The sequence below is a fragment of the Homalodisca vitripennis genome, unplaced genomic scaffold (genome assembly GCF_021130785.1).
Source record: "Homalodisca vitripennis isolate AUS2020 unplaced genomic scaffold, UT_GWSS_2.1 ScUCBcl_1442;HRSCAF=5076, whole genome shotgun sequence".
Classification (NCBI taxonomy): Eukaryota; Metazoa; Arthropoda; class Insecta; order Hemiptera; family Cicadellidae; genus Homalodisca; species Homalodisca vitripennis.
The window spans coordinates 13,638-85,726 of NW_025777561.1; the positions used below are offsets into that span (position 1 = coordinate 13,638).

The following is a 72,089-nucleotide window of genomic DNA, read 5'->3' on the forward strand; positions in this document are numbered from 1 at the left end:
AAGGTCCAGTGGACTTTTTGCTCCATCTCCTTCGGTTTGGCCGCAAAACGCGATTACATTAAAATATTTTGAAATTTTCGCCTAAAAATTTACCTTTCGGGCTCGATAGCGGCTAAACAGTTGGTCGTAGACTGAAAAACAAATTTTCAATAGGATTTAGAAAATTGCGGTGATCTACAAAAAAGGTTCAGTAACATTTTGCCCTATCATTAACGGTTTGGCCGCATAATGCATTTTAAAGTATAGATTTTTTTGCGTTTTTACGTGTGATATTGTTTTCTGGGTTCTGTGTTAGCGGAAACCTTTGAAGTTAGGGTAGAATAAAAATCGCATTTTAATACGCAACAATGTGGTCTACAAAAAAAGGTCTAGTGACGTTTTACTCTATATTCCATGGTGTAAGCCGTAAAACGTGATTATGTTAAAAATTTCACTTAAGAACTTACCTTTCGGGCTCGATATTGGGCGAACCGTTTGGTCCTAGCTTAAATATATAATGTTTCATAATTAGCTATTCATAGGATCTAAAGAAAAGGTTCAGCAGCTTTCTGTCGTTTATCTTTCCGTAAGCCTCATAAATGCTATAAATGGCTAATTCTTTGTCGTCAATTTTAGGTGTTTTAAATTTTGCAAACTATAATTAGTGCGATTCATGCTGGTTCCAGATTGACCTTGTATTTACTACGGTAACAAGTGACTATATCCCCCCCTCCACATCGGAAGTTGGCTGAGCGTTAGTGAAGCTTCAAAAGTAGATAGGGACAGAGTGCTTTTTAATTAATTTAATGAAATAGTGATTCCTTATCAACAATCAGGTATGGAATTATGATTTCCGAAGTAATTTAAACCCCCTGATCAACGTTTTATTTTCATCAAAAATACTGTACACATATCCTCGTGGCCCAGACACACATTTCCAAGAAAAGTACCACGCGTTCTTATAATTCCCGAGAACATTAATCCCTCTCCCGGGAATTTCCTGGTTGATGAACTCCTGATTAAATTAAACCCCCTGTTTAACTTAATAATCTGATAAAGGTAGTTATTAATTTATTTACACTAAATCTGTTTACACCATAGCTGACCAGTGCAGACATTTATTCCAAGCGTTGTACCGACTAAACCATAGGTCGTAGATCAAATCTGACGGCACAATCGAAAGACAAAATTAAATTTCCGACAAGAAAGGTTCAGTCACTTTTTGTCGTATCTCTAACGGTTAAGCCACAAAATGGCCTTACATTCAAAACTTTGATAAAAACTGGAAAATTCAAAATAATAGGTCTAATACTATTTCGAATTCCGCTTATCCCCGAATTTGACCAACACCCCAAAAGGGGGCCTGGGGTGTGCCATTAACCCCCGCTAACATTAACCCCCCCCCCGGGATTTCCTAGTATGACCAGATAACCTCCTGAGTACATTAAACCCCCTGTGGTAACCCCCCCGGGAATTTCCTGGCATGACCTCATATCCGAAATTTACCAATAACCAAATCTCTTAACCCCCCCCCCTGGCAAGTTCCTGGTAAGACCAGACAACCCCCTGGTGTCTTATCCCCCGGTAACGTTAACCCCCCCTAGGCAATTTCCTGGCATGACCTCATGTCCGAATTTTACCAATAACCAAATCTCTTAACCCCCCCCTGACAAGTTCCTGGTAAGACCAGACAACCCCCTGGTGTCTTATCCCCCGGTAACGTTAACCCCCCCTAGGGAATTTCCTGGCATGACCTCATGTCCGAATTTTACCAATAACCAAATCTCTTAACCCCCCCTGGGAAGTTCCTTTTATGACCAGATCACCCTTGATGCCTTAACCCCCGGTAACGTTACAACCTCCCCCTGGGAATTTCCTGGTATGACATAATGTCCGAATTTTACCTATCACCAAATCATTCTTATCCCCGAATTTGGCTAATACCCGAAAGGGGGCCTCAGATAACCTCCTGAGTAAATTAAACGCCCTGATGTGTTAACCCCCCTGGTAACTTTAAACCCCCCCCAGGGAATTTCCTGGCATGATCTCATGTCCGAATTTTACCCACTCACCAAATCTCTTAACCCCCCTTGGGAAGTTCCTAGTATGACCAGATAACCCCCTGATGTCTTAACCCCAGTTAACATTAAAACCCCCCCTCAGGGAATTTCCTAGCATTGCCTCATGTCCGAATATTACCAATCAACAAATCTCTCTTATCCTCGAATTTACAGGCGTAAATTTAACCGCTCATCCCCGAATTTGCAAGCGTACATCATGGGGGCCTGGGGGCGTAGCCCCCAGCGAGCCGAAGGCGAGTCTAATATATATACAACCGCATGTGTAACTGACTGACTCACTCACGTATACTAATTCTAACCTACTTCCAGATGAGTTAGAGTCTTGAAATTTGGTACACAGATAGCTTTCCACGTGTAACCACCAGGAAAATCCCGAAAAGTGAGAATTTTTCATTTTCAACCCCTCAAAAAAATTCCCAAAAAATCGCGCATTCTTCACCCCTGCAGGCATTTTTTGTAAGCCCGATAGCGGGCGAACCGTTGGAGCTAGCTCAGATCTGACGGAAAATTCATGGTCAGGAATGAAGTGAACTACAAAAAAAGGTCTAATGACTTTTTGCTCTATCTTCCATGGTTAAGCGACAAAACGCTCGAACATTTGAAATTCCAGAGATTTTTTCGATAAAAATAATGTTTCAAGCCCGATAGCGGCCGAACCGTTGGGTCGTAGCTCAAATCTGATTGACCCATCTAATTAGCAAATTGCGCGATCTACAGAAAAGGTCCAGTAATCTTTTGCCCTATCTCGATTGGTTTGGCCGAAAAACGTGATTATGTACAATTTTGTTGTAACTTTTACGCGAAACTTTTGTTTTTGGGGTCGATAGCGGCGCGAAAACCATTGGTCGGAGGTCAAAATAAGACTAACGTTTTATTTAGGAAATAAGATGACCTACAAAAAAAGGTCCAGTGACTTTTTACTATATTTCCCTTAGTTTGACCGCAAAACGCGATTAAGTGAAAATATTGGACATTTTCGCCTAAAAATTTACATTCCGGGCTTGATAGCGGCTAAACGGTTGGTCGTAACTCAAAACAAATTTTAAACGGGATTTAGGAAATCACGTGATCTACAGAAAAGGTTCAGTGACTTCGGGAGTTGGCTGAGCGTTAGCTAAGCGTCAATAGTAGATAGGGACAGAGGAATATTTCTTATGTTCACAGACACAATACCCTCTAAAAAAAGGCCCAAGTGTGTCATTAACCCCCGGTAATATTAACCCCCCCCCCCCGGGGATTTCCTGGTATGACCTGATAACCTCCTGTACATTCAACCCCCTGATGTGTTAACCCCCCTGGTAACATTAAACCCCCCCAGGGAATTTCCTGCCATGACCTCATGTCCGAATTTTACCAGTCACCAAATCTCTTAACCCCCCCCCTGGGAAGATCCTGGTATGACCAGATAACCCCCTGGAGACTTATCCCCCGGTAACGTTAACCCCCCCTGGGAAGTTGTTCATATGACCAGACAATATCCTGACGAAATTAAACCCCCTCTTGTCTTAACCTCCTTAACATTAATCACCCACCCAGGGAATTTCTCGCCTTGACTAGATGGTCTCCTGGTGATATTAAACCCCCTGTTCGACTTAAAATACTGCCTTGAGGTCGGTTTTTATTATGTTTATACTAAACAATTCAAGATAGCTGACCCGTGCAGACTTTTCTCCCGAGCTCATTTCTGGCTAAACCATAGGTCGTAGATCAGATCTGAGGGCACAATCGAAAGACAAAATTAAATTTCCAACAAGAAAGGTCCAGTCACTTTTTGTCGTATCTCTAACGGTTATCCCATATATATACAGCCGCATGTGTAACTGACTCACTGACTGACACATAGGTAATACTAATTCTAACATACTTCTAGAAGTGCTGGAGACGTGAAATTTTGCACGCACGTCGCACGTATCTTCAAACCTCCGGGAAAAGTCTGAAATCCGGAGTTTTTTACTTTTAAACCCCTCAAAAAAATTCCCGAACGGACCCCTGTTTTGCCCTTGCAGGCTTTCATTTGAAGCCCGATAGCGGGCGAACCGTTGGAGCTAACTTCAATCTGACGAAAAATTCATGGTCAGGAATGAAGTAAACTACAAAAAAAGGTCCAGTGACTTTTTGCTCCATCTCCTTCGGTTTGGCCGCAAAACGCGATTACATTAAAATATTTTGAAATTTTCGCCTAAAAATTTACCTTTCGGGCTCGATAGCGGGCTAAAACAGTTGGTCGTAGCTGAAAACAAATTTTCAATAGGATTTAGAAAATTGCGTGATCTACAAAAAAGGTTCAGTAACATTTTGCCCTATCATTAACGGTTTGGCCGCATAATGCATTTTAAAGTATAGATTTTTTGCGTTTTACGTGTGATATTGTTTTCTGGGTTCTGTGTTAGCGGAACCTTTGAAGTTAGGGTAGAATAAAAATCGCATTTTAATACGCAACAATGTGGTCTACAAAAAAGGTCTAGTGACGTTTTACTCTATATTCCATGGTGTAGCCGTAAAACGTGATTATGTTAAAAATTTCACTTAAGAACTTACCTTTCGGGCTCGATATTGGGCGAACCGTTGGTCCTAGCTTAAATATATAATGTTTCATAATTAGCTATTCATAGGATCTAAAGAAAAGGTTCAGCAGCTTTCTGTCGTTTATCTTTCCGTAAGCCTCATAAATGCTATAAATGGCTAATTCTTTGTCGTCAATTTTAGGTGTTTTAAATTTTGCAACTATAATTAGTGCGATTCATGCTGGTTCCAGATTGACCTTGTATTACTACGGTAACAAGTGACTATATCCCCCCCTCCACATCGGAAGTTGGCTGAGCGTTAGTGAAGCTTCAAAAGTAGATAGGGACAGAGTGCTTTTTAATTAATTTAATGAAATAGTGATTCCTTATCAACAATCAGGTATGGAATTATGATTTCCGAAGTAATTTAAACCCCCTGATCAACGTTTTATTTTCATCAAAAATACTGTACACATATCCTCGTGGCCCAGACACACATTTCCAAGAAAAGTACCACGCGTTCTTATAATTCCCGAGAACATTAATCCCTCTCCCGGGAATTTCCTGGTTGATGAACTCCTGATTAAATTAAACCCCCTGTTTAACTTAATAATCTGATAAAGGTAGTTATTAATTTATTTACACTAAATCTGTTTACACCATAGCTGACCAGTGCAGACATTTATTCCAAGCGTTGTACCGACTAAACCATAGGTCGTAGATCAAATCTGACGGCACAATCGAAAGACAAAATTAAATTTCCGACAAGAAAGGTTCAGTCACTTTTTGTCGTATCTCTAACGGTTAAGCCACAAAATGGCCTTACATTCAAAACTTTGATAAAAACTGGAAAATTCAAAATAATAGGTCTAATACTATTTCGAATTCCGCTTATCCCCGAATTTGACCAACACCCCAAAAGGGGGCCTGGGGTGTGCCATTAACCCCCGCTAACATTAACCCCCCCCCCGGGATTTCCTAGTATGACCAGATAACCTCCTGAGTACATTAAACCCCCTGTGGTAACCCCCCCGGGAATTTCCTGGCATGACCTCATATCCGAAATTTACCAATAACCAAATCTCTTAACCCCCCCCCCTGGCAAGTTCCTGGTAAGACCAGACAACCCCCTGGTGTCTTATCCCCCGGTAACGTTAACCCCCCCTAGGCAATTTCCTGGCATGACCTCATGTCCGAATTTTACCAATAACCAAATCTCTTAACCCCCCCCTGACAAGTTCCTGGTAAGACCAGACAACCCCCTGGTGTCTTATCCCCCGGTAACGTTAACCCCCCCTAGGGAATTTCCTGGCATGACCTCATGTCCGAATTTTACCAATAACCAAATCTCTTAACCCCCCTGGGAAGTTCCTTTTATGACCAGATCACCCTTGATGCCTTAACCCCCGGTAACGTTACAACCTCCCCCTGGGAATTTCCTGGTATGACATAATGTCCGAATTTTACCTATCACCAAATCATTCTTATCCCCGAATTTGGCTAATACCCGAAAGGGGGCCTCAGATAACCTCCTGAGTAAATTAAACGCCCTGATGTGTTAACCCCCCTGGTAACTTTAAACCCCCCCCAGGGAATTTCCTGGCATGATCTCATGTCCGAATTTTACCACTCACCAAATCTCTTAACCCCCCTTGGGAAGTTCCTAGTATGACCAGATAACCCCCTGATGTCTTAACCCCAGTTAACATTAAAACCCCCCCTCAGGGAATTTCCTAGCATTGCCTCATGTCCGAATATTACCAATCAACAAATCTCTCTTATCCTCGAATTTACAGGCGTAAATTTAACCGCTCATCCCCGAATTTGCAAGCGTACATCATGGGGGCCTGGGGGCGTAGCCCCCAGCGAGCCGAAGGCGAGTCTAATATATATACAACCGCATGTGTAACTGACTGACTCACTCACGTATACTAATTCTAACCTACTTCCAGATGAGTTAGAGTCTTGAAATTTGGTACACAGATAGCTTTCCACGTGTAACCACCAGGAAAATCCCGAAAAGTGAGAATTTTTCATTTTCAACCCCTCAAAAAAATTCCCAAAAAATCGCGCATTCTTCACCCCTGCAGGCATTTTTTGTAAGCCCCGATAGCGGGCGAACCGTTGGAGCTAGCTCAGATCTGACGGAAAATTCATGGTCAGGAATGAAGTGAACTACAAAAAAGGTCTAATGACTTTTTGCTCTATCTTCCATGGTTAAGCGACAAAACGCTCGAACATTTGAAATTCCAGAGATTTTTTCGATAAAAATAATGTTTCAAGCCCGATAGCGGCCGAACCGTTGGTCGTAGCTCAAATCTGATTGACCCATCTAATTAGCAAATTGCGCGATCTACAGAAAAGGTCCAGTAATCTTTTGCCCTATCTCGATTGGTTTGGCCGAAAAAACGTGATTATGTACAATTTTGTTGTAACTTTTACGCGAAACTTTTGTTTTTGGGGTCGATAGCGGCGAAACCATTGGTCGGAGGTCAAAATAAGACTAACGTTTTATTTAGGAAATAAGATGACCTACAAAAAAGGTCCAGTGACTTTTTACTATATTTCCCTTAGTTTGACCGCAAAACGCGATTAAGTGAAAATATTGGACATTTTCGCCTAAAAATTTACATTCCGGGCTTGATAGCGGCTAAACGGTTGGTCGTAACTCAAAACAAATTTTAAACGGGATTTAGGAAATCACGTGATCTACAGAAAAGGTTCAGTGACTTCGGGAGTTGGCTGAGCGTTAGCTAAGCGTCAATAGTAGATAGGGACAGAGGAATATTTCTTATGTTCACAGACACAATACCCTCTAAAAAAGGCCCAAGTGTGTCATTAACCCCCGGTAATATTAACCCCCCCCCCGGGGATTTCCTGGTATGACCTGATAACCTCCTGTACATTCAACCCCCTGATGTGTTAACCCCCCTGGTAACATTAAACCCCCCCAGGGAATTTCCTGCCATGACCTCATGTCCGAATTTTACCAGTCACCAAATCTCTTAACCCCCCCCCTGGGAAGATCCTGGTATGACCAGATAACCCCCTGGAGACTTATCCCCCGGTAACGTTAACCCCCCCTGGGAAGTTGTTCATATGACCAGACAATATCCTGACGAAATTAAACCCCCTCTTGTCTTAACCTCCTTAACATTAATCACCCACCCAGGGAATTTCTCGCCTTGACTAGATGGTCTCCTGGTGATATTAAACCCCCTGTTCGACTTAAAATACTGCCTTGAGGTCGGTTTTTATTATGTTTATACTAAACAATTCAAGATAGCTGACCCGTGCAGACTTTTCTCCCGAGCTCATTTCTGGCTAAACCATAGGTCGTAGATCAGATCTGAGGGCACAATCGAAAGACAAAATTAAATTTCCAACAAGAAAGGTCCAGTCACTTTTTGTCGTATCTCTAACGGTTATCCCATATATATACAGCCGCATGTGTAACTGACTCACTGACTGACACATAGGTAATACTAATTCTAACATACTTCTAGAAGTGCTGGAGACGTGAAATTTTGCACGCACGTCGCACGTATCTTCAAACCTCCGGGAAAAGTCTGAAATCCGGAGTTTTTTACTTTTAAACCCCTCAAAAAAATTCCCGAACGGACCCCTGTTTTGCCCTTGCAGGCTTTCATTTGAAGCCCGATAGCGGGCGAACCGTTGGAGCTAACTTCAATCTGACGAAAAATTCATGGTCAGGAATGAAGTAAACTACAAAAAAGGTCCAGTGACTTTTTGCTCCATCTCCTTCGGTTTGGCCGCAAAACGCGATTACATTAAAATATTTTGAAATTTTCGCCTAAAAATTTACCTTTCGGGCTCGATAGCGGCTAAACAGTTGGTCGTAGCTGAAAACAAATTTTCAATAGGATTTAGAAAATTGCGTGATCTACAAAAAAGGTTCAGTAACATTTTGCCCTATCATTAACGGTTTGGCCGCATAATGCATTTTAAAGTATAGATTTTTTGCGTTTTACGTGTGATATTGTTTTCTGGGTTCTGTGTTAGCGGAACCTTTGAAGTTAGGGTAGAATAAAAATCGCATTTTAATACGCAACAATGTGGTCTACAAAAAAGGTCTAGTGACGTTTTACTCTATATTCCATGGTGTAGCCGTAAAACGTGATTATGTTAAAAATTTCACTTAAGAACTTACCTTTCGGGCTCGATATTGGGCGAACCGTTGGTCCTAGCTTAAATATATAATGTTTCATAATTAGCTATTCATAGGATCTAAAGAAAAGGTTCAGCAGCTTTCTGTCGTTTATCTTTCCGTAAGCCTCATAAATGCTATAAATGGCTAATTCTTTGTCGTCAATTTTAGGTGTTTTAAATTTTGCAACTATAATTAGTGCGATTCATGCTGGTTCCAGATTGACCTTGTATTACTACGGTAACAAGTGACTATATCCCCCCCTCCACATCGGAAGTTGGCTGAGCGTTAGTGAAGCTTCAAAAGTAGATAGGGACAGAGTGCTTTTTAATTAATTTAATGAAATAGTGATTCCTTATCAACAATCAGGTATGGAATTATGATTTCCGAAGTAATTTAAACCCCCTGATCAACGTTTTATTTTCATCAAAAATACTGTACACATATCCTCGTGGCCCAGACACACATTTCCAAGAAAAGTACCACGCGTTCTTATAATTCCCGAGAACATTAATCCCTCTCCCGGGAATTTCCTGGTTGATGAACTCCTGATTAAATTAAACCCCCTGTTTAACTTAATAATCTGATAAAGGTAGTTATTAATTTATTTACACTAAATCTGTTTACACCATAGCTGACCAGTGCAGACATTTATTCCAAGCGTTGTACCGACTAAACCATAGGTCGTAGATCAAATCTGACGGCACAATCGAAAGACAAAATTAAATTTCCGACAAGAAAGGTTCAGTCACTTTTTGTCGTATCTCTAACGGTTAAGCCACAAAATGGCCTTACATTCAAAACTTTGATAAAAACTGGAAAATTCAAAATAATAGGTCTAATACTATTTCGAATTCCGCTTATCCCCGAATTTGACCAACACCCCAAAAGGGGGCCTGGGGTGTGCCATTAACCCCCGCTAACATTAACCCCCCCCCGGGATTTCCTAGTATGACCAGATAACCTCCTGAGTACATTAAACCCCCTGTGGTAACCCCCCCGGGAATTTCCTGGCATGACCTCATATCCGAAATTTACCAATAACCAAATCTCTTAACCCCCCCCCCTGGCAAGTTCCTGGTAAGACCAGACAACCCCCTGGTGTCTTATCCCCGGTAACGTTAACCCCCCCTAGGCAATTTCCTGGCATGACCTCATGTCCGAATTTTACCAATAACCAAATCTCTTAACCCCCCCCTGACAAGTTCCTGGTAAGACCAGACAACCCCCTGGTGTCTTATCCCCCGGTAACGTTAACCCCCCCTAGGGAATTTCCTGGCATGACCTCATGTCCGAATTTTACCAATAACCAAATCTCTTAACCCCCCTGGGAAGTTCCTTTTATGACCAGATCACCCTTGATGCCTTAACCCCCGGTAACGTTACAACCTCCCCCTGGGAATTTCCTGGTATGACATAATGTCCGAATTTTACCTATCACCAAATCATTCTTATCCCCGAATTTGGCTAATACCCGAAAGGGGGCCTCAGATAACCTCCTGAGTAAATTAAACGCCCTGATGTGTTAACCCCCCTGGTAACTTTAAACCCCCCCCAGGGAATTTCCTGGCATGATCTCATGTCCGAATTTTACCACTCACCAAATCTCTTAACCCCCCTTGGGAAGTTCCTAGTATGACCAGATAACCCCCTGATGTCTTAACCCCAGTTAACATTAAAACCCCCCCTCAGGGAATTTCCTAGCATTGCCTCATGTCCGAATATTACCAATCAACAAATCTCTCTTATCCTCGAATTTACAGGCGTAAATTTAACCGCTCATCCCCGAATTTGCAAGCGTACATCATGGGGGCCTGGGGGCGTAGCCCCCAGCGAGCCGAAGGCGAGTCTAATATATATACAACCGCATGTGTAACTGACTGACTCACTCACGTATACTAATTCTAACCTACTTCCAGATGAGTTAGAGTCTTGAAATTTGGTACACAGATAGCTTTCCACGTGTAACCACCAGGAAAATCCCGAAAAGTGAGAATTTTTCATTTTCAACCCCTCAAAAAAATTCCCAAAAAATCGCGCATTCTTCACCCCTGCAGGCATTTTTTGTAAGCCCGATAGCGGGCGAACCGTTGGAGCTAGCTCAGATCTGACGGAAAATTCATGGTCAGGAATGAAGTGAACTACAAAAAAGGTCTAATGACTTTTTGCTCTATCTTCCATGGTTAAGCGACAAAACGCTCGAACATTTGAAATTCCAGAGATTTTTTCGATAAAAATAATGTTTCAAGCCCGATAGCGGCCGAACCGTTGGTCGTAGCTCAAATCTGATTGACCCATCTAATTAGCAAATTGCGCGATCTACAGAAAAGGTCCAGTAATCTTTTGCCCTATCTCGATTGGTTTGGCCGAAAAACGTGATTATGTACAATTTTGTTGTAACTTTTACGCGAAACTTTTGTTTTTGGGGTCGATAGCGGCGAAACCATTGGTCGGAGGTCAAAATAAGACTAACGTTTTATTTAGGAAATAAGATGACCTACAAAAAAGGTCCAGTGACTTTTTACTATATTTCCCTTAGTTTGACCGCAAAACGCGATTAAGTGAAAATATTGGACATTTTCGCCTAAAAATTTACATTCCGGGCTTGATAGCGGCTAAACGGTTGGTCGTAACTCAAAACAAATTTTAAACGGGATTTAGGAAATCACGTGATCTACAGAAAAGGTTCAGTGACTTCGGGAGTTGGCTGAGCGTTAGCTAAGCGTCAATAGTAGATAGGGACAGAGGAATATTTCTTATGTTCACAGACACAATACCCTCTAAAAAAGGCCCAAGTGTGTCATTAACCCCCGGTAATATTAACCCCCCCCCCGGGGATTTCCTGGTATGACCTGATAACCTCCTGTACATTCAACCCCCTGATGTGTTAACCCCCCTGGTAACATTAAACCCCCCCAGGGAATTTCCTGCCATGACCTCATGTCCGAATTTTACCAGTCACCAAATCTCTTAACAACCCCCCCCCTGGGAAGATCCTGGTATGACCAGATAACCCCCTGGAGACTTATCCCCCGGTAACGTTAACCCCCCCTGGGAAGTTGTTCATATGACCAGACAATATCCTGACGAAATTAAACCCCCTCTTGTCTTAACCTCCTTAACATTAATCACCCACCCAGGGAATTTCTCGCCTTGACTAGATGGTCTCCTGGTGATATTAAACCCCCTGTTCGACTTAAAATACTGCCTTGAGGTCGGTTTTTATTATGTTTATACTAAACAATTCAAGATAGCTGACCCGTGCAGACTTTTCTCCCGAGCTCATTTCTGGCTAAACCATAGGTCGTAGATCAGATCTGAGGGCACAATCGAAAGACAAAATTAAATTTCCAACAAGAAAGGTCCAGTCACTTTTTGTCGTATCTCTAACGGTTATCCCATATATATACAGCCGCATGTGTAACTGACTCACTGACTGACACATAGGTAATACTAATTCTAACATACTTCTAGAAGTGCTGGAGACGTGAAATTTTGCACGCACGTCGCACGTATCTTCAAACCTCCGGGAAAAGTCTGAAATCCGGAGTTTTTTACTTTTAAACCCCTCAAAAAAATTCCCGAACGGACCCCTGTTTTGCCCTTGCAGGCTTTCATTTGAAGCCCGATAGCGGGCGAACCGTTGGAGCTAACTTCAATCTGACGAAAAATTCATGGTCAGGAATGAAGTAAACTACAAAAAAGGTCCAGTGACTTTTTGCTCCATCTCCTTCGGTTTGGCCGCAAAACGCGATTACATTAAAATATTTTGAAATTTTCGCCTAAAAATTTACCTTTCGGGCTCGATAGCGGCTAAACAGTTGGTCGTAGCTGAAAACAAATTTTCAATAGGATTTAGAAAATTGCGTGATCTACAAAAAAGGTTCAGTAACATTTTTGCCCTATCATTAACGGTTTGGCCGCATAATGCATTTTAAAGTATAGATTTTTTGCGTTTTACGTGTGATATTGTTTTCTGGGTTCTGTGTTAGCGGAACCTTTGAAGTTAGGGTAGAATAAAAATCGCATTTTAATACGCAACAATGTGGTCTACAAAAAAGGTCTAGTGACGTTTTACTCTATATTCCATGGTGTAGCCGTAAAACGTGATTATGTTAAAAATTTCACTTAAGAACTTACCTTTCGGGCTCGATATTGGGCGAACCGTTGGTCCTAGCTTAAATATATAATGTTTCATAATTAGCTATTCATAGGATCTAAAGAAAAGGTTCAGCAGCTTTCTGTCGTTTATCTTTCCGTAAGCCTCATAAATGCTATAAATGGCTAATTCTTTGTCGTCAATTTTAGGTGTTTTAAATTTTGCAACTATAATTAGTGCGATTCATGCTGGTTCCAGATTGACCTTGTATTACTACGGTAACAAGTGACTATATCCCCCCCTCCACATCGGAAGTTGGCTGAGCGTTAGTGAAGCTTCAAAAGTAGATAGGGACAGAGTGCTTTTTAATTAATTTAATGAAATAGTGATTCCTTATCAACAATCAGGTATGGAATTATGATTTCCGAAGTAATTTAAACCCCCTGATCAACGTTTTATTTTCATCAAAAATACTGTACACATATCCTCGTGGCCCAGACACACATTTCCAAGAAAAGTACCACGCGTTCTTATAATTCCCGAGAACATTAATCCCTCTCCCGGGAATTTCCTGGTTGATGAACTCCTGATTAAATTAAACCCCCTGTTTAACTTAATAATCTGATAAAGGTAGTTATTAATTTATTTACACTAAATCTGTTTACACCATAGCTGACCAGTGCAGACATTTATTCCAAGCGTTGTACCGACTAAACCATAGGTCGTAGATCAAATCTGACGGCACAATCGAAAGACAAAATTAAATTTCCGACAAGAAAGGTTCAGTCACTTTTTGTCGTATCTCTAACGGTTAAGCCACAAAATGGCCTTACATTCAAAACTTTGATAAAAACTGGAAAATTCAAAATAATAGGTCTAATACTATTTCGAATTCCGCTTATCCCCGAATTTGACCAACACCCCAAAAGGGGGCCTGGGGTGTGCCATTAACCCCCGCTAACATTAACCCCCCCCCCGGGATTTCCTAGTATGACCAGATAACCTCCTGAGTACATTAAACCCCCTGTGGTAACCCCCCCGGGAATTTCCTGGCATGACCTCATATCCGAAATTTACCAATAACCAAATCTCTTAACCCCCCCCCCTGGCAAGTTCCTGGTAAGACCAGACAACCCCCTGGTGTCTTATCCCCCGGTAACGTTAACCCCCCCTAGGCAATTTCCTGGCATGACCTCATGTCCGAATTTTACCAATAACCAAATCTCTTAACCCCCCCCTGACAAGTTCCTGGTAAGACCAGACAACCCCCTGGTGTCTTATCCCCCGGTAACGTTAACCCCCCCTAGGGAATTTCCTGGCATGACCTCATGTCCGAATTTTACCAATAACCAAATCTCTTAACCCCCCCTGGGAAGTTCCTTTTATGACCAGATCACCCTTGATGCCTTAACCCCCGGTAACGTTACAACCTCCCCCTGGGAATTTCCTGGTATGACATAATGTCCGAATTTTACCTATCACCAAATCATTCTTATCCCCGAATTTGGCTAATACCCGAAAGGGGGCCTCAGATAACCTCCTGAGTAAATTAAACGCCCTGATGTGTTAACCCCCCTGGTAACTTTAAACCCCCCCCAGGGAATTTCCTGGCATGATCTCATGTCCGAATTTTACCACTCACCAAATCTCTTAACCCCCCTTGGGAAGTTCCTAGTATGACCAGATAACCCCCTGATGTCTTAACCCCAGTTAACATTAAAACCCCCCCTCAGGGAATTTCCTAGCATTGCCTCATGTCCGAATATTACCAATCAACAAATCTCTCTTATCCTCGAATTTACAGGCGTAAATTTAACCGCTCATCCCCGAATTTGCAAGCGTACATCATGGGGGCCTGGGGGCGTAGCCCCCAGCGAGCCGAAGGCGAGTCTAATATATATACAACCGCATGTGTAACTGACTGACTGACTCACTCACTCACTCACGTATACTAATTCTAACCTACTTCCAGATGAGTTAGAGTCTTGAAATTTGGTACACAGATAGCTTTCCACGTGTAACCACCAGGAAAATCCCGAAAAGTGAGAATTTTTCATTTTCAACCCCTCAAAAAAATTCCCAAAAAATCGCGCATTCTTCACCCCTGCAGGCATTTTTTTGTAAGCCCGATAGCGGGCGAACCGTTGGAGCTAGCTCAGATCTGACGGAAAATTCATGGTCAGGAATGAAGTGAACTACAAAAAAGGTCTAATGACTTTTTGCTCTATCTTCCATGGTTAAGCGACAAAACGCTCGAACATTTGAAATTCCAGAGATTTTTTCGATAAAAATAATGTTTCAAGCCCGATAGCGGCCGAACCGTTGGTCGTAGCTCAAATCTGATTGACCCATCTAATTAGCAAATTGCGCGATCTACAGAAAAGGTCCAGTAATCTTTTGCCCTATCTCGATTGGTTTGGCCGAAAAACGTGATTATGTACAATTTTGTTGTAACTTTTACGCGAAACTTTTGTTTTTGGGGTCGATAGCGGCGAAACCATTGGTCGGAGGTCAAAATAAGACTAACGTTTTTATTTAGGAAATAAGATGACCTACAAAAAAGGTCCAGTGACTTTTTACTATATTTCCCTTAGTTTGACCGCAAAACGCGATTAAGTGAAAATATTGGACATTTTCGCCTAAAAATTTACATTCCGGGCTTGATAGCGGCTAAACGGTTGGTCGTAACTCAAAACAAATTTTAAACGGGATTTAGGAAATCACGTGATCTACAGAAAAGGTTCAGTGACTTCGGGAGTTGGCTGAGCGTTAGCTAAGCGTCAATAGTAGATAGGGACAGAGGAATATTTCTTATGTTCACAGACACAATACCCTCTAAAAAAGGCCCAAGTGTGTCATTAACCCCCGGTAATATTAACCCCCCCCCGGGGATTTCCTGGTATGACCTGATAACCTCCTGTACATTCAACCCCCTGATGTGTTAACCCCCCTGGTAACATTAAACCCCCCCAGGGAATTTCCTGCCATGACCTCATGTCCGAATTTTACCAGTCACCAAATCTCTTAACCCCCCCCCTGGGAAGATCCTGGTATGACCAGATAACCCCCTGGAGACTTATCCCCCGGTAACGTTAACCCCCCCTGGGAAGTTGTTCATATGACCAGACAATATCCTGACGAAATTAAACCCCCTCTTGTCTTAACCTCCTTAACATTAATCACCCACCCAGGGAATTTCTCGCCTTGACTAGATGGTCTCCTGGTGATATTAAACCCCCTGTTCGACTTAAAATACTGCCTTGAGGTCGGTTTTTATTATGTTTATACTAAACAATTCAAGATAGCTGACCCGTGCAGACTTTTCTCCCGAGCTCATTTCTGGCTAAACCATAGGTCGTAGATCAGATCTGAGGGCACAATCGAAAGACAAAATTAAATTTCCAACAAGAAAGGTCCAGTCACTTTTTGTCGTATCTCTAACGGTTATCCCATATATATACAGCCGCATGTGTAACTGACTCACTGACTGACACATAGGTAATACTAATTCTAACATACTTCTAGAAGTGCTGGAGACGTGAAATTTTGCACGCACGTCGCACGTATCTTCAAACCTCCGGGAAAAGTCTGAAATCCGGAGTTTTTTACTTTTAAACCCCTCAAAAAAATTCCCGAACGGACCCCTGTTTTGCCCTTGCAGGCTTTCATTTGAAGCCCGATAGCGGGCGAAACCGTTGGAGCTAACTTCAATCTGACGAAAAATTCATGGTCAGGAATGAAGTAAACTACAAAAAAGGTCCAGTGACTTTTTGCTCCATCTCCTTCGGTTTGGCCGCAAAACGCGATTACATTAAAATATTTTGAAATTTTCGCCTAAAAATTTACCTTTCGGGCTCGATAGCGGCTAAACAGTTGGTCGTAGCTGAAAACAAATTTTCAATAGGATTTAGAAAATTGCGTGATCTACAAAAAAGGTTCAGTAACATTTTGCCCTATCATTAACGGTTTGGCCGCATAATGCATTTTAAAGTATAGATTTTTTGCGTTTTACGTGTGATATTGTTTTCTGGGTTCTGTGTTAGCGGAACCTTTGAAGTTAGGGTAGAATAAAAATCGCATTTTAATACGCAACAATGTGGTCTACAAAAAAGGTCTAGTGACGTTTTACTCTATATTCCATGGTGTAGCCGTTAAAACGTGATTATGTTAAAAATTTCACTTAAGAACTTACCTTTCGGGCTCGATATTGGGCGAACCGTTGGTCCTAGCTTAAATATATAATGTTTCATAATTAGCTATTCATAGGATCTAAAGAAAAGGTTCAGCAGCTTTCTGTCGTTTATCTTTCCGTAAGCCTCATAAATGCTATAAATGGCTAATTCTTTGTCGTCAATTTTAGGTGTTTTAAATTTTGCAACTATAATTAGTGCGATTCATGCTGGTTCCAGATTGACCTTGTATTACTACGGTAACAAGTGACTATATCCCCCCCTCCACATCGGAAGTTGGCTGAGCGTTAGTGAAGCTTCAAAAGTAGATAGGGACAGAGTGCTTTTTAATTAATTTAATGAAATAGTGATTCCTTATCAACAATCAGGTATGGAATTATGATTTCCGAAGTAATTTAAACCCCCTGATCAACGTTTTATTTTCATCAAAAATACTGTACACATATCCTCGTGGCCCAGACACACATTTCCAAGAAAAGTACCACGCGTTCTTATAATTCCCGAGAACATTAATCCCTCTCCCGGGAATTTCCTGGTTGATGAACTCCTGATTAAATTAAACCCCCTGTTTAACTTAATAATCTGATAAAGGTAGTTATTAATTTATTTACACTAAATCTGTTTACACCATAGCTGACCAGTGCAGACATTTATTCCAAGCGTTGTACCGACTAAACCATAGGTCGTAGATCAAATCTGACGGCACAATCGAAAGACAAAATTAAATTTCCGACAAGAAAGGTTCAGTCACTTTTTGTCGTATCTCTAACGGTTAAGCCACAAAATGGCCTTACATTCAAAACTTTGATAAAAACTGGAAAATTCAAAATAATAGGTCTAATACTATTTCGAATTCCGCTTATCCCCGAATTTGACCAACACCCCAAAAGGGGGCCTGGGGTGTGCCATTAACCCCCGCTAACATTAACCCCCCCCCCGGGATTTCCTAGTATGACCAGATAACCTCCTGAGTACATTAAACCCCCTGTGGTAACCCCCCCGGGAATTTCCTGGCATGACCTCATATCCGAAATTTACCAATAACCAAATCTCTTAACCCCCCCCCCCTGGCAAGTTCCTGGTAAGACCAGACAACCCCCTGGTGTCTTATCCCCCGGTAACGTTAACCCCCCCCTAGGCAATTTCCTGGCATGACCTCATGTCCGAATTTTACCAATAACCAAATCTCTTAACCCCCCCCTGACAAGTTCCTGGTAAGACCAGACAACCCCCTGGTGTCTTATCCCCCGGTAACGTTAACCCCCCCTAGGGAATTTCCTGGCATGACCTCATGTCCGAATTTTACCAATAACCAAATCTCTTAACCCCCCCTGGGAAGTTCCTTTTATGACCAGATCACCCTTGATGCCTTAACCCCCGGTAACGTTACAACCTCCCCCTGGGAATTTCCTGGTATGACATAATGTCCGAATTTTACCTATCACCAAATCATTCTTATCCCCGAATTTGGCTAATACCCGAAAGGGGGCCTCAGATAACCTCCTGAGTAAATTAAACGCCCTGATGTGTTAACCCCCCTGGTAACTTTAAACCCCCCCCAGGGAATTTCCTGGCATGATCTCATGTCCGAATTTTACCACTCACCAAATCTCTTAACCCCCCTTGGGAAGTTCCTAGTATGACCAGATAACCCCCTGATGTCTTAACCCCAGTTAACATTAAAACCCCCCCTCAGGGAATTTCCTAGCATTGCCTCATGTCCGAATATTACCAATCAACAAATCTCTCTTATCCTCGAATTTACAGGCGTAAATTTAACCGCTCATCCCCGAATTTGCAAGCGTACATCATGGGGGCCTGGGGGCGTAGCCCCCAGCGAGCCGAAGGCGAGTCTAATATATATACAACCGCATGTGTAACTGACTGACTCACTCACGTATACTAATTCTAACCTACTTCCAGATGAGTTAGAGTCTTGAAATTTGGTACACAGATAGCTTTCCACGTGTAACCACCAGGAAAATCCCGAAAAGTGAGAATTTTTCATTTTCAACCCCTCAAAAAAAATTCCCAAAAAATCGCGCATTCTTCACCCCTGCAGGCATTTTTTGTAAGCCCGATAGCGGGCGAACCGTTGGAGCTAGCTCAGATCTGACGGAAAATTCATGGTCAGGAATGAAGTGAACTACAAAAAAGGTCTAATGACTTTTTGCTCTATCTTCCATGGTTAAGCGACAAAACGCTCGAACATTTGAAATTCCAGAGATTTTTTCGATAAAAATAATGTTTCAAGCCCGATAGCGGCCGAACCGTTGGTCGTAGCTCAAATCTGATTGACCCATCTAATTAGCAAATTGCGCGATCTACAGAAAAGGTCCAGTAATCTTTTGCCCTATCTCGATTGGTTTGGCCGAAAAACGTGATTATGTACAATTTTGTTGTAACTTTTACGCGAAACTTTTGTTTTTGGGGTCGATAGCGGCGAAACCATTGGTCGGAGGTCAAAATAAGACTAACGTTTTATTTAGGAAATAAGATGACCTACAAAAAAGGTCCAGTGACTTTTTACTATATTTCCCTTAGTTTGACCGCAAAACGCGATTAAGTGAAAATATTGGACATTTTCGCCTAAAAATTTACATTCCGGGCTTGATAGCGGCTAAACGGTTGGTCGTAACTCAAAACAAATTTTAAACGGGATTTAGGAAATCACGTGATCTACAGAAAAGGTTCAGTGACTTCGGGAGTTGGCTGAGCGTTAGCTAAGCGTCAATAGTAGATAGGGACAGAGGAATATTTCTTATGTTCACAGACACAATACCCTCTAAAAAAGGCCCAAGTGTGTCATTAACCCCCGGTAATATTAACCCCCCCCCCGGGGATTTCCTGGTATGACCTGATAACCTCCTGTACATTCAACCCCCTGATGTGTTAACCCCCCTGGTAACATTAAACCCCCCCAGGGAATTTCCTGCCATGACCTCATGTCCGAATTTTACCAGTCACCAAATCTCTTAACCCCCCCCCTGGGAAGATCCTGGTATGACCAGATAACCCCCTGGAGACTTATCCCCCGGTAACGTTAACCCCCCCTGGGAAGTTGTTCATATGACCAGACAATATCCTGACGAAATTAAACCCCCTCTTGTCTTAACCTCCTTAACATTAATCACCCACCCAGGGAATTTCTCGCCTTGACTAGATGGTCTCCTGGTGATATTAAACCCCCTGTTCGACTTAAAATACTGCCTTGAGGTCGGTTTTTATTATGTTTATACTAAACAATTCAAGATAGCTGACCCGTGCAGACTTTTCTCCCGAGCTCATTTCTGGCTAAACCATAGGTCGTAGATCAGATCTGAGGGCACAATCGAAAGACAAAATTAAATTTCCAACAAGAAAGGTCCAGTCACTTTTTGTCGTATCTCTAACGGTTATCCCATATATATACAGCCGCATGTGTAACTGACTCACTGACTGACACATAGGTAATACTAATTCTAACATACTTCTAGAAGTGCTGGAGACGTGAAATTTTGCACGCACGTCGCACGTATCTTCAAACCTCCGGGAAAAGTCTGAAATCCGGAGTTTTTTACTTTTAAACCCCTCAAAAAAATTCCCGAACGGACCCCTGTTTTGCCCTTGCAGGCTTTCATTTGAAGCCCGATAGCGGGCGAACCGTTGGAGCTAACTTCAATCTGACGAAAAATTCATGGTCAGGAATGAAGTAAACTACAAAAAAGGTCCAGTGACTTTTTGCTCCATCTCCTTCGGTTTGGCCGCAAAACGCGATTACATTAAAATATTTTGAAATTTTCGCCTAAAAATTTACCTTTCGGGCTCGATAGCGGCTAAAACAGTTGGTCGTAGCTGAAAACAAATTTTCAATAGGATTTAGAAAATTGCGTGATCTACAAAAAAGGTTCAGTAACATTTTGCCCTATCATTAACGGTTTGGCCGCATAATGCATTTTAAAGTATAGATTTTTTGCGTTTTACGTGTGATATTGTTTTCTGGGTTCTGTGTTAGCGGAACCTTTGAAGTTAGGGTAGAATAAAAATCGCATTTTAATACGCAACAATGTGGTCTACAAAAAAGGTCTAGTGACGTTTTACTCTATATTCCATGGTGTAGCCGTAAAACGTGATTATGTTAAAAATTTCACTTAAGAACTTACCTTTCGGGCTCGATATTGGGCGAACCGTTGGTCCTAGCTTAAATATATAATGTTTCATAATTAGCTATTCATAGGATCTAAAGAAAAGGTTCAGCAGCTTTCTGTCGTTTATCTTTCCGTAAGCCTCATAAATGCTATAAATGGCTAATTCTTTGTCGTCAATTTTAGGTGTTTTAAATTTTGCAACTATAATTAGTGCGATTCATGCTGGTTCCAGATTGACCTTGTATTACTACGGTAACAAGTGACTATATCCCCCCCTCCACATCGGAAGTTGGCTGAGCGTTAGTGAAGCTTCAAAAGTAGATAGGGACAGAGTGCTTTTTAATTAATTTAATGAAATAGTGATTCCTTATCAACAATCAGGTATGGAATTATGATTTCCGAAGTAATTTAAACCCCCTGATCAACGTTTTATTTTCATCAAAAATACTGTACACATATCCTCGTGGCCCAGACACACATTTCCAAGAAAAGTACCACGCGTTCTTATAATTCCCGAGAACATTAATCCCTCTCCCGGGAATTTCCTGGTTGATGAACTCCTGATTAAATTAAACCCCCTGTTTAACTTAATAATCTGATAAAGGTAGTTATTAATTTATTTACACTAAATCTGTTTACACCATAGCTGACCAGTGCAGACATTTATTCCAAGCGTTGTACCGACTAAACCATAGGTCGTAGATCAAATCTGACGGCACAATCGAAAGACAAAATTAAATTTCCGACAAGAAAGGTTCAGTCACTTTTTGTCGTATCTCTAACGGTTAAGCCACAAAATGGCCTTACATTCAAAACTTTGATAAAAACTGGAAAATTCAAAATAATAGGTCTAATACTATTTCGAATTCCGCTTATCCCCGAATTTGACCAACACCCCAAAAGGGGGCCTGGGGTGTGCCATTAACCCCCGCTAACATTAACCCCCCCCCCCCGGGATTTCCTAGTATGACCAGATAACCTCCTGAGTACATTAAACCCCCTGTGGTAACCCCCCGGGAATTTCCTGGCATGACCTCATATCCGAAATTTACCAATAACCAAATCTCTTAACCCCCCCCCCCTGGCAAGTTCCTGGTAAGACCAGACAACCCCCTGGTGTCTTATCCCCCGGTAACGTTAACCCCCCCTAGGCAATTTCCTGGCATGACCTCATGTCCGAATTTTACCAATAACCAAATCTCTTAACCCCCCCCTGACAAGTTCCTGGTAAGACCAGACAACCCCCTGGTGTCTTATCCCCCGGTAACGTTAACCCCCCCTAGGGAATTTCCTGGCATGACCTCATGTCCGAATTTTACCAATAACCAAATCTCTTAACCCCCCCTGGGAAGTTCCTTTTATGACCAGATCACCCTTGATGCCTTAACCCCCGGTAACGTTACAACCTCCCCCTGGGAATTTCCTGGTATGACATAATGTCCGAATTTTACCTATCACCAAATCATTCTTATCCCCGAATTTGGCTAATACCCGAAAGGGGGCCTCAGATAACCTCCTGAGTAAATTAAACGCCCTGATGTGTTAACCCCCCTGGTAACTTTAAACCCCCCCCAGGGAATTTCCTGGCATGATCTCATGTCCGAATTTTACCACTCACCAAATCTCTTAACCCCCCTTGGGAAGTTCCTAGTATGACCAGATAACCCCCTGATGTCTTAACCCCAGTTAACATTAAAACCCCCCCTCAGGGAATTTCCTAGCATTGCCTCATGTCCGAATATTACCAATCAACAAATCTCTCTTATCCTCGAATTTACAGGCGTAAATTTAACCGCTCATCCCCGAATTTGCAAGCGTACATCATGGGGGCCTGGGGGCGTAGCCCCCAGCGAGCCGAAGGCGAGTCTAATATATATACAACCGCATGTGTAACTGACTGACTGACTCACTCACGTATACTAATTCTAACCTACTTCCAGATGAGTTAGAGTCTTGAAATTTGGTACACAGATAGCTTTCCACGTGTAACCACCAGGAAAATCCCGAAAAGTGAGAATTTTTCATTTTCAACCCCTCAAAAAAATTCCCAAAAAATCGCGCATTCTTCACCCCTGCAGGCATTTTTTGTAAGCCCGATAGCGGGCGAACCGTTGGAGCTAGCTCAGATCTGACGGAAAATTCATGGTCAGGAATGAAGTGAACTACAAAAAAGGTCTAATGACTTTTTGCTCTATCTTCCATGGTTAAGCGACAAAACGCTCGAACATTTGAAATTCCAGAGATTTTTTCGATAAAAAATAATGTTTCAAGCCCGATAGCGGCCGAAACCGTTGGTCGTAGCTCAAATCTGATTGACCCATCTAATTAGCAAATTGCGCGATCTACAGAAAAGGTCCAGTAATCTTTTGCCCTATCTCGATTGGTTTGGCCGAAAAACGTGATTATGTACAATTTTGTTGTAACTTTTACGCGAAACTTTTGTTTTTGGGGTCGATAGCGGCGAAACCATTGGTCGGAGGTCAAAATAAGACTAACGTTTTATTTAGGAAATAAGATGACCTACAAAAAAGGTCCAGTGACTTTTTACTATATTTCCCTTAGTTTGACCGCAAAACGCGATTAAGTGAAAATATTGGACATTTTCGCCTAAAAATTTACATTCCGGGCTTGATAGCGGCTAAACGGTTGGTCGTAACTCAAAACAAATTTTAAACGGGATTTAGGAAATCACGTGATCTACAGAAAAGGTTCAGTGACTTCGGGAGTTGGCTGAGCGTTAGCTAAGCGTCAATAGTAGATAGGGACAGAGGAATATTTCTTATGTTCACAGACACAATACCCTCTAAAAAAGGCCCAAGTGTGTCATTAACCCCCGGTAATATTAACCCCCCCCCCGGGGATTTCCTGGTATGACCTGATAACCTCCTGTACATTCAACCCCCTGATGTGTTAACCCCCCTGGTAACATTAAACCCCCCCAGGGAATTTCCTGCCATGACCTCATGTCCGAATTTTACCAGTCACCAAATCTCTTAACCCCCCCCCTGGGAAGATCCTGGTATGACCAGATAACCCCCTGGAGACTTATCCCCCGGTAACGTTAACCCCCCCTGGGAAGTTGTTCATATGACCAGACAATATCCTGACGAAATTAAACCCCCTCTTGTCTTAACCTCCTTAACATTAATCACCCACCCAGGGAATTTCTCGCCTTGACTAGATGGTCTCCTGGTGATATTAAACCCCCTGTTCGACTTAAAATACTGCCTTGAGGTCGGTTTTTATTATGTTTATACTAAACAATTCAAGATAGCTGACCCGTGCAGACTTTTCTCCCGAGCTCATTTCTGGCTAAACCATAGGTCGTAGATCAGATCTGAGGGCACAATCGAAAGACAAAATTAAATTTCCAACAAGAAAGGTCCAGTCACTTTTTGTCGTATCTCTAACGGTTATCCCATATATATACAGCCGCATGTGTAACTGACTCACTGACTGACACATAGGTAATACTAATTCTAACATACTTCTAGAAGTGCTGGAGACGTGAAATTTTGCACGCACGTCGCACGTATCTTCAAACCTCCGGGAAAAGTCTGAAATCCGGAGTTTTTTACTTTTAAACCCCTCAAAAAAATTCCCGAACGGACCCCTGTTTTGCCCTTGCAGGCTTTCATTTGAAGCCCGATAGCGGGCGAACCGTTGGAGCTAACTTCAATCTGACGAAAAATTCATGGTCAGGAATGAAGTAAACTACAAAAAAGGTCCAGTGACTTTTTGCTCCATCTCCTTCGGTTTGGCCGCAAAACGCGATTACATTAAAATATTTTGAAATTTTCGCCTAAAAATTTACCTTTCGGGCTCGATAGCGGCTAAACAGTTGGTCGTAGCTGAAAACAAATTTTCAATAGGATTTAGAAAATTGCGTGATCTACAAAAAAGGTTCAGTAACATTTTGCCCTATCATTAACGGTTTGGCCGCATAATGCATTTTAAAGTATAGATTTTTTGCGTTTTACGTGTGATATTGTTTTCTGGGTTCTGTGTTAGCGGAACCTTTGAAGTTAGGGTAGAATAAAAAATCGCATTTTAATACGCAACAATGTGGTCTACAAAAAAGGTCTAGTGACGTTTTACTCTATATTCCATGGTGTAGCCGTAAAACGTGATTATGTTAAAAATTTCACTTAAGAACTTACCTTTCGGGCTCGATATTGGGCGAACCGTTGGTCCTAGCTTAAATATATAATGTTTCATAATTAGCTATTCATAGGATCTAAAGAAAAGGTTCAGCAGCTTTCTGTCGTTTATCTTTCCGTAAGCCTCATAAATGCTATAAATGGCTAATTCTTTGTCGTCAATTTTAGGTGTTTTTAAATTTTGCAACTATAATTAGTGCGATTCATGCTGGTTCCAGATTGACCTTGTATTACTACGGTAACAAGTGACTATATCCCCCCCTCCACATCGGAAGTTGGCTGAGCGTTAGTGAAGCTTCAAAAGTAGATAGGGACAGAGTGCTTTTTAATTAATTTAATGAAATAGTGATTCCTTATCAACAATCAGGTATGGAATTATGATTTCCGAAGTAATTTAAACCCCCTGATCAACGTTTTATTTTCATCAAAAATACTGTACACATATCCTCGTGGCCCAGACACACATTTCCAAGAAAAGTACCACGCGTTCTTATAATTCCCGAGAACATTAATCCCTCTCCCGGGAATTTCCTGGTTGATGAACTCCTGATTAAATTAAACCCCCTGTTTAACTTAATAATCTGATAAAGGTAGTTATTAATTTATTTACACTAAATCTGTTTACACCATAGCTGACCAGTGCAGACATTTATTCCAAGCGTTGTACCGACTAAACCATAGGTCGTAGATCAAATCTGACGGCACAATCGAAAGACAAAATTAAATTTCCGACAAGAAAGGTTCAGTCACTTTTTGTCGTATCTCTAACGGTTAAGCCACAAAATGGCCTTACATTCAAAACTTTGATAAAAACTGGAAAATTCAAAATAATAGGTCTAATACTATTTCGAATTCCGCTTATCCCCGAATTTGACCAACACCCCAAAAGGGGGCCTGGGGTGTGCCATTAACCCCCGCTAACATTAACCCCCCCCCCGGGATTTCCTAGTATGACCAGATAACCTCCTGAGTACATTAAACCCCCTGTGGTAAACCCCCCCCCCGGGAATTTCCTGGCATGACCTCATATCCGAAATTTACCAATAACCAAATCTCTTAACCCCCCCCCCTGGCAAGTTCCTGGTAAGACCAGACAACCCCCTGGTGTCTTATCCCCCGGTAACGTTAACCCCCCCTAGGCAATTTCCTGGCATGACCTCATGTCCGAATTTTACCAATAACCAAATCTCTTAACCCCCCCCTGACAAGTTCCTGGTAAGACCAGACAACCCCCTGGTGTCTTATCCCCCGGTAACGTTAACCCCCCCTAGGGAATTTCCTGGCATGACCTCATGTCCGAATTTTACCAATAACCAAATCTCTTAACCCCCCCTGGGAAGTTCCTTTTATGACCAGATCACCCTTGATGCCTTAACCCCCGGTAACGTTACAACCTCCCCCTGGGAATTTCCTGGTATGACATAATGTCCGAATTTTACCTATCACCAAATCATTCTTATCCCCGAATTTGGCTAATACCCGAAAGGGGGCCTCAGATAACCTCCTGAGTAAATTAAACGCCCTGATGTGTTAACCCCCCTGGTAACTTTAAACCCCCCCCAGGGAATTTCCTGGCATGATCTCATGTCCGAATTTTACCACTCACCAAATCTCTTAACCCCCCTTGGGAAGTTCCTAGTATGACCAGATAACCCCCTGATGTCTTAACCCCAGTTAACATTAAAACCCCCCCTCAGGGAATTTCCTAGCATTGCCTCATGTCCGAATATTACCAATCAACAAATCTCTCTTATCCTCGAATTTACAGGCGTAAATTTAACCGCTCATCCCCGAATTTGCAAGCGTACATCATGGGGGCCTGGGGGCGTAGCCCCCAGCGAGCCGAAGGCGAGTCTAATATATATACAACCGCATGTGTAACTGACTGACCTCACTCACGTATACTAATTCTAACCTACTTCCAGATGAGTTAGAGTCTTGAAATTTGGTACACAGATAGCTTTCCACGTGTAACCACCAGGAAAATCCCGAAAAGTGAGAATTTTTCATTTTCAACCCCTCAAAAAAATTCCCAAAAAATCGCGCATTCTTCACCCCTGCAGGCATTTTTTGTAAGCCCGATAGCGGGCGAACCGTTGGAGCTAGCTCAGATCTGACGGAAAATTCATGGTCAGGAATGAAGTGAACTACAAAAAAGGTCTAATGACTTTTTGCTCTATCTTCCATGGTTAAGCGACAAAACGCTCGAACATTTGAAATTCCAGAGATTTTTTCGATAAAAATAATGTTTCAAGCCCGATAGCGGCCGAACCGTTGGTCGTAGCTCAAATCTGATTGACCCATCTAATTAGCAAATTGCGCGATCTACAGAAAAGGTCCAGTAATCTTTTGCCCTATCTCGATTGGTTTGGCCGAAAAAAAACGTGATTATGTACAATTTTGTTGTAACTTTTACGCGAAACTTTTGTTTTTGGGGTCGATAGCGGCGAAACCATTGGTCGGAGGTCAAAATAAGACTAACGTTTTATTTAGGAAATAAGATGACCTACAAAAAAGGTCCAGTGACTTTTTACTATATTTCCCTTAGTTTGACCGCAAAACGCGATTAAGTGAAAATATTGGACATTTTCGCCTAAAAATTTACATTCCGGGCTTGATAGCGGCTAAACGGTTGGTCGTAACTCAAAACAAATTTTAAACGGGATTTAGGAAATCACGTGATCTACAGAAAAGGTTCAGTGACTTCGGGAGTTGGCTGAGCGTTAGCTAAGCGTCAATAGTAGATAGGGACAGAGGAATATTTCTTATGTTCACAGACACAATACCCTCTAAAAAAGGCCCAAGTGTGTCATTAACCCCCGGTAATATTAAACCCCCCCCCCCGGGGATTTCCTGGTATGACCTGATAACCTCCTGTACATTCAACCCCCTGATGTGTTAACCCCCCTGGTAACATTAAACCCCCCCAGGGAATTTCCTGCCATGACCTCATGTCCGAATTTTACCAGTCACCAAATCTCTTAACCCCCCCCCTGGGAAGATCCTGGTATGACCAGATAACCCCCTGGAGACTTATCCCCCGGTAACGTTAACCCCCCCTGGGAAGTTGTTCATATGACCAGACAATATCCTGACGAAATTAAACCCCCTCTTGTCTTAACCTCCTTAACATTAATCACCCACCCAGGGAATTTCTCGCCTTGACTAGATGGTCTCCTGGTGATATTAAACCCCCTGTTCGACTTAAAATACTGCCTTGAGGTCGGTTTTTATTATGTTTATACTAAACAATTCAAGATAGCTGACCCGTGCAGACTTTTCTCCCGAGCTCATTTCTGGCTAAACCATAGGTCGTAGATCAGATCTGAGGGCACAATCGAAAGACAAAATTAAATTTCCAACAAGAAAGGTCCAGTCACTTTTTGTCGTATCTCTAACGGTTATCCCATATATATACAGCCGCATGTGTAACTGACTCACTGACTGACACATAGGTAATACTAATTCTAACATACTTCTAGAAGTGCTGGAGACGTGAAATTTTGCACGCACGTCGCACGTATCTTCAAACCTCCGGGAAAAGTCTGAAATCCGGAGTTTTTTTACTTTTAAACCCCTCAAAAAAATTCCCGAACGGACCCCTGTTTTGCCCTTGCAGGCTTTCATTTGAAGCCCGATAGCGGGCGAACCGTTGGAGCTAACTTCAATCTGACGAAAAATTCATGGTCAGGAATGAAGTAAACTACAAAAAAGGTCCAGTGACTTTTTGCTCCATCTCCTTCGGTTTGGCCGCAAAACGCGATTACATTAAAATATTTTGAAATTTTCGCCTAAAAATTTACCTTTCGGGCTCGATAGCGGCTAAACAGTTGGTCGTAGCTGAAAATAAATTTTCAATAGGATTTAGAAAATTGCGTGATCTACAAAAAAGGTTCAGTAACATTTTGCCCTATCATTAACGGTTTGGCCGCATAATGCATTTTAAAGTATAGATTTTTTGCGTTTTACGTGTGATATTGTTTTCTGGGTTCTGTGTTAGCGGAACCTTTGAAGTTAGGGTAGAATAAAAATCGCATTTTAATACGCAACAATGTGGTCTACAAAAAAGGTCTAGTGACGTTTTACTCTATATTCCATGGTGTAGCCGTAAAACGTGATTATGTTAAAAATTTCACTTAAGAACTTACCTTTCGGGCTCGATATTGGGCGAACCGTTGGTCCTAGCTTAAATATATAATGTTTCATAATTAGCTATTCATAGGATCTAAAGAAAAGGTTCAGCAGCTTTCTGTCGTTTATCTTTCCGTAAGCCTCATAAATGCTATAAATGGCTAATTCTTTGTCGTCAATTTTAGGTGTTTTAAATTTTGCAACTATAATTAGTGCGATTCATGCTGGTTCCAGATTGACCTTGTATTACTACGGTAACAAGTGACTATATCCCCCCCTCCACATCGGAAGTTGGCTGAGCGTTAGTGAAGCTTCAAAAGTAGATAGGGACAGAGTGCTTTTTAATTAATTTAATGAAATAGTGATTCCTTATCAACAATCAGGTATGGAATTATGATTTCCGAAGTAATTTAAACCCCCTGATCAACGTTTTATTTTCATCAAAAATACTGTACACATATCCTCGTGGCCCAGACACACATTTCCAAGAAAAGTACCACGCGTTCTTATAATTCCCGAGAACATTAATCCCTCTCCCGGGAATTTCCTGGTTGATGAACTCCTGATTAAATTAAACCCCCTGTTTAACTTAATAATCTGATAAAGGTAGTTATTAATTTATTTACACTAAATCTGTTTACACCATAGCTGACCAGTGCAGACATTTATTCCAAGCGTTGTACCGACTAAACCATAGGTCGTAGATCAAATCTGACGGCACAATCGAAAGACAAAATTAAATTTCCGACAAGAAAGGTTCAGTCACTTTTTGTCGTATCTCTAACGGTTAAGCCACAAAATGGCCTTACATTCAAAACTTTGATAAAAACTGGAAAATTCAAAATAATAGGTCTAATACTATTTCGAATTCCGCTTATCCCCGAATTTGACCAACACCCCAAAAGGGGGCCTGGGGTGTGCCATTAACCCCCGCTAACATTAACCCCCCCCCCGGGATTTCCTAGTATGACCAGATAACCTCCTGAGTACATTAAACCCCCTGTGGTAACCCCCCCGGGAATTTCCTGGCATGACCTCATATCCGAAATTTACCAATAACCAAATCTCTTAACCCCCCCCCCTGGCAAGTTCCTGGTAAGACCAGACAACCCCCTGGTGTGTCTTATCCCCCGGTAACGTTAACCCCCCCTAGGCAATTTCCTGGCATGACCTCATGTCCGAATTTTACCAATAACCAAATCTCTTAACCCCCCCCTGACAAGTTCCTGGTAAGACCAGACAACCCCCTGGTGTCTTATCCCCCGGTAACGTTAACCCCCCCTAGGGAATTTCCTGGCATGACCTCATGTCCGAATTTTACCAATAACCAAATCTCTTAACCCCCCCTGGGAAGTTCCTTTTATGACCAGATCACCCTTGATGCCTTAACCCCCGGTAACGTTACAACCTCCCCCTGGGAATTTCCTGGTATGACATAATGTCCGAATTTTACCTATCACCAAATCATTCTTATCCCCGAATTTGGCTAATACCCGAAAGGGGGCCTCAGATAACCTCCTGAGTAAATTAAACGCCCTGATGTGTTAACCCCCCTGGTAACTTTAAACCCCCCCCAGGGAATTTCCTGGCATGATCTCATGTCCGAATTTTACCACTCACCAAATCTCTTAACCCCCCTTGGGAAGTTCCTAGTATGACCAGATAACCCCCTGATGTCTTAACCCCAGTTAACATTAAAACCCCCCCTCAGGGAATTTCCTAGCATTGCCTCATGTCCGAATATTACCAATCAACAAATCTCTCTTATCCTCGAATTTACAGGCGTAAATTTAACCGCTCATCCCCGAATTTGCAAGCGTACATCATGGGGGCCTGGGGGCGTAGCCCCCAGCGAGCCGAAGGCGAGTCTAATATATATACAACCGCATGTGTAACTGACTGACTCACTCACGTATACTAATTCTAACCTACTTCCAGATGAGTTAGAGTCTTGAAATTTGGTACACAGATAGCTTTCCACGTGTAACCACCAGGAAAATCCCGAAAAGTGAGAATTTTTCATTTTCAACCCCTCAAAAAAAATTCCCAAAAAATCGCGCATTCTTCACCCCTGCAGGCATTTTTTGTAAGCCCGATAGCGGGCGAACCGTTGGAGCTAGCTCAGATCTGACGGAAAATTCATGGTCAGGAATGAAGTGAACTACAAAAAAGGTCTAATGACTTTTTGCTCTATCTTCCATGGTTAAGCGACAAAACGCTCGAACATTTGAAATTCCAGAGATTTTTTCGATAAAAATAATGTTTCAAGCCCGATAGCGGCCGAACCGTTGGTCGTAGCTCAAATCTGATTGACCCATCAAATTAGAAAATTGCGCGATCTACAGGAAAGGTCCAGTAATCTTTTGCCCTATCTCGATTGGTTTGGGCCGAAAACGAAAAAAAAACGTGATTATGTACAATTTTGTTGTAACTTTTACGCGAAACTTTTGTTTTTGGGGTCGATAGCGGCGAAAACCATTGGTCGGAGGTCAAAATAAGACTAACGTTTTTATTTAGGAAATAAGATGACCTACAAAAAAGGTCCAGTGACTTTTTACTATATATTTCCCTTAGTTTGACCGCAAAACGCGATTAAGTGAAAATATTGGACATTTTCGCCTAAAAAATTTACATTCCGGGCTTGATAGCGGCTAAACGGTTGGTCGTAACTCAAAACAAATTTTAAACGGGATTTAGGAAATCACGTGATCTACAGAAAAGGTTCAGTGACTTCGGGAGTTGGCTGAGCGTTAGCTAAGCGTCAATAGTAGATAGGGACAGAGGAAATATTTATTATGTTCACAGACACAATACCCTCTAAAAAAAGGCCCAAGTGTGTCATTAACCCCCGGTAATATTAACCCCCCCCCCGGGGATTTCCTGGTATGACCTGATAACCTCCTGTACATTCAACCCCCTGATGTGTTAACCCCCCTGGTAACATTAAACCCCCCCAGGGAATTTCCTGCCATGACCTCATGTCCGAATTTTACCAGTCACCAAATCTCTTAACCCCCCCCCCCCCCCACTGGGAAGATCCTGGTATGACCAGATAACCCCCTGGAGACTTATCCCCCGGTAACGTTAACCCCCCCTGGGAATTTGTTCATATGACCAGACAATATCCTGACGAAATTAAACCCCCTCTTGTCTTAACCTCCTTAACATTAATCACCCACCCAGGGAATTTTCTCGCCTTGACTAGATAGTCTCCTGGTGATATTAAACCCCCTGTTCGACTTAAAATACTGCCTTGAGGTCGGTTTTTATTATGTTTATACTAAACAATTCAAGATAGCTGACCCGTGCAGACTTTTCTCCCGAGCTCATTTCTGGCTAAACCATAGGTCGTAGATCAGATCTGAGGGCACAATCGAAAGGCAAAATTAAATTTCCAACAAGAAAGGTCCAGTCACTTTTTGTCGTATCTCTAACGGTTTAACCGCAAAATGCCCTCAAAGTCAAAAGTTTTTACGAATCCGGAAAAAAATCTATGAAAAAAGGTCAATTTTTAAATCCCTTGTCATTTACTTAATGTCCGGACTTAACCAGTCACCGAATTCCGCTTATCCCCGAATTTGCAAGCGTTTACTTTGGGGGCCTGGGGGCGTAGCCCCCAGCGAGCCGAAGGCGAGTACTGAACTATACTATAAAAGAGATATTATATAAATTCTTCTATCGCAATATTATGCATTCCACTTAAATCCTAGGATGTTTAATTCCTAGAATGTTCAATATATATTCTTTTCTATTACGCTTATCTGAGGTTTGTGTACGCGTCACGCGTTTCCATGATAAACTGCCTTGTTCTATTATTTCGTAGATTAAAAACAATACAATAATAACATCTACTAAGTGGTTCATTACTTAATTGTACTTTAATTTACTAACGATTAGGGACGTTAGATATAACGCTATTACAACACGTGATACTTTAAATAGATTGCGATAAGTCATAATTTGAGATGATATACTCATTTATGAGCTTCCTTTGTTTTAAGGCTTCGTAATGAATTCATTACTACGAGTAGCGTATGATAATAAAACAGGGAATAGGATTCCCGCACAATGTGCCTTTGTTACCTGATACGCTGACTAATAAGTAATAAGCTCTCCAATACCTCAATTCTACTTTGAAATAATATATTTTTTAGTGAGCCTCTATACTTCAGTCATGAGTCAGTCACGGCAGCAGACAGACGTGTGTAGCAGTGCTCGCTAACATAACCTCAAAAGTTACAAGTCATTGTGTTCTGTGCGATGTTTTGAGCTCAAAACTCGTTATTTCGGTTGTGAAGTATACTTTATTTGTGACCTATTTATCTATTGTTGCTTGTTTATTTTAAATTTCTGCTAGCCTAAGTCTAATATTTGCCTACATCATGGCAAATTGTGCTAAGTGTTTGAAGCCCATATCTAAGACTGGCAAGAAACTCTGTTAAAGTGGACTGTGTTGAATGTAAAAAGCCTTTTCATGGCAAGTGTGTTGATCTGACTCCTGAAGACATTAAATATTATGAAGATAACCAATCTATCTGGCGGTGCTCTCCCTGCTCGAAGGAGCGTCGTAAGAGTATGGCTATTGAGTCTAGATCCGGATCGTCAATAACGTATGACGATATCTACAGTCTTGTGACTGACCTCAGAAAGGACTTAAAGGGGATTGAAACTAACCTAGGTAAGTCAATCAACACTGCCTTTGAGGAAATAAAGGAAACTAAAAGTTTAGTCAGTAAACAGAATGAAGAAATGGCGGCTTTGCTAGAGCTCGTAAACAAACTAACTGCTGAAAAAATAGCGAACTAAAGAACAGAGTGTCTATGCTCGAAAGCCGTATAGAGGACAGTGAACAATATTCGAGAAGGGACACTATCGAAATACATGGTGTGCCAGTTGAAAAATTCGAACAAGTGTTGGAAGTAGTCAAGTCGGTGGGGAAGGCATTAGATCTAACCATTGAAAATTCTATGGTTAGTGCTTGCCACAGGTTAGGAAGTAGAGATGGAACTGACAAACCTCCCGGAATAATAGTTAAGATGACTCGACGTATAGACGCTGAATCTCTGCTGCAACGAAGACGTGTGAAGAGGAATTTTTCTACTCACCACATAGGCCTAACAGCAAGCCCTGCTCAGCCTATCTACGTAAATGAAAGCCTATGTCCCGGAAGGCGCCGACTTCTGAATGCAGCTAGAGTTGTGAAAGGAGAAAAACAATACACATACTTATGGATACGGGGAGGCAAGATCCTTATGAGAAAGGCCGAAAAAGCTCCTGTGAAAGTGATAACTTCTCAAGCAGATCTAGCCAAACTGTGAGCTTAGTTTTGTTTTCTCTGTTGTATTGTAAGTTAACTTTTTTTTCACATGTATTATCTTATATAAGTCTGGTAAAGATGTAGGTTTTAGGTTTATTCTGGATTATATGAGGGATGAATACTGTTTGAATGTTTTGTTTTCTGTATTAATTAACAAAAGTGGGCCTATATATTCTGCTTACTGTGTAGTGGGTAGGCCTACATATTTTTATTCCTGTTTAAAGCTTGTTTTTAATATACTGAGGGTCCAAAACAAGTGGCTTAAGGTTTTTTTGTTTATTTTAAAATTTTTATACCGATAATAGCATGTTTACCATAGTTAATCAAAACATTAGAAGTATGAGGCAAAACTTTAATATCTTTTTAAGCGACCTGGAGTCAGCTAGCCTATTCCCTGATATGATTATTTTAACAGAAACGTGGATTAGTAAAGTTGAATTAAATCTATACAAAATAGAAGGTTACAACGCTTTTGCAAAGTGTAATGAGGAGTACAGGGCAGGGGGTACAGTAATTTTTTTTCGAGACTGTTATCAGTGCAGTGGAGTGAGAGAGATAGCTGTTCAGTCAGCTGACATTCTACAGCTGGACGTCAGGGTCAATGACCGGGAAGGATTCACCGTACTAGCTGTCTATCGCTTTCATAGTAAATCACAATTTGAATTTTATTAATGATTTAGATACTGTTTTAACATACTTGAATGGTCGTAATATTGTTTTATGCTGGGGATATTAATTGCAACATTTTGTGTCAGACCGTAGATATTGATAATTATTTAAGCCTTTTAGCTAGCAAGGGTATGATTAGTTTAATTAATGAGCCTACTCGCATAAGTGGAAATTCGGCTACTTGTTTGGACCATGTTTTTGTACGGTTCTTGAATAATAGCTCCATTAATTTTGAATATAAAGCTAAAGTTTTTCACTATGACATCACGGATCACTCAACAGTTGTTTTTTCTATTAATTTTATCAAGTCTGTTTCAAGAAAGGTTGCAGAATGCTACAGTAAAATAAACATGGATAGGCTTGTGGTGGAACTCAGTACAGTGGATTGGGCTGATGTTTTTACTAAGAATAATGTGTCAGATGCGTTTCAATTTTTCTTAAATATTTTAGAATCAAAAATTAGAAGCTTCAAAGTCCCAAAGGATATTAAATAAAAAAATATCTAAACTAAAACCTTGGGCTACTGACGGATTACTGATAAGGTTACAAAAGAGGAAAAAAATATACAGATTGCTAATGAACCATCCGAATAATGATAAATTAAGAAGGTATTATATTAATTTTAGAAACCGACTAAACTTAGACATAAGAGCTGCAAAAGAATTTTACTATAGATCTCAGTTTAACAATACCTCAAATGATATGAAATCTCAATGGAAAGTAGTGAATAGTTTGATTGGAGAGCGACAAAATAGAAGGGATATAAATGAAATTTTTTGAGTGAATGGTATGGTCACTGATAGTTTTCAAATAGCTAATGAATTTAATCATCATTTTTAAGTGTTACACATAAATTACAAACACAAGTAAATAATGATTATCTTGATCTAGTCACTGATTATAACAATACATTCATTCAAAGGATTACCTTAGAATCATTTTTTATGTGTCCAACATCTACTGTAGAGATCCTACAAATAATTGCGAGCTTGAAGAACAATAAAGCACCAGGTTTTGATATGATAGGCTCTACAGTTCTTAAATGTATAGCACCTAATATTGTAAATGTTCTAGAATACCTGTATAATTTTAGTTTGTCAACTGGGGAGTTCCACTTTGCTTAAAAAACGCAATTGTGACACCAATTTTTAAAAAGGGGGATTTTACACAGCCCAATTGTTTCCGCCCAATATCCCTGCTGTCAGTATTTGCTAAAGTACTTGAGAAGATAGTCAAAAGGCGTTTAGTTGACTTTTTAAATAAACATAACTTTTTCAGTAACAACCAGTTTGGTTTCCGAGAAGGCATGTCTACTGAGGATGCCTTACTTCATTTTATGGAGGCTGTTTATAGCTCAATTAACAATAATAAAAAAGTTTCTGCATTATTCGTTGACATAACAAAAGCTTTCGATACCATTAATCATAAAATATTGTTGGAGAAGCTGTGGATAGCGGGTATTAGGGGATTATCACATGACTGGTTTTCCAGCTATCTTTCTGAGAGGAAGCAAAGGGTTCGAATTGGCAATACCCTAAGTGATGCAGGTTCTGTTGATTTTGGAGTGCCTCAGGGCTCAGTCCTGGGGCCTATCATTTTTTTAATGTACATTAATGAGTTGTGCGATGGACGCTTTAAGGGCAGACTCGTTGCTTTTGCGGATGATGCTGCTTTTATTTATGATAACTTTGACCTTGAGGCTTTGCATAGTGATATTTCAGGAGATTTATATTATTTAAGGGTGTGGTTTGATAAACATTTCATGATTCTTAGTGAAAAAAAACCAAATTTATAATATTTAGTCTGAAAAATGTTTTAACTTTTAACATACCATTGAAATTTCATGATTTCAGATGTTTTCATTTACGTTGTAATGATTGTAATTGCTTACAATTAGAACAAGTTAAAAGTATAAAATACTTGGGTTTGGTTATTGATAGCAGTTTAACCTGGAAAGAACATATAAAAAAATTGAAAAAAGAGTTGTATCTTAGTCTAAGGAGCATGTATTTACTTCAGCAGATGTGTAGGAGTGTTGAAGTGTTGGTTGGGGTTTACCATGCTCTCGTTGGCTCTAGGCTTTCTTATGGCATTACATGCTGGGGAGGGACCTACTGCTCAACTTTGTATCCTATTATAATTTTTCAAAAAAAGGTTCATGAGACTAATCGTGCGTAGAGAAAAATTTGAACATACATGGCCAATTTTCTCAAACCTAAAGATTCTTCCACTGCGTCATTTATACATTTTTAAAGTACTACAAATCTTTTACATTAGAAGCACCTCATTTTCCGTGGCTCGCCAAACGACCTATAATTTAAGAAAATATCAAGCAGTGTTTGTGCCAAAGTCTCATTTAACAGTACATCAAAAGTTTTATACTAGTGTGGCACCGCGTTTGTTTAATTTAATAACTCCGAAAATAAACCAATTTACAAAACTAAATGAGTTCTTGAAAAATCTAAAAATTTGGTTGTTTTGAGCAACAAAATATAGACAACTGGTTAAATGTCACAATTTAAATTTAGTGTAGACTTGTTGTGTAGATTTTATTATTATTATCTTTTTTTTATTCCCTCTGTAATAATAGTTTATTTTGTTATTGTTATACAGTTACTTTTTTGAAGGGGATAAATTTAGTTGTGTAATTTAAAGCACAGAGTTATTAAACAGAGATTATTTTTTGAGTAAAATAAATTTTTTTCCTAATACGAGTTGCGTGTCGCTGCTAGCCGATTTGTTTTGCTTTAGTTAAGTGATAGAGATCCCAATACTGGTTTTACCTATGGGGTTCCTATTTGTCTTGTCTTAAATACAGTTTTTTTTAAGTTATATTATCTTTTATTGAGACTGTTTTTGCATCTTAAAATGAACATATTGTAGTTACTTAATGGTAAGAACATTTATTTTGATTTATACTATGTAAGTGTATGTATGTATTTTATTATGCATGAATATGTATATGCAAAATGTATATTCTGTGTTTTTGACAAAATAAAGAATTATTATTATTATTATTACTTTCCAGAATTTGCGAGGCATTTATTAATTTTGCACAATGATCTATCGATGTACAGGATTTTCGGAAATTTTTCCTATTGGGACACTCACCTAAATTACGTTATGTAATATAAAGTAGTAAGCTAATCTTATAAATATAATAAGATACTTGAATATGGAAGTTAGTTTAATATCTCATTGCTACCATCTATGTAAAAAACTATATCGTACTTTATATTACTGTTTTAATCTTGCTAAACAACTGATATTAATTCATGAAAATACAAAAATACATAGAATACATTGGGCTTTTGTAACACGATCAGCTGAAAATGAATATACTACCAATTTATAAATTAAATCTAAAAATAATATTTATAAGTATTTTAAAATAAAAGTATGCTTAAGTTTCTAAAACATTACAAATATCTAATTTAGTACTAATCTTTCCATTAGGTTTTGCGTGACTGAGTGTCAAACATTAAATAATGTAAAAATCATTAAAAAGTATATATTAATTTGATTACTGATGCATTATAATAAATTTATTTGTTATTATACTGTTTTTATATGTGTAAAAAGTAGCCTATTTTTGAATACCTATCAATAGTATAAAATGTCATTTCCAATAATCGTTTGTGACCATAAAATATATGTAATCAGATAAGAAGAGTTTAGTTTAGTGTTAGTATTAGTCGTGACGTCACCAATATAAGGAAACAGTTGAGACGTGGCAACAGTTTACATAAAATATTATTTTATATCCATGGAAACCACATAGCATTTCTAATTTAATGGTTTTAAATTATTCAAAAGTTTTATGTGACTGTATTTTCGAATGTCGTTTTACCCACAGCTAGACAAGGAAGTAGCACCAGGAACACAATGTGAAGGCTAGAAGCTGGGCAGGACTTACATGGGTGAGCTACATTAATTCTTTATATTTCATAGTTTTATTCACTCAATATGTCTCTACCCAAAGCAGTTTACTTCCTAGTTTCCCTACTTCCTAGCACTGAATCAGTACATGGGTATTGCTAACAGAAATACAAAATAAATATATTTATTACAATTCAATGGTACGTTTTGTGTAGAAGGTACTAATTTGTGATTTGTGCTATTTTCAATCTTCTCTGTATCCAAAACGTACTGGGAGAATTGGTGAAGAACAATATTTCCCCGATTCGCCGATAAAAAATTTTACAACTTCTCTTGTGTATAAATATTTCTTTATAAGATTCATTTTTAAGTGTCTTACAGCAATCTATCTGGCATTTTAGTAGGTTTTATGCACAATGAGTTGCAATTAGTTTATAGTAATCGTTTTTAAATAAAAAAACTATAACAAGTTTATGTTTAATTATTATAATTTATAAATATTTGAGACTATTTTAGAATTATTAGAAGTTTCGACGTAGGTCAGTACGAGAATGTCTTTGAATTTGGCTAAATTGACATTACGCTTACCCTCGTCGTACTTTCTCGTTTAATACATCATAATAACTAATATATTATTTTTTCAAAAGAGTTGTACAAGTTTTAAAGGTTTATACATATTTATACAATATCAAAATGATATCCATCTCACTTCCTCCAAATAACCTTACTAACGTCAACAAATTTGTTTCCGCTGACTCCGCAGTTCCAGTCCCTATAAAAGGCCACTACTCTCTAGGCATCATAAAGTAAATGTTTTTCTAACTGATATGTGTTTCTAACATATGTTCCAGAGTATATGAACTTTTAATGTAGTTTTCCGAAGGAAAACTGGACCGCAATTTTCAGGATCGTATTCTTAAACTCGTAAAGGAACCTCATTTCATACAACAAAAAATCACCGCATTAATAAACAAATGAGGGCCTCTAAGTTTTCTGTAACCTGGTCCTTTCTCTATCCTTTCTCTAAGAAGCAAAACTGTCTCTAGTCATACTTGAAACATTAGTATTTTTGCATTTTTGTGATAATTAGTATTGGATTGATTGAATAGTTACTCCTACGCACTTTGCCATTCTCTAATTGGCAAGTCAATTAACGAGACTGTACTTTCATGGACTCACCAACAACTCCAAACCTATTTGTTTGAATCCCAAAAATCCCACATGAAAGGTTGAAGGTCCAAGAAAGTAGGACGAAACGACCACTTATATTTCTACATTTACTTGTTTTCGTTGTGGATCTTGTGGTGGTTCTTGATTACAACTGTGGCTCTTCTTGTGTTTGACATATTTAACTTTAAATGTACTAGTTATGTAAAAACATATTTTAGTTTTGCATATCTGAAATTTTTACTAATAAGTATTGAATTAACATATTCCAGTTGACAGAATGTTAATTGTAATCATTCTTTGCATTGTGTACTGGGTGGAATACTACAGTACATTTAGTATTGGATTATTATCAGCACCTTGTAAAAAATAGTTATGATGTATCTTTTGTGCATATAAAGTAAGTAAGTGAAATATTGATACCGATTCACACAGTAGGCTGCCTCAATTTCTCTTTCGCCTACGGGAAGAACGTAAGATTCTTTTTTGAATGGTTGTTTATATATATATATATATATATATATATATATATATATGTCTGCCTGCAGGAAACAACAGTCTAATATAAGGTAATAGAGATTTTAATCGGGAGAGATTTAAGATTAAACAAAAAAAAAAGTTTCTCTCAGAATTATAACAAAGGGCAATCCAATATTAAATTGATAAAAAAAAAAACATTTCTTTATATACTCTAAGAGTATTTTGAAAATTTCAGGATATTTATGAACCGTCGTATCCTAAAAATCTGTGTTCATTAAACTATAACTGCTAAATGATTTCTTAACCTATTGTTTAAAGTATATATTACTTATGGAACTTATATTTATGTTATGGCGCTTTTTTAAACTATGAATTCTCTTCGTATGTGATATCATAAAAAAGCTCAACATTCTAAAAATGTTCTTTTGTCATAAATAATCTAATCTCAAAATGTGCTTTTGTCGTTAAAGAATCTAAGATATATACTCACTTACCTTTAAAGATAAGAGAGTATATTGTCTCGGATTTCTACACATAAAGTCAACATTTTAATTGTTTCTACCCCTTTTGTAGATATAAAATCCCTGCTTTGGTCTAAAGAATATTTCCTGACTCTAAATGGTAAGTTAGTAACGTATTTTCACATCTTAAAGCTATCACATATATTGAGAAAAAAAACTAACGTCCCATTTCACTGTTGAGTGTGTTCCCCTAAGTTACTGGAGAAAATTGGCAAATGCCAGCTTGTTAATTACCTTAAAAACAACCAAATATATAGCGCAGTGTCAGTACAGGTTTTGGAACGACAAACATACTATTTCCCCATGAATTTGAATGTCAAGGAAATCAACGTCATCATCCGGGACTCCGTAGACGGCCTTCACCAGGAGGAGAGAAGCGCCGACTCTGTGGACACTGAGAACGATCATCATCTTGGCGTCAAAGTTCCTCTGCTGAACGATGCAACAGGCAAGGTTGTTCCAGATCCCATGCTCCGACTTAAGATCGGTTCAGAGTGTTTCATCATGAGGAATATTAACATCGCTGACAGGACTTGTTTATTGGACTAAGGTCATTGTGACAACTATAACCACCTGGTTTATTCCCGTCAGACTCCTGCACGACGCAAAACCTATCGGAATTCCTATAATAATGTTTAGGTTCGCGATCATTAAAAGTTCACTGTTAATTTTCTGTCGACGTTTTCCTCTGATGCTGGCATACTCGATGACCGGCCACAAGAGCCAAGGTCAGACAATCGATCTTGTCGGAATCGACCTTCGCACTGCCTGTTTTAACCCACGGCCAGATGTACGTCCTGCTCAGTAGGGTTCGACGACCAGAAGAAATCGTGGTCCTTGTCCATCCTGATAGGGTATCTGATGAAGTCGCCTACGTGAAGAACATCGTGTACAGCGAAATTATTCAGTAAACCAGATTGACCATGGCAATAGGCTGGGGGGCCTGCACAAACAAAACTCACGTAGCGAGACTTTATACGTCATGCTTGCGTTTTAAAATCATTGACAAACTAACGGGCAAACAAACAGTTTTATCAACAATAAATAAGTTATTAGCAACTACGGTTTACTTTTTCACTTCCTGCCAAACCTAACCTCGGACTTTAGTTATTACTACATTGTCCTTGTCTACTAGTTTTGCTATCAAATCACTTAACGTTAGAGAACAATTACGACGCGCACGATTCTCGAGAGCGGATACAACTGTTAACATGAGATTTAGAAACCCCCATTTCGAATTTATCCAATCAACAAATCTGTTTTATTCCCGAATTTGGGAGCGAGCATATATTAGGCCAGGGGCGAATTTTAATATTATACAATAAAATATATACACACAAACCGGGGGTTGAGATTTTGTGTCTAAGTGAAGTTACCTTTAATTAAAAAAAAAAATGAGTTACATACTTTCAGGAATACACAACTATCCCAATTAAATTTTACACAATGATATTACGCTTACAAAAAAAATCACATTTATTACTTTTTATTTACGTAAATGGTGGAAATAGTGACAAATAAAAAAAACTAAATTGTTGATTTTAACACGGTTAAGCTTTTTAAAATAGAAAAATTCTATCTATTTTATTGTAAATTAAAAGTTCTTAATTTTTAAATATAAATCTCCCCAATTGACTTTAAAATATTTCTCTGTTTCTATGAAGACATTAGTAGCGATTTCATTTGGTTTTTGGAACTTTTTATGCCCCAAAGAGTCTCTTTACGTTTCATCTAGAAGTTAAGCGTCAACCTCTAAATGAGGGACTTAGTAATACATGCTGTTTGTTAAGTAATGTAGCAGCATTGTACATAGTAATCTGACATTACGTGATTCTTATCATAATTAACAACTACAAGAGGAGCAAAGTTCCGATTAATATTTATAATTAAAATAATTTTTATCTCTTTTATTCTTAATTAATTGGGACATAGGTACTCTCAGTTACATTTTATAAGCATCTTAAGAAGGAATTCTTTAAAACCAAAACAATTAACCTAAAGGGTGAACTGTATTTTCAGAAACTGCATTTCCAGATATGATAAAAAATGATCAATTGTATTTACTACGAGAGGGAACTAAAAGGCGACATTTAATTTCATTCGAAATGTCTATGAAGGTTGGCTTCAGTAACTAATTGGTTTAAATCGTCAATTACAGAACACATTTCTTCTTAAATCCGTAAAATACCGCTATATTGTTATTGAGTGTAAGCGATTGAATGTAATTAATGTATGAGTTTTATTCCTAAGCCAACTAGCATTCACGAATTTTAAATTACTCGTATTTTCAATATTGCACTACTATGAAATGCTTGAGTGATATCTCTCATATATATATATATATAAATATATATATATATATATATATATATATATATATATATATATATTATATATATAATAAGTTAATAATTTTTCCTAGTAATCATTCCACTTTTTATCAGATATGTATAAGCTGATATTATATCATTTGGACAATATGTAAAAATTGAATGTAAACTTATTCTTTCTGTACACATTTAGTACTGAGTACTGAAAGGATTCAAACCATAAATATCATGTTGAATGTTGTTTACTAAGTATTACTGTTGTCACTACATTTCACTGTTCCGGTGTTCTGTCACTAAAACACTATTATGTGTAAACTGCTTTGTTAGTGAGAGATCGAGAAGAAAGTGTGATTTCTAAGAAAATAATATAAGTAAACTCATCCGTAACTTCTGGTCCTGGTCCTGGCTATAATGTATCCTGGAGGAGTTTCCCGGACGTGTTCGAAATAAAACTTTTCATAACGTTTTGATCATAAATTACTATATAAAAATTACTGAACAAAATGATGTATCTTGTTGTTTCTATGGATATACATAATTTTTTATATATTGCACTGTTGGGTATGATTCTGCTGTTTAATTATTTAATTTTAACGTTAACTTGTGCAGGCATGTTTTTCTTGGGTCACGTCTCTAACTGAAATGCAGTAAAATTCCCGTTATGCAATTATATAGTCGTAAGTTCTATATTTACAAATATATCAATAAATGTATCTATAAAATGTTTGGTTTAAATTGCAACCCACAGACACGTGTGCCATGACATTTAAATATACAGGCACATATAAAAAACGTACATAGGTGTTGTAACATATCATATTCGAGTAGTCTATAATACAGTGTACTTTTATGAATATTCCTCAAGAACTATTCCTAATCATACTTCATGAATACGTAAATAATAATATCATATAATCATTTGAAACAAGTTGTTTTACCATTGGCCCTGTTGAACCTTTTAAGGAAAATATTTATATCCATTGAAATATAATTACATGTTTTAAACTCAAAATGTTAAATAACAATTTACGCTAAATATTGCTTTATTTAAAAAAAAGTTAAAGTTTCATTTATAAATATATCTTCAACTATTCATTAAGAGACTTTGAAATGTCTGCTGTTTTATTACGTTATTTTAAATATATTTACCATCATAATTTGAGTTTTTAATTACCTGACTGCTAAATAAAGCAAATATATTTAAACTGTTGAGGATTAGCTGAAAGTGGTACCAAAAGAGTACTGACTGTTATAGCCGTCTGATCCCAAAAGAGAAATAAAATAATCAATATTACGGGTGTTTAAGGTCTTTATTGGCGTTCTTACTTACTTATTTTGACTGGAAAAAGTGCTGTGTAATTATTGATCTGAGTTGTTAGCTCCTAGCGATATTATATATAAATCACAGCTTTTGCAGCCAAATTTTCCAGTAATATTAGGCGCTATCCCTTGTTTTTTAGATATTGTCAGTTATTGTACTCGAAATTTGTTTACGCCATTGGTGAATATTTATACCTTTAAACATTTATAGCCAATGCATCACTTAATTGTGTAGAGTTATTCACAAAATGTTAAAACGCCTTTGCAATAAGACAGGGTGTAACACGGAAATAAAGAAATTTTTGCAACAGTTGATGTTATAAACTAAAGTTAGACACTTGCATTGTTATTATTAAACGGTTATCTAACTTGGAAATATGATATGACGTATTGTTATAATGTTAAGAAAAGTTGTTTCCAGGAATGTATTTTAGCCAGATTTTCTCTCGTACGAACATAATCAAAGAAGTATAGTTTAGCTACAAGTATATAATATAGCTTATTCTCTGTGATATTAGTTAGTAGAGTATCATATAAAAACAAATGCTTTTTACATTATTGCAACTACTAGCAACACTGAAATTTAATACGCTTTTTGAAAAAAACAATTGACAGACGTATTTCATAATCCAATTTTTTAAGAGAAAACGGCAAATTGTACTGGAGAATAAATATACTTTAGGCAAACTCTGAAAACAAATGTTTTTACTCTGTAGGATATTATTTTATTTTATAGATAACATACGAGGAGGTAAGCAGAAAAAACAATCATCCAGTAAAGAATTTTAACATTTAACGGACCTAATGACAGCTTGTGTTGCTTACTAAATGATAGTCCTTTGTACTGAATGACGAAAACACATGGAGTTATATATAACTGAGGCCGTATTAATACATTTTTTTGATTCGCAAAATTTACTTATAAGTTTAATAATTGAGGTAATTAAAACCTACAAGCACCACTTCTACACGTTACAATAAAATAATGTCTTTCCACGTTGCTGCCAAAAAAGAGTAATAGTGAATTTGATTGTTCAGGGGTGAGCTCAATGGTTCCAATGTTTGAATTTTGCCTACGAACGTGATAATTTACTAAAATTTTAAAATTGACTTCCTTCCCTTCGATGTCGACTCACACGGGGCGCGTCAGCATCTTTGTTCGATATTGCAGCTGTAGTCGGGAAAAAATTAAGATTGGCAAAGTTGTGGGTCTAAACCATGGAATACTGGAAGTACTCGAAGTTGTACTCTTAGTTAAGAGCACTCGTAAACTTGCCTAAAAAAAAACATCTCAACATTATTAGCCACTTATCGAGACAACTTATAACCATGACAACCATGGTCTCGTCAGTAGGACATCACCACAACTTATATATGAATTAATCTTCAATTAAAACATCATAAAAGGTAAAAAATAACTTTTTATGTACACAATTTTACTTCCTATTACATTCAAATTAGGTGTCTCGCATAAAAGGGCTATTTTATAATGTGAAAATATAACATTTTACTTACAGACAAGGCGTTCTAGGTGTTGCTTTGTAGCAATATGTTCAAATTAAAAGTTCGAGAGCGAAAATATTATAAAGCGTACCGATTAGGTTATTACCACCACCAAGAATTTAGTTGCAAGAACATCAGATTAAACTTATGCTAACCCGTAACTAGTAACAGGATTTCGATAATATGTATTATATAAAAATTGAAAAATAAATAAATTCACAGCTTCTATGACGCTCAGCCTAATTATATGCACCATTATATCTCAATCTTGCCTATGTAGTAATTTCATGCAAGGTTTTTATAACCAAGTTTCTAGTAAGCAACCGAGAATAACAAGTTATATATTGTCAGCAAACGTTTAAAAATAAAATTGCCTGCAATATATTATATTTATTTTTACTCTACGAATAAAAATTTTACTTATCAAAATCTTACATGATAGTATTAAGTTTGTTTGCATATTTATTTATTGATTTTATTTTTTAGTTTTCATCATTGTTACTCATAAGGCTTTTGCAAAAATATTCGTTTTCACTTATTGCAATCCCATCCGTTAACATGCACTAATATCAATAACTTTATTCCTGAAATATAATTTAAGCTTAATGCTAAGGTCTGTGGGTCGGTTGGTTTTCGCGATATCATACAGACTGACGGACAGACAAAAATTAAAATATTTTAAGCCTCACTTATATGATAGGTTTCGCTAAAGCTCAATGAAAATACTTAATTGTTTTTACTGTGGTACTTATAGGAAGGCTGAGCTGAACATGACGGGTACCAGATCCTAACAGCAAAACATACGTACTTCCCAGTACACAGTCAATGGTTGTCAAAGTTTTTAAACCTACATTTACATTTTTTTAGCCTTATAGCTATTATAATATTAAAAATTCATTGAATTAGTAGAATTAAGGGCGTAAAAATACTTTTGTGATTAACATTTGATTTGAGAACCACGGACATCATAACAACAACATAATAACAAGCAAGCACTGAAAATTATTTTTAAGAATCAGATATCACAAATATTTTTCTGTACAGCTTATAACTTAAAAAAACACAAACTATTAACTCATCTGAAACATATTTTAACGTAGTTGGCGTAAACCTTAACTAAAAATATTGTTAGTGCTAATATTCATTTTGAAGTCAATTTGCGAGTTACTTTATCTGCATGGTTGTCGAAGTCGTTACGTTTCTTAATAACATTGACATTTAATAAACTGTTGTAGATAATTGAGAAGCAAATCTAATATCACCTATAATTAACAAGTTAAGGCTCAAAAATTAATTTTAACAATCAAATTTCACAAATATTTTCTGTAAACCTTAAAAAGTTTTAAAACAACATAGTTCATTCTTCTAATAAATATTTCAAAAACAAAAAACTAAAAAAATTAAACTTGGAATGGAATTTGTTGAAGTCGTTACGTTACTCATTAACATTCACAATTTACAATGTTTTTAGTAATAGGGAACAGATGTTTATATGGACTTTAAAAAATGAGTGATTTACTCTAGTAGGTATTTAATATAGTGTATTTTATCAACGATTTCAAAAGACTGCAAGCATATAAAACAGTTTCCCAATATTAAATGTGTTTGAGGCTCTATAAAACTTATGTTTGTTATTTACATTCTATTATTTCAATGATGATAAATGTTTACAGTTGTACGTATGAATAAAGTGTATAGAGTAAACAACTACAAGGCTCAATAAATAACACGATATATAGTAATATACTAGTATTTAATAGGTTTAGAGTTAAATTTTGCATTTGACAATCAGAGCCTCAGTTATCCCGGTATCTCGGTAAATAAACTGTAGCAACCTTTAGAGTCTTTAGGGCTAGATAGCTCATTCACTTCTTAACAAAACACTTTTCAGTGTTTCCACCAGATTTTTCCAGCCGATTTGTTTTTTTGTTTTTTTTTCCCTTAACGCTCAGCTCCTATTATAAAAAAAATATTTTTCTGGACAATGGTTAGTTTTAATATTGCAAGTATTTTATATATACTTTCAACACCGTGCACTTTTAGGAAGGAACTTTAAAAGAGGTATGTTAAATGTTAATTAAATTTGTTATATAAACTCTAACGTGGCAGTATTTCAAAATATAGTATTCTTTAACTTGCCTTAGAGTTAAATTATTTAAAATAGTGAAAAATTAAATATTTAAAGGTGAAAAAAATTAGAATCTAATATGTTGTTTCTATAATGTTATCCTTTAAATTCGGACCATTTCTAATCTCATTTTTAAATATAAAAAAACCCCTGGTTGTAATCTCAGCAACTAAGTGTATATATTAAAAGATATAGACCATAATTTCTTCTTAAAAACTGTACAAATAACGTTTTTAGAAATAATTGAGTTTAATCAAATTAACACAATACTTTTCTGAATTTTAATCTTAGAATAAACTAACATTCACTAATTTTTAATTATTTTCCAATATTTACAAAACTAAAAAATGCTTAAAAAATTTCTCCACAGACACATTTAAGTAAATAAAATAATTCTCATAGAAATCTTTACCATTTTAAATAAAATATGTAAAACATTTATTTATTGAAACATTTGGATAATGTATGAGAATTGTTGTAAACTGATTCCTTTCTGTACACTTAGAGTACTGAAAGGATTTAAAAACCTTAAATCAAATTCTTCCGGTTTGCTAACTTGAATGTTTATAGAAAGGTATTTTTAATCAAGATAAATCATCACTAAACTAGAAAATAAACTTCGCTGTAAAATTTCTTTAAAAATCACAATCCCTTTAACTGCAAACGCCGTCAAAAATTTTATGGGTACTGTTTTCACAGTTTTATCTGTAATTTATTAACAACTGCAAAAACTAGAATGTAAATTGCTTTGGGTAATAAGAAGAACAGGTTAAATAAAAACAACTGTAGAACTGCAAATAACTAAAGTAAACTCATCTATAAGTACTTGTCTCGATCCTGGTATTCGCCATGGTGAAGATTTTCCACGTCCTGCGTGTTGAACGGCTTTGAGCATTAAATTTAAAAAATGAATATAGTCCCTAGCCCTTATCGAGCTTTTGGCAATCGCACTTATTCCTGGTTCTGCTTCTACAAGCTAATTTGGTGGGGAGTTCGTCTCAAATTTTGTAGACAACACTTTGGAAACTTATCGAAAAAACCTATTGAAATATTTTTCCTTTGTTGTTTCTATGGATATTACGAAAAAATATTAATAATATGTACACTATTATGTATGTTCCAACTTGTTTATATTTATTTTGACTTTTTACCTTTACTCGCTTGTTTACATCACGACTGCTACTGATATAAAAACCCAACTGTTGTTATCTGATTACCCAAACACATACTCACTATAGAGACAAGCATGTTATTTGTTTAACTGTCATACATTATTATTTAATGAGATAAAGTTAACATATTTTAGATCCTATATTTCTCGACACACTTTTCGATATATCAATTTATTGCTAATTAGTATACGTTCAACTAACTTAAAGAGCCTTCGTAGATTTGATCATAGTTTTACGCTCTGAGGTATGTATTTCAAGTAGTCTACATTACGGTTGCATGCGAACTGAAATTGTAATGTTTATTACTTATTGGTTAACAAGGTTTCTATATTGATGTGGTAATTAAACAAGCAATACATTATTTGAAAATTTATGTTACAGGATGAGGATTTAAATAGTTTTTTATTTTATTTTGAAACATTTTCCACTGATCCGCAATGTAAATTATTAACACCTGTGTACGACGACGAACAACATGTTGGCTATAAACTATTTTATTATATATCTAAACCCAGTCTGCAATGTTAAGGTCCATTGCCCCTAACACTAGTAGTTTTTTCGCACTAACTTATCATTCCTCCATAGTAGACAATGACTACTCTCATATAATTACACTATTTAATATTTAACATTATTACACGTGTCATGTGTATAGAATTTTTTTTAAAAATTGTTTTGTATAAAATAATATAACTTATTAACAACATATAACTTAGCAGGGATCACTTCTGGCTGGTTTATATCTTCCAGTGGTACCTAACATTGGTAAACAGCAAAAATCTGTGTCAGTCACACAAACCTGGGACACCTTACGGATGTTCAGGAACAGCATTATCGCTAACCGAAATTTCGATATTCTGGGATGCAAGGGTAATTTCAATAGATTGTTTTACTGCGGAGGAGAGGGCATGTTTGAGTTAGTGGAGTTTATTTCCTATGTGTCAGAGGTCCTTGCTTGCCTAAACATCAAGAGTGTGCCACCCTATACCTGCTTTGACTGGAGAGGCCAGGTTTCAGAGCAGGCCATCCCTTTTTGAGGGCACACAGTGACTTAATTCATGCCCTAAATTCTTCTCATGGACCTCAATAATAGGTGGCCTACTATCCCTAACATTACGCATCTAGAATATCCTATCACTCTGAATGTAGCGGAAAAGTCCTTATAGGAACTATGAAGGAATTTATAAGATATATTTTCCCCAACAGAATAAATAACAATATTATTTATATTAATAAACGTTTTTAAAAAATAAAGAGTGTTCTAGTATATGCAGTTTTTTGGCGTATAAAATTCCTCATACAATATCAGCCGAGAGCGTAAAGGCATCAATGACATTTCAATTTTCCTTATTGAGAAACCGCTTCAAGAAAAAAGCTCTTTGATATTCTTATTATTTTTAGCATATATTCACTCTTAACTTTCAGATACAAGACTCTTTAACTTTAAAAAAATACTTGTTGGCCTTTTTTCCAATATAAAGTATAGTCACACATTTATTGCAACCTTTTCTACATACTTTTTTTTTAAAACGCTAAACTTAGATCTAACTAATTCACAAATTTAATTTTTCTCACTGACATAGATAGCATCCTGTGGGATAAGTTAGTTTTAATTGTGAGAAGATAAGGTAGATCATTTTAAAATTAATAAGACATGTTTGATGCATACTTAAATTCGCTGATTGCTAACAAAATCAGAAAGAATGTACAACCCTCGAGGGTTTATACCACTCAAAAAGGTTTAATTATACGTATTTCTGCCCTACTAAGATATTTCTGATGGTCACTCAAGTATTGTCACAGCTCATATACCCTACCAAATACCGGATACTGGGATCTTCTTCCTCACAAGATTGAGGCAGATTTTCTTTGCAGTTCAAAAGACGCGTACATTAGAAAACTTACTTCACTATACTTCCTCGTTTCTTTAAAATCCTCTAGAATTTACATTAATCTAACCCTTAAATAATGTAAACACTCGAAATTTGAGTGCTTCTGGCCCCGGGTCAGCTTCTAATTTTAGGGGAGTTTCTAGACTCTGAGAGCTCCTAGCTTTTCTTCTCACTCTGGGACTGGCTGATCACGAGGTTCCAGGCGTTCATGTGTAGAGGGTCCTTAGCCAAATACTACTCTATTAACGGACTGGTTTTGAGGTAGTACCTTCCCGAACACACGATTTTTTAATGTTTAAACATTGTTAAAAACATTCATTCCAAGTAAATTTAAAAGTTCAGAGAGCCGTGCAGGCATGACATGTTTTCAAAAGTTAGCAACTGTTTGACTCTCCCGAGCCTCTAGATAATTGAAAAAAAATATTTGTATTGTATGTAAAAATGGTTGCAATTTTATCAATAGGCTCGTACTGAGGCTGGCAGAACGAACCCGCACTGCATGAAACAGGTCCACGATTTATTAAAGTTTGCTCTCGCAGGCTTGAGTTCATCTGATCAGCATATATAAATTTCTGGGTATACAAAATTCCCCAAACGCTCAAAGTATATACAACTTGTTTTGCACCGCTGCTTATTTTCACATTTATCACATACTTTAGACGAGATTTGAATATAAAATGTAAGGACATTATGGATCATTAGAATGGTACCGGATTGAAGTGGGAGTAAGTATTTGGTGCTGATGAATGAAATGAGAAAGAACAAATATTTGCTGTTTGAGGGGAACGTGTGAAGGGAAAAAATCTCAGTTTTAGTATAGTTTATTTGAATTGATATTTAATTCAACATTCGCTGCTGCAGCTGCAATGAAAATTTGACTCTTAACTACTATTGACCATTTATAACTCGAAATCAGCTTCGAAAAAATGCTCTATTTCTTCGTATACTCTTTTGATCTCTTCTGACAGACATTGACTCCCGATTTCCACATATAATAATATTTAGCGCAATTATTTATTAGTAGTAACTGGTAACGTTTACTAACTGAACATAACTGTTTTTATTTAAACCCATCTGTAAAAACTAACACAATGGGAGCAGTTTGTATGTATCCGGTTGTTATCTCGAAACGGATCATCTGTAGAATTAAGAATAAAAATCTTTTTTTATCCAATCGTTTTTTCCGTAGAGAAGAACCAGTTCTATGGTGGTGCATTTCCCATCGGGGGAATTTGTTCTGAGCGTTATACTGAAGCCTTTTACTCAGTAGGCCTGAACAGTTTCTTCTTGTATCTTCTGGAGGATGTAAAACTGTCTCCTTCCAGACATCTACAACAATAAAATGAGCTGTAGACTTTAAATAGTGCATGGAATTTCAGTTTAAGCTTTTTGTGTGGACACCTGGTGTGGCGTAATCCAACCTCCCTTGTAAATAAAGTACATTTTGAAAAAAATATACATGTTTATTACTGGAAGGTCTCTGAGCATTTTTAAACTAAGGAATGTTCTTGTTTTAAATAGTTATATGAGAACAGTCACATTTTCGATAAATACATGCTCAATCCACAATTTACATTTGAACTAATTCATTCCCGAAATAGAACAGTTTTACAGTACTCGAAACCGTTCATAACCTTTAATTTGCAAAGAACAAATTTTAATTTTCAGATTTTCAAATCTAAAATAACACCTTTACTCGTCGCATGATACAGGTTATTAAATTCAAGTAATCGTTTACCTAAAATTGCCTAAAGATTATCGACCTTTAAATGCTGACTTAGAGTGCCTAAAGAAAAGAAAGTTTAAATTCTCTGTCGAGTTCTGAAGATTTTTTAAATACTGCTGTTATTTAACTCTAATTGTAACCAAGATGTTGACTAAAATCACTTTGGTAATGGTTCTAATTTCTGCAGAGTGCTCTTTTATTTTCAGCTGAGGCATTTTTCAACCACAACGACTCATTCTAGGATGTAGAAAGTAAGGAATTTTGAAAGTGACATATGACAATCTTTTTTTAAAGTACGTTATTTATATTACTTTATCACTTTAATTGACTATATCTTATTTCTTATAGTGTAAAGAGACATCTGGTGTGTAAAATCATTAACAAATAGAATCACTTGAACAATCACAAGTCCCATATTTTCAACTCAAAAAAATGGGTTAATGACAGTTCAAACAAATTAGAAATATATTAATATAAACATAATTCTGTTAGTATGTAATTTATACATAAACACCTAGCATAAAACTATTTTTAAACTCAAGGGTGAATATTTAGCCTACTGGAAGTTTCCAGAAGAAAAAATGTAAAATATAAATTTATATAATTAATGAAATATTTCTCCTTATAAGTTTTAAATAAAAATATTTAGCAGATACCTATGTATGAGCAAATACAAAGTGTTACTGAGATTTGGTACATGGGATTGCTAAGTTCTGAATTGATTCTTTCTGCACGCTTTGGGGCTACCATTCAGAATTAAAAGAGAGCCAAAGAAAAGGTTTTATCTATATTTACACAAATACTTAATTGATTAATTAATTTCTAAGAAAAGCGAAAACCCCCAAAAATTAAAACATATAAAAATGATATTAAAATAGATTTTTCTTAATTATCATAAAATTTGAAATTTTCTCCTGTTTTGCTGGTGTAATTAATACTTGCTAAAATAGGAAGTAATTTGCTCTTGGGTAACAGAGATACTATGAAGGACAACTTAGATCTCTAAAATTATAAAAGGTAACTCATCCATGTAAGGCCATTGTCCTGGTACCTTGCAAACCGGCAACTCGCATCTTATTTTCAGCTCGCTGATTTGTTTCTCCTTACATGCTACGCGGTTGTTGAATGGATACTGAACAAAAATATGTAAAAAAATTATAAATAAAAAAACCATTCCAATAAATTACCTATACCTTGATGTTTTTTCCAGGGATATTAAACAGTTTTTGTACGTACTTTTAACGTGTTTACCTCACTTTTTCTCTTAGCAACATTGATTCTTTACGCCATCACTAGTACCCGACATTAAACCGATTTTTCTTGTTATGTGATAGTTTTTTTAATACAAAATATAAAAGATAAATATGTGTTTAAAATATAACTTAAATTTGATTTCTGTCTTAGTTGATATAGTGTACATGATAGTAGATAAAAGTGCATATAACCGATTCAATTACTTGATAAAAAAATAAACAAAATATAAACTATTTTTCCCCTGTACGGGGGGGGTACAGAATGAAAAAAATAGCCTAACATCCACAGCAATAGTTTAGCGGCTTCTATACGACAATAAATAACAAAAGAGAATTTGTTAATTATTATAAATATAGCACAGAAAAAAGAATGGAATCTAAAATAATTTTTAAAATGTAATTTTAATAATTATAAATGATGACCATGGCGTACTTTTCTATCACGTTATCTTCACATATGAACTGTTCCAGTGTTTCTGCTGTGAATAATACTCGCTACAAATATGATATAAACTGCTTTGTGTAACCGAGAGATTTTGAGAGTGGATAGTGATTTTCTAAATGATAAAAGTAAATAACTCATCCTTGTAACTCATGCTGGGCACCTCATCCTTGTTCCTGGTGATGGTTTCTCCTACTTACTGCGAGTTGAAACTACTTTTGAACAAAAAATCTGAAACTGTATATCAAAGTTTTAGAGAAATCTCAAAAACTTATTTCTTGTGGTTTTCTAACAGAAATCTATAATTTTAATACACATTAATGTTAGATATGTTTCATCTGTTTCATTTATTTTTCATTTCTATATTAATAAAAATAAATATATTTAGGTCTCGTTCGTTTTACAAAAGTTCATCCGAACAACATAACAACAACTTGTTACCAACTCTCTTGATATCTGATTATTAATACGTATAATTCTGTAGAGAATAACGTGGATCTTAAAACATACTTCTAAAAATTTTGTTGTTCCGTATTATTTTAAGGTGTGAGGTATAGAATTTTACACAGTTTTCGATATCTCCTTTATTACCCTTTTGTTAATTTACATATCAAAACCTCCGTTATATTAAACGAATATGGTATGAAATGACTAATAGTAAGTATGTAATTTATATTACAGAAAAATTTTGTTAATTTCCGTACGAATTTTGAAACCATACAAAACACCATTTATCAATTTCAACGTGTACTCAGGTTATGATTGTTTATACATTGCAAGTTGAATCTTACGTCTAGACCATCGTAAGTGGAGTCGCATTTATTGCCATTAATTATTTTCAAAAAATTCTCAACGTGAACATTTCAGGGAGTAACCCCCCAGTAATACATGTTCCCCCTTTACAATTAGAACCCCGGTACCAATAAATATAGGAAATTAGAAATTGCTACAACAAAAAGTTCTTTATAATTGGGAAATTATACAAGTTTTGTGTTCCAATGTAAACTCTATTAACAAGCGCAATTTTTCAAAACTATAAATATATTACGTAATATTTACCCACAACAACTCCCAAATGCATTTCCTCCAAATAATTTTTAATTGCTAAAAAGTACAAACACTCGAAAAAGTATATTTTTGCCACAGTGCAAACAATTTTGATAAAGGTTAACCAATAACATTAAGAGTATTTGCAGGACATCAGCTCAACGGTAAATTAAAATCTTAACCCTGCGATCACAGCAAAGATATCTGTCGACTTGGTAATTGGAATATATACCGTATATCGTTATACGTTCTAAATCACATTTTAAATTTTGATATACCATAAAAACTTTAAGATAGTTTTCTACTTATTTTATAACAGATTAGTTTTGTAAATTTATGTATCTTAAAGTGATTTTGTAACCAAATAGTTTTTCATTCCAACCCGTCTAACTAAAAGCCACCAACGTGTACCTTTCATAGTGCTGTCGGCAATTGAAAATATCGATTTTTAAACTAGACCTTAATAAGCACTAACGAATCAAATTCATTATTGTGTTTCTCCTAAACACTTTAAAAAAATCTCTGTATACATTTATAAATACAATACTCGTTTTTAGTTTGCAAACTTTTAATTAATTTGAATAATCTGTGGTATGTAAACAAGCGATAGGTACTACAAACGAATGCCCTGTAATAAGTCATATAATTACCAAAAACTTTGGTACATTCACCACCAATAAATTATAATTTATTTTTACTCTATAAATAAAATTGTTATTAAAATCACATATGATAGTTCGTAGACAGTTTATGTTGACATGTTTTATTCATTCACCGTTTTTTCGATTTTATCATGGTTGCATTTAAGAACAACAAATATTTCCTAACGCTCAGCCAAATTCTTTCGATTGCCATGAACTAATATCAAACACATTAACGCAGCTATTTTTGGAACAGTTGATTCTAATGAGTTATTGAGTCTAAGCTCCAGTTTACCTTATATTAACGTTCAGCAAATTAAATAAACCGTCCCCCCAACAAAGCAATTCTCTTACGTGCAAAGAAAATCTTCCAATATATTACACAGGGTCTTGGTGTGAGAAGGGATCATTGAGTGAGGAAGGCTCGCGCTGTCAATGTTGTTATCGTGTCAAAACGATGCGGGGTTCCTGATTTAACTATTTTCCTCGTTTCCGTCGCAGATTATTTTTGGTGGATCCCCTTTTAGACGAACATGATTCCGAGTTTTAATACATTTGCAACAGCATCAGCGTTTTAAACGGTTTGGCATTAAGAGAAAGGTAAACCTGGAACTAAACTCAACATAATTACACAATGAATCAGCTCTTCCACACCATATCTGTGGTTATTGAAAGACTAGGTGCTCCATTCATGCTTTTAGATTGTGTCAGTCAACATCATTGAGCCTCTCAGTTGGTGCACCTCATGGAGACATGAAGAAACTGGAGGTGCATTATGAAAATGATGACCTATTTTTCAGGGAAAATATTATATTTATTCATTCGCATTGAGACAGAAAATAGTGAAAATACTTCAAGATGAGTCTACTCCTACATCAACACACTCACAGCATAGACAAATTCTGCCACGCTTGGAAAGGAGCACCCTGGAACTCACTCGACTGGAATAGCATCTTCAGGAGCCATATAACTTCAGCTCAGGTTCTTTCCCACCGATTCCCTGTGCTTTACCTCTCAGAGCTCTCTCTCTTCAGTAAACGAAACAACAAATACTGACCATAGATATTGATAGTGACAGGGCTTTTGTAAGGAGGCTGGGCACGATGGGGGTCTTGTTCTAGGGTCAGATAGGTAACGCACGAATGACGTCCTGTTTCTGGAGATATGCTGTGGTGGAGCTTGTGAAGGATAACTAATAACCAGCCAGGCCGGGTGATTTCCAGCGTTTCAGTCTTCAATGCGCCTCCAGATAAAAGGCTGCGTTTACAGCTTTTCCTTACGGTACAAATACTCAAAATCGGACGATTCACTCGAACGTCAACACAAAGACAAACAGCATTGTTTTGATACCGAGGACTTTCTCATATGCAATTTTTGTTGTGTTTGTGAAGAGGATTCTGTTCTGTGTGTTACTGGAAGCCCGTGCCAATTTTGGATTCTGGATTTTTAAAATATGTTCTGATGCAGTTGTATAATACTCACAATTTTCTATCGAAAGATGTGTGCTAGGGTCTATATTCAGGCAATATGGTATACTCCGGCAGAGTGCAACAGTAGATATAGAAGTTTTAGCTGACACATTATTCTCCCAAAAACAGATATATTAAATTTTATCATGATTGAAACAGAACTTTCATATAAATACAGTTTACAAAGAGGAATTTTAATATTATATTAAATGTATTATAATATTAATCAGGCATTCCTAATACTGGTATATTTACCCGTTATTACCTCTTGTACTGTGAAAGAGAGATCTAGCACGTGTGAATTTTAAAGTGACTAATACTAATGAGTTTAAAAACTCTTAGAACATGATTTATGACACAATGTTTGGACATTGCATTTTAAAAACTTATCCATATTATTATAAATAACAAATTAGTTACAGTTTTTTTATATTTAACGAAAAGCATAGATTATTTTCAAACTAAGTACGATTATCTTGCTTACTAGAAATGCTAGAAAGATTGCCGTTAAAACACAAGTTAGAAAATGTTTTCTCATTAAAGAGAATATATCTATTTTTGATAAAACTACGTGAAAATCTCCATATATATTTTGTTGTTAGTATGAAAACGGATTAATGTAAACCATATTCTCCCTGGACTCTTTTGGATTTCTGAGCAAGGATTATACACAGCACCAAACATAGATCAGATTAGCAGTTTTTAAACAATACACAAGCAATGTATTTTCTTAAATATAATTGACTTTGTACTTCATACTAGAACTACAAAAGAGAACTATTCTAGTGTTTTTTGCTGTAAATATTCGCTTAAAAACTAGGATTGTAAACTGATAAAACATCAGCTTTTCATTATGTGTATATGTTTTACTTTTTTTAAGCGGACTATAAGCCAGTCCCCTTTAAGAGAAGCCCATTATTCTGCCCGTCCTCGTTGGCCACTGGCTTGTGCAGGAGGAATAATATTAAAAGTAGTAAAGTGGGAGAGTTTATCAAGTACAATGGATTTTTTTTTTTGATAATAAGTGCAACGGTCAAAGGCAGGACTCGAATCCTACGCTATCTCAGATCTGCTAACGTTTTCAACGTTCTACTTGTTAAGCTGAGATGAAAGATTATACTACTTTGTTTTTAAAATCTCAGCTTTGTAAAACCATGTTAGAAATTTCCATCCTATAAAATGTAGAGTGTATATATTTTACAAGACTATTAGAAAACCCCCTTTAATTTCACCTATATATTACACAGAATACATATCTTGTATTGTAATCTGATTAGATTACATTTCACCGTGAATATAGTAGGACTTTTTAAAAATTGATTGTAAAATTGTTTATTATATAGATTTTTATGACAATAAAACATCTACTTTTTATGGAGATTTTATCATGTTATTCTTAGTAACTTATTTTAAACAAAGATTCACTGTAGTCACAAAAAACAAAAAACTAAACGAAGCTACTTTACTTACTCCAAAATGTAGAATACGCTCTGCAATTGTCTCCAGGGACGGTTTTGTTTATTCATATTTTGCTATATAACAGTTATTAGACCAAAAATTATATATTTTGGCAAGTAAACAATTATATTTAAATATGAAAATGTAATCTAATAATTTGTGTATATTATAGTATCACTTCTTTTCGGTTCTCTTGTGAAATAGATGATCTCTCTAATGTAAAACCTCAGCAACTTAAATTGACAATGCATCAAAAGATACAGACCATATTTATCTTCCAATTATGCAACAAAACCGTTTGCAATGATTATTGAGTTACACATAATAAAAAAAATTTAATTAACTTACGAACTGTAAAATCCTACGTCAACCCAGCATTCCTCTAGTTTACATATTTTACGTAATTCTTTAAATGATTTTAAATCTTTGGATAAAGACAATTTTAACTGATTCCTACTGTACACTTAGAGTACTGAAGGGAAATTAAAAACGCTCCTACTACTTTTACAAGTTATTAGTTTTTTTTATCCTTTGTGTCCACAAGGCACGCTAACTTTTAATATTTGGTTAAGTTACCTCTGTCAAGGAATAAATAAATGCATTGTACAATCCCTAAAAGATTAATAATCCTGTTATTTGGAAAAACGGGTTAATTCTTGCAATTTTAATCTGTTTTAAACCGTCTTTGCGCGGGATTATTAATCTATTCTAGAGAAAAATTCCATGGTAAGCTGATTTGTCTAATATTCAGTAGTAAAGGAGTAGAAAAGTTTAATTTATAAATAATTATGAGAAGCCCCAAAGATTGAAAAGTAACCCTCATCTCTATAAGTCCATGTCTTGATCCTGGTCATTGCGTCTTACTCATGGTGGTGAATTTCCTGACATCCTCTGGCGTGTTAAACGATTTAAGTATGGTATGAAAAACGTCCTTAGCCTTATCAACCTAATTTGTCCTTCACACTTGTTCCTGGGCGTGTGTTTTTTCGCCAACCCAACGCAGTCTGTGACTTCAGCAAATTTTACTCAAACAACACTTTCGATTTTTTTTTTTTTTTTGAAAAGTTTAGAAACTAACATATACTTTGCTGTCTCCATGGATATTAAAAATTATATTAATAGTGTACTATGTTTTGTATGTTTCACCTGTTTATTATTTTTTCTCTCTTGATACCTTCACTCGAGTGTGACGACTACCACTATCATTAATTTAACCGCTTTTTCTTGTTATCAGATTACCCTTACACATATACTCGTACATATAGAGACAAACAACTTCGTGACCGTTTCCCCGTCTTATATTACCGTGTACGTATAATAAATTATAATAGTTTAGATCCAGTATCCAGGCACACTACTCGATATATTCATCTTATTGCTTTATTATTATGTCGTGAAACTAAAATTAATACTGCATATGTTTTATCAATACCAGTTTTTTCGCTTAGATAAACTAATTCAAGTACTCTCTACTTTACAGTGCATTTAAAATTAAATTAAAATTAGTACTGTTATTTAGGTTCTTAAACAAGTTACTGACATTAATAAGTTATTAAATAAACAATCACAAATTTTAAAATTAGGCGAGGGTTTTGAGGATTAGATATCGTTTCATTTTATTTTTTTTCAAAACAGTTTGCGGTGGTTTGTCTGTAATTATTTACCTTTTGTATACGAGTAATTAAATGATGCTTCTAAAACCTTTTTCATAAGAATTCTGTCAATTTCTTTAAACCAGTGCACGAACACCAGTAGGGGTTGTCCGTACCCCTTTACTTGCTTTTCATACTTATTGCAATAGTTGACATTGGATTACTCTCAGTAATTTTTAAAACTGATTATCAATTCATTATATGAAGAAAATTATTGAATTAGACTTTTTATACTTTTTTGAACGTTAAAAATATAAAACTATGACTCTTATTTAAATATATATTTGGTATTGCTTATTATAAGTTATAAAACCATGTTACATTAAATAAAAAAGGAGCCGTTGTATACTTCATTTTTTGGCTTTAAATGGCCTTTGACCACATCCGCACAGGAACTTAAAGGCCGACACTATATAATATATTTTTTACTGAGAAACCACTTAAATTAAGAAAACAAGCTTTAAGATATTTATAAATTTAAATTGTATTTAGCTTTCTCTGATTTTCAGATTAATTTTTTTAAATATAACTATAAAAAGGTCTTTCAACAAATTAGAGTGAAGTCATTTATCTAAAATGTTCTGTAAGTTATTGCTTTAAAAAAAAATTTTAAAAGTAATCTAATATATTTTCGAAAATTTTACATTCCAAACATAAAATAGAATAACACAAAGTTAGAACTTCTTTAGTTACCTAAAAAATCCATAAAAGCTATAAAACCAATGTAATGTTTTACAAAATTTGTAATATTTTGTTTTTCAATGGATGAACATTGCTCGTTTGTACCTCAATAGTTTTTGTATACATTATTAGAAGACCTGACACGATATTTTAATATATCCAATATAAAAAGGAAACGGTTTAGAAAATATATTATATTCTCAGAAACTTCCCCTTGCATTATAGACAAATATAATAATAAAGATTGACTAATATTCAATACCCCTACATAACAATTTTTATCAGAAAGCAACATCCTTAGCTAAAGAATTTGATCTAAGATTGTGGACCAATTCAAACGCCAGACTATTTCATATTGTAGAAAGTTTTTATATATGTCAACTAGCTTCATCAAACATCATGCCATTACTCATGCGCATATGCATTACATTATTTTTCTATATAAAAAACAGATAATCATAAAATACTTTTTTTTTCAATTCAATAATATGGACCCTTCTAAAATAATATATGAAGGGTCACCGGAAGATATTTACGTTCAGTTTATCTACTTTTTGAGATACTTATACTAAGTTTGAAAAAGTACTGTTTTAGGGTGTTCTTTCTTGAAGCTTGGAAGAGGACTATGCCTCCCGTAAGTAGTAAGATCCTATTGATTTTTTTCTTTTATATCCTCTAACCTACACCAGCAGTCATTAAGATTGTTTCCTCAATATGGTTTTTTAAAACTCATCCACAATGGCAAGTTGTACAGTGATAAAAACCCTAGTTCAATAAAGTTTTGCTAGTGAAGGTTCCGTACCCTTCTATGTCAATAAGGATTATCTTTTACACTCTTACGTCCTGTCATATGAACATTTAAAAGTGGTTTTAAACACTCTTTTGAATTAATACTATGTATCTCAATAAAATATTAGAGTTATTACTTATTTGTGGCAATAAATGACTGTATGGCCCCCCATTAATATAAATAGTACATAAAACTAAATTAAAACCCTACAAACTTAAACAATTCAAATTAGGATACAAAATATCATTTCAACAAGAACCAGAAACAACTTGGAAACTAGTTTAACTAACTGAAAATTTTTTGGGGACAGAAAGAGAAATATACCTCCCCGCATCCCACAATCAAAACTAATAATTGTTGTTAATTATTATATAATTAAGGATCTTCATTGCAACCAAAACCACTGAATACTAATTAACAATGGAGCTGTCTAACACAATTATTTGGAAAAAATTGTTACCTGGTACCGGAAAAACTTCGCTGGTTTGGCCGCTTGTAATATGATTTTACCATGGTTTTAAAAATCTAGTACAAAAAAACGTGCCTCATTATCCGTTACTGCAACTTAGTACAAATCAAAGGCCCTTCCTAAATACAAAATATTATTATCTGTTTACCTATTTTAAGAGAAGGTATAATTATCAACCGGCATCGTTTTTTAAAGCAAGACGCCGTCCCGTCAAAACATTTGGTTTTGACTGATGTGTTGGCGTTGTCGTGAATTCAAGCTACAAATAGATTAGTAGAAAATAAATTTTAATAGTCATACCTTATAGGTTCGTTTTTAATCGCGAATCCATTGCAAAAAAAAATTGAGGATTTAAGATCTGCCTTACGATTCATAGGTAATGTTAATTGCAATTTAGTAGCCGAAATCCTGATGATAACATAAAAATTTTAATATTTGACTACTTACATCTATCATTGTCAGGTTTTTACGAGATTATTATAATCGACAAAGATGTTGTTTGAGGGTTTATACTTTTTTGTTGAGTATAAGTTTTTAAAATTTTACGGAATGACTTACCTTCGGATAAGATAAGGATGTAGTAATTCATACTTGTGCCTTGTGTGGCCCACAACCCTTTCATACGACAGGCAAGCCTATTTTAATCACATAGTATCTTCATGGCATCATAACTAGAAATAAATTGTAGGCTGTGGTTTTTTAGATGTTTTCAAAATGTTTTAGGGCATGTTTAACTGCATTGAGAGTCAGTTTCTAGAATCCTATCAAAGGTCTTGTTACTGTCCATTCAGATTAAACATGTGCTTGATGTTACTCAAAGTTTCCACCTTACCACCACAAACATTCAAAACACCCCTGTTAAAAACGTTGTCAAGCCACACACCAACGTCCGGACTCCCAACCTGCCTTAATAGCGGTTTTTTTGAATATATTAAAAATCTTTCATTGTAGTCAGGAAAATGAGAAGGGACTATTAGTGATGGATAAGAAATTGAGGAGATTTATATCACACCGCCACACAACCACAGAAGAAAATTTCAGCGCTGAACCATAACATTAGTAACGGTATCCATTTTAAATATAAAACTTTCAGTGCGCCAGTCAGTGACGAACCGAGGATGGTAATGGAAGAAGAGTGAAAAAAGACGAACAAGAATGGTGGAAATTTAATAGTTTAATCACCAAAAAACCAACAATTCAACAGTCAGGTTTTGAACCTTTTTTAAAAAAAAATAGTAATGGTTTTTAAATATATATCTTTCAGTTGCGAAGTCACAAAAAACCCCGAGGTACTGCTGATAGATCGATAATTGAATGAGATTTGTCATAAACCCACAACAACCTACTCCGACCCATGTCATGTCCGAATCGAAGTTGCCTTATTAAAGGTCGTTCGAAATAAATATTTTTCAGTTCAAACCTAAAATCGAGGATTAGTTGTAAAAATTTCCATGTTTTTTAAAAAAATATCTATATATCTGTCAGCCAGACTTATACAAATAAAACGATTTTCCCTCTTGTCTCTCTTTCTGTGAAAACCCCCATCAAGAATAAAATGGTTATTAGTACTTGATATTTTTGCATGCAACCCTCAGCATTTTACACGACACTTTGTAAAATGCCGTTTGCTTGTTCTAAACTATCGCCAATGGGAAAACTGTTTTACGCAGAGCCCGAGGAATTGGTAGTTTTAGTTTATATATTAATACATGTGGCGAATAAAATACCTTTTCTATAATTCATACGAATTGATTTTACGCAACGGACTCGATTTAGGAGAAAGGGTAGTTACATAGAATTTGCTACATTTATAGTTCCCCAAAACAAACCCAATTCCCAATTTGGTCACAATTAAAACCAGTATCTAAAAAATGGAATTATTAAAAGGCCATCTTATATTAAAAATTACCATGTAAAAAAATTAAAAAAAAATTAAAACAGTTAAAGGTTAAACTGTGAAAAAGATGGAAATACTTCGTACGTTACGAATAAGATATCGCATAACTAAACAGGTTTTTTATCTGCCCTATTTCACAAAAGAGATGCCAAACTTTTATAGTGTTTTTAGAAAAAAATTTAATAATTGTTTTTTTTTTGTAAAAAATGTTTTAGAGTATTTTTGTAAGCTAATGTGCCTCCTCTCCTCTCCAAAATTATACCCATTTAAATTATTCTTATTATTAAATAAATTGATACTGTTTCTCCGAACTTTTTTAACCTCATTCAATATCCTTTATTGGGAAACAATAAGCAGAATTATTCTATAAAGTTTTTTTTGGGCTGTACAGAAGTTGTTTAAAATTTGTTCCAAATGCAAAATTTAACTAGAAAAAGTACCGTTTGCTTTTACCGGGAGTATAGTACCTGTAGGATTTATTTTTCTATCAGAAATAATTCATAATGCAAGAATCAATCAAAGTTAATTAAAAATTTGTCATAAATTGAATATTCATATTTATGTTACCATTACATCACGTTCCCCGTTATTATTTTTAATCACTTTTATTAAAAATGCACTGTCTGCGAGTAATTTAACTGTCGAGAAAAAAAAATAGGATGTAAGCTAGGGTACTTTGAGAAGCAGGCTACTCATGAGGATTCACTAAACAATTAAAAATAACTCACCTGTCTAGGTCCAGTAGTGGTCTGGTCCACTGTATGTGCCTCACACGTGCCCCCCCCCCACACCCCACCACCGCCGTGTTTCTATCTGTTCGGGTTTACTTCGCTTCGAGGTTGCCTCATGCGATTTAGTTTCTTTTTTAAATTTTAATACTGAAGAAATTCTTAAAAAACTAATAATATGCGCGAAGCTTTTCTTCTTTTTCCCCTATGCTCTCTATGTAGAATAAGCTCACTAAAGATAAGTACTCTCTGTTGGGAAATATACCAGTGGGATATTTTAAAATAAAGTTTTTGTCCTCTGTATGTAAATTCCCATGCAGTGACGCGATGCCCCTTACGTGACGCCTACTTTTATCATTTTTAAAAACACAAACACGAGATTTCGTTGCTAGTTTAATTTTATTTCAAGTGATCAGGAATTTAACAAGTAAAAGTTGTTAAAAAGCCATGAAGTTTCCTTACAACTGATAAAAATGTATTTCACCAAAAATGAAATTTGATCGCCAGCCCCAACCCAACGAATCGCTTAGTAAGTAAATTATCGGGTCCGTAAAAAAAAATGAGCTGCAAAGAATAAATAAACAAAAATTCAAGCCTCAAATGTTTATAAAGATAATAATTTTTCAATATCTCTTTAAAAAACATATTAAAAATCGAACCTTGAGGACCCATAAAAATCAGAGTGCATATTATAACCGTCAGACCCAAACGATATGGAAAGTCCTAAAGTACCCCATTTTCAGCCAAACTATCTAGTTACTGGTTTCAAACATTCCAGATTTTATATATCTTTTAAGAAGCTATTCGGCTACCCTAAGAAACTTAAAAACCAGTTAGATTATTCCTTTTTTACATATCAACTAGTAACACTTATGTGTATATTTCACTATTTAAAGGTTTTCTCCCGCGGAGTCCCAGTTCAGACCGCCTCAGCATGTACTATGTGTCTGTATCAAATATATTGTAATACACCAACTTGCAACTGTTTGGTTCCTTTGCGACACTATTGTTATATTTAAATTTCTCGAACATAGCTAATAAATAATGGAATGAACTCCTCCCTTTAATTCCGGCTATACGAGCTTTTAAAACGTACAAAATTTTACTACAGACAATGTGTGTACTTGACCTAAGTGTTTCATTTAAACAAATACATTAGTAGACTGTATATTAAAACAATGGTTTTTTTAAAATACCCTTTAATAAACCTTTCCTTTAATTTACCAGAGCAAACTGTTTAAAAATATTAAAAATTGAGATAATTTTCAAAAGCTATATTATCCTTGAGTGTGCTTGCTTTTATTAAACAACTGTATTAGGTCAAATTAATACGTATTCCCATTATAGATTTAAATACTTTATCATCTAAATGGATCATCAACTTGCATTCAGAATTTGCAATTAAATTTAAAACACCTTTATGTGCAGTAATGCAGGGGTACTTATCATTGGACGTGAAAATAAATCTCTGCTTCCGTCCGATGTTGTTGTTGGAAAAACTGAGTGTTAGGAACGCTAACCTTTCATTGTTATTAATAAACGGTTATTGTATCTTTTGAATATATGACAGTTGATGTTGTCGATAACGTTATGAAAATTTAGTTTACTGGAATTTAATTTTATAAACCCAAATTTTCCCGTTCGCCTAGGAATTTTAAAGCACACAAATTCGCGCTACGAAAATTTTATAATTTAAATCCAATAAAACTTGTTTACGCGGCACTCATGTAAAAGTCCCTCCCTCGCCCCCCCCCCTTCCGCCCCCTCCTCCCTCCTCCAAATGAAAAAACAAATGCACATTTGGAACAATTATTCTGCAACTCATTACCGTTAGGCAACCCATTGTGAAAATGTTAATAACGGTATTGGGGAAGAAAAGCAGATTGGCGGCGCAGCCAGGTAATTTCCTGATTCGCCCATTTACAAGGAGAGAAACGGCACAAGAACTATTAATAAAACAGTTAGGTATTTGAAACTGAAAAATAATTTAAATAATAAAACGTCAAAACAAAAAATTGTCCTTTAAAACACCTTACTTTTTTAAACTAAAACTACGTACTCTCTATCTCCTCTAATAACTCTGTTTTTAAAAGACAAGTTTCAAAACTGAAAATAAACTTAGAGGATAATATACATTTAAAAGTATACTTATTTTCGAGTAGAGGGTAGAGTTTGAGTTACGTTTATTTCCATGGAGTTGTCGAAGGGTATATGTTTTCGCAATAACATTATGATGAATTACAACGGTATCTCGATAATATAGGATTCAAAACTGATTTCTAACGCATGGAGTATAGACCTTAAGTATTCGAGTCGAATTCTCAAACAAAAGTATATATTTAATATAGTGGTGTTTCACTACTACCCCGAATTCAAAAGACAAGCATCACCACATCCTCAGTTTTCCATTTAGAGAAAAAGTTTTGTTTTGAAGCTCTTTAAAGATTCCTCTCGTTAGGGGCGAATTTTACACCTTTTCTTTCAAGCTCAACAGCTAAGACGCCCCAGCCCCCCCCAGTTTTAAAATCAGTTTCCTGATGTCCATAAACCCTCAAAAAGCTCGTATGGTGTCGTCTCAATCTCATCAACTACGCTTGAATAACATTAAAAAATAAAAAGACCATAATTATCCACAAATTCTGTACGCTCACTCTCACTCCCTCTAAATTTTAAATGCAATGACTTTAAAAACAAAATTAACGCGAAACGTTCTTAATTTTTAATCCTTAAATGAGGCTAACATTTACCGAATTTTAAAATTATTTTTTCCAAATATTTACAACTATTATTAAATGCTCTGTCTGAATAGCATTTCTCACCAAGACACATATTACCCGTAAATAATTCAATTCTAGGCAATCTTTACACTTTTGATGACACTATGTGCCCAAGAATGGGTCTTACACTAAAACATTTGTGAGGTTTTAGAAAACATAATTTTGTAAACTCCGAATTCTTCTATCCTGTACACTTAAGACGTTACAGAACGGGATGTAAAACCATAGATTAAAAGTTATTTCAGCTTCATCGACAAAACAATCATGAAAGTGTTTTGTCGCCTCTCCGCCTCGCGCTCACCACACCACCCCTTTGGTCAATAATTAAAACAAGAAAATAAACTTATCCCCCCCCCCCCTAGTGATAATTCCATCTAAACATCCTAATAAATCCTTTCAGCTGCAAATGCATAGCGTTTTATAAATTATACTGAAAAACTGTTTCGTCTGCTTTTTTTGGAAACGATTTCTCTCGGACACATTTAAGTAAATAGGTGGTCTTTTTTGGTAATCTTTGAACACATTTTAGGTAACCCAGTATTCGTACGAAGACCATGGATCTTAACAGCAATTGGAGGTTCATGAAGAAGATTAGTTGGGTTGTACAACTGATTCTCTTCTCTGCAACCACAAAAACAAACGAAAACGTAAGATAGTAACTTGGAAATAAAAACCTATTGGTAAATTTCAATTAAAACTGGTAAAATCCTTTTAAACTGCAAACCGTTATAAGTCTTAAATATGGAAATGTTTCACTGTTTTTTTAGCACGTATTGCGCGCGCACGCATTTTTTAGGTAAAGATGGTAAAACCTACTACTTTCATTAATGAAGAACTAAACCATAGAAAAAAAACTTTTTAAAAAAAGAAAAATTAACTCATCTATAAGTCCCCTGTCTCGATCCTTGTCTTCGCCCCAGCGTACTCTCGGGAAATGTAAATATTTTCCACGTCCTGCGTTGTTGAACGGACTGTTTAAGAATGTTAAATGGAACCTATTAAAAAAAGGTACCTGGCCTTTTTTTTTTTGCTGCTCCTTGTCCATTTGCACTTGCGTTCCATGATGTGCTTCTTCTCCACACCTAATGTGGCAAGATTTCTCAACAAAGTTTTTAAAATGTTAACAGGTATTTTGAATTTCATCAAAATCTGGTTGGTAATGCGTGTTCTTTTTTGTTTATGTCTATGGATATTTAAATAGATATAATATGTCCACTGATTGAGTGAGTTTCTATGTTTCTTTTTTATACCTTTTTCCCCTTCAATTGCTTTGGTTGTTTACGTCCATGACTCCTCCATTAACAGGAAATAAGTTTTATGTTATCAGGTTACCCCCTGACACACCATGTAACATACTATAGAGACAAAACATGTTTTGTAAACTCCATCTTACAGTGTAATGTTCAACGTGATAAAAGTTTCATAACGCGCTAAGATCCAAAAATATAACCAGGCACAATACGCGATATGTTACTTCATTGCTAAAATTTCATATATTTTTCATAAAACCCAGTCTGCACAGTATCAAATCCTCGACTCCTAACACTAGTCCCAGGCTTGTCGCCCCCCGTACATGGTTTAACTTAATCTTTTCTATACTCCTCGTATAGTTGACATTGGTTACTCCTTCTGGTACTTTAACTAATTATTTAAATTCTACATAATTCTAAAGGATCATTGGGCTAGAGACATTTTATATATATTCTCTATCAAAAACGACATTCCTTCATATACGTTATATTTTTACAACCTCCCAGCAGGGATTACTTTCTCGTCTGTTTTATACCTTCCAGATGAACATACCACTAGGCACAACAAAAATCGATGTGTCACTCTTAAAATCTCGCGCAACCTTATTGGATGTCCCCAGGAAGCGGCACATGTGAAGGTTCTTGGTGAGTGTCAGGGTTATTCCAACATGTTACATTTATCCTATATTTATCAAAATTATACTAATCTGAACTTTAACAAAATAAGTTGTGGTTTTTAAATGATACAGTTAGGAAAAAGTATTAATAACATTATTAACTAACACAAGCAGCACGGCTCACTCACTATAAGACTCAGGCGGCATGATTAAAATTCACAACATAGCAAATCCCATGTTAGATTTAATTCTAATTTATGCTGAAATTCATTGTACTTCAACATCCAAAAAAATTATATCATCTTATACAAAAAATTTAAGGTGTTCCTGATTACTTAATAAACCTTGAAACAAATTTTGTTACCTTACAGTGATAAGGTGACTATATCCCAGAAACAATTTAAAGTTATAACAATTTTTTTTAGTTTAGGTAACCTGTTTCCATCAGATTTAAAAACCGGTGATCACAGAAGATCCTTAGGTGTTCAGAATATGTTTTTTAGCATATTTTTTGAATGTTATCATATGGAAAGGGTAAGTAGGAAACATTTAAAACTCTTCCAGGTTTACATGATGAGTAGCAACATTTTAAGAGCTCGCTCGCGCGCTTACTGGGAATGCCTTCGTTCACGGGGGAACTAACTATTGCAAGTCCCTAAACCTAGCACGGAAGTTCGAACGGATAACCCAGCCTCTTATAGAGATTTTGGCCAGGGAAGGGCACGGCTGCATTCCTTCTAGTGTAGCGCGCGTGGCGGCCCAGGACATCTTAAAGGTTTATCACAAAACCTGGTATATTGCTCAGGTCCTTTGTACAGGCTAAGAAGCCGCCCTGTTTCTCTAATAAGGAAATTTGATTCGCCCCCCGCCCCGGTAGCACTGCTTGTGTGATGCACGCCTAGTTATGCAGGCTTAGAGTTCCCCCCTTGAACGTTATCCGGAACACTTTAACTTCCTCCAAAAATTTAGTATTTTATCTATTTATGATTTTCTTTAACATCCAGTACCAAATTTTTAACAACGGGAAAACGTATAATTTTCATTACATTCCCAGTAGTTTATTCGAGATTTCTTCTTCGATTTAGAAGGGATTAGCGTTAACAAATCCGTATCATTCGTGATGCTTGAATAATAGTAATGTTGTCTTCTACTTGTTCTATCTTTCTTATCCAATTTGTCTATGTCCATCACTCAGACCATCCGCATCATATCTTTGACCAGACGGTTATGACCTTTTAGGCTTAAAATTTTGATACAGGGAATATATGCAAAATTGTATTTATACGCAACATAAACCGAATGATAGTTTCATGTCGGCTACATTGGTTAATGGTATAAGCTATTTGTTAAATGTTTCACATTAGTCTAATGTGGA

At 36.5% G+C, this 72,089-nt stretch overlaps 1 protein-coding gene across 1 annotated transcript; it reads left to right on the plus strand.

Annotated features, from left to right (window-relative positions):
* The first annotated feature begins 34,259 nt into the window (after positions 1-34,259).
* LOC124371438 lies at positions 34,260-34,757 on the plus strand. The gene has a single exon (XM_046829768.1). The coding sequence runs from the start codon at positions 34,260-34,262 to the stop codon at positions 34,755-34,757; it is 498 nt and encodes a 165-aa protein (XP_046685724.1).
* The last annotated feature ends 37,332 nt before the right edge of the window (positions 34,758-72,089 follow it).

Excerpts from the sequence above, each read along its gene's own strand:
- LOC124371438 (XM_046829768.1), top strand. The coding sequence starts at position 34,260 with ATGCTCGAAAGCCGTATAGAGGACAGTGAACAATATTCGAGAAGGGAC.